Source organism: Antechinus flavipes, chromosome 3 (assembly GCF_016432865.1).
Source record: "Antechinus flavipes isolate AdamAnt ecotype Samford, QLD, Australia chromosome 3, AdamAnt_v2, whole genome shotgun sequence".
In the NCBI taxonomy this organism is placed as follows: domain Eukaryota; kingdom Metazoa; phylum Chordata; class Mammalia; order Dasyuromorphia; family Dasyuridae; genus Antechinus; species Antechinus flavipes.
This window is the reverse complement of record NC_067400.1, coordinates 56765743-56837831: the sequence shown is the minus strand read 5'-3', so window position 1 is coordinate 56837831 and position 72089 is coordinate 56765743. Positions and strand designations below refer to the sequence as shown.

At 33.4% G+C, this 72089-nt stretch overlaps 1 pseudogene; it reads right to left on the bottom strand.

Moving 5' to 3' along the window:
• Nucleotides 1-19797: 19797 nt before the first annotated feature.
• On the bottom strand, nt 19798-49142 carry LOC127557012 (eukaryotic translation initiation factor 2 subunit 1-like; annotated as a pseudogene).
• Nucleotides 49143-72089: the final 22947 nt, after the last annotated feature.

Below are 72089 nucleotides of genomic sequence, written 5' to 3'. Positions count from 1 at the left end.
TTTAATAGCTCAAAGATGAGTAGAGGATAGTATTGCTTGCTATCATCAAATATCCAAGGAGAAAAAATGAGAGTTACTGTCCAAAGGGGAAATATACCACACATCTGTATTGACTTTCCTATATATTAATGTGTATGCTTTATCATTCACGATACTTTTCATTTCCTACTTCTTTTTATTATTGTGGTAAATTAATAAGTTAATATACATGTCAGTATATTGTGTGAATTGTATAAAGGTATTGTTTTATATATACTTTTCTTATACAAGTTAAATGAAATTGATGGATAGCCACAAATTGACATTATGCAAAAATTACTTCATATATAAGAACTGTATGTATTCTTGTAATAGTAACAATAACTAGCTTACAGCACTAAGAATTTGCAAAGCACTTTGCAGATATCTCATTTTATCCTTACAACAATCATGGTGAGTAGGTGCTATTATTCCTTTTGACTGGTGAGGAAATTGAGGGAGACAAAGTTTAGGTCATTTGCACAGAGCCACTCAGTAACTATATGAGCTGACTCTTGAATTCATATTTACTTGACTCCAGGTCCAGTGCTCAATAAATTGCACCACCTTTTACTTAATTTTATTCACAGCCAAAATCTATGAATTTTCTCCCCCACCCCCAATTGTAGCATAAAGCTTCATGTTATTTAGACTAGAGTTCTATTTATAATTAAATATGAAAGAAAATCCTTGCATCATATCATCCATTGATATGATAAAAAATAATAATAAAAATAATTTAAAAATCTTGTAAACAGTATTAATTATTAATTATTGTTATCCTCAAACAACCATGTCATAATCTGGAGCTGTCACACCAAAATACCATTAGATGTCAGAAGGGACATACTTGTCATGCTGGTCACTTATTCTAAAGAAGTCTATAAGTTATATATTGATTTTATCTTAAAATCATAAAATTTCATTTTAAATAGCTTTTTATTTACAAATTACATGCATGGATACTTTTACAGCATTGACACTTGCCATACCTTTTGTTCCAATTTTTCCCCTCCTTTCCCCAACCCCCTCTCTTAAGTGGCAGGATGACCAGTAGATGTTAAATATATTAAAGTATAAATTAAATACAAAATAAGTATACATGACCAAACCATTATTTTGCTGTACAAAAAGAATTACTCTGAAGTATTGTACAATTAGCTTGTGAAGGAAATCCAAAATTCAGGCAGGCAAAAAGAGGGATTGGGGATTCAATGTAATGGTTCTTAGTTATTTCCCAGAGTTCTTTCGCTGGGTGTAGTTGGTTCACTTCATTACTGCTCCTTTGGAATTGATTTGGTTCATCTCATTGCTGAAGATAGCCAGGTCCATCAGAATTGATCATCATATAGCATTGTGGTTGAAGTATATAATGATCTCCTGGCTCTGCTCGTTGCACTCAGCATCAGTTCGAATCACAAAATTTCATACTTGATATTGGGCACTTTATCTCCCTAATGATCCTTTTTTTTAACACATGAAGTTGATATAGGCTATTTAGGGATATAGTTTTAAATGTCATTGCAGCTTGGCCCCTGTTTTCCCTCAGTCTTATGAAATGACAAATTTAGTTAGATCCTTTTATCTGACAAAGTTCGTGTCATTTAGAAATAATTATTTGCTTTTTTTTTTTTTTTTTTTTTTTTTGGTGTGTTTCCTCCCTGCATATGACCAGATCTTCGAGGAGCATCAGCTATTAAACTTAACTCCTTTTGTTGTTCCACAGTTCCCTTTTATTGTCCTGCCTCAGTTTCCCTAAATTGTCCTGCCTCAGTACCTTGGATTGTTCTGCCTCAATCTTCCTGGTTGCAACCTCCCTTCCTGACCATTAGAATTGAGGTAATTAAGGCTGTAGCTGGCCACTCTGACATTCCAAAAGATAAAACTCCAGATGTCCTATCTCAGATACCTAATTGGTATCTTCTGACTCTAAATTCCGGACTTCCTGGCTCTAGTTGGACACCTACTTTACTCCCAGTTTATCAGAATTTATGGTACTACTCCAATTTGTCAGAGCTGAATTGATATTCCCTTTCTGAAAATTCCTGCTCAGTAGGGTTTGGACTTCACTACCCTGCCTTTGTCTACCCTGATAGCTTAAGAGACATGTATATATATATATATATATATATATATATATATATATATGTATATATATATATATATATAAAATATATATATATTATAACTCTCTAATCTCTATTTTGCCTCATTTTTTTCCAGCATTATACTTAAAAACATATCTACTAACCTGAGCTGACCATTGTGAGTTAACGTCAGCTAATGGCTGACAGTAGGCTCTACTCCAGTTGGACCTTTGTTACCCTGGTTGGTTTTTGTGGGAACTAGCTAGCCTCCTGTTGCCCACCAGTTTAGATTCAAAAAAAAAAAAACATTGAAAGAATTCAAAATCTTATCTAAGTACATATTCTTATAGAAAAATTCAAATTAATCATTATTTATTAATCCTTCATTAAGTCATAGAACATTTATTTCTGAACAGTAGAGTAATTGGTTATATGGGTGATTTGAAATTAGCAGAAGCTGTAATTTCTGGCCCTAAAAAGTTTACTTTCTATTGGGGCAAATAAGACATAGAGCTATGAAACTATTAGAGAGTAATGGACAGACAGCACTTGAAACATCTCTGCACTGCTGGGAGGATAGAGCTTGGGGACAACCTGGGTGAATCATTTATCCTATAAGAACCTACTTGTCTAATGCAAAATGAGGATAATCATATTTATAAACAATCTCCTGCTTGTCCTAGGAAAAACATCTTTTTAAAAGTACCAGAGATAGGAATTACAGACAGTAACACATTAGCATTTGTGTGTTTTAATGTTTGCTTTGCACATATTCTCATTTAATCTTCACAATAATCCTATGAGGAAAGTGCTGTTATTATCCCCATTTAACAGATAAGAGAACTGATACTGAGTGGGATCAAGTGACTTGTCTGTGGTCATAAGCTGATGATTGTCTGAGGCAGTCAATCAGTAAACTTTTATTAAGTGTCTACCAAAAATATGTAAAGAAAGTTATTGCCCTCAAAGAACTTATGGAGGAGATAATAAACAAATAGACATGTATAAACTACCCACAGGATAAATGAAAAATGACCAGGAAAGGAAAAAAAAAAGAATATGAGAAGGGCTGGGAAAAAATTCCTAGAGACATTGGATTTACTATACACTTGAATGAAGCCAGGGAAACCAAAAGGCAGAGATTAAGAGGAAAAATATTCTAAGAATAAGGGATAGTGAGTGAAAATGCCTGGATGCAAAAGATGGATTATTTTGTTTAAGGAACAACAAATAAACTAGTGTCACTGGGTTGAAGCATAAATGGTAGGAAATAAGATGTAAAAATGTTGGAAAGGAAGGCAGAAGCTAAACTATGAGAGGTTTTAAATGATAAACTGAGGATCTTATATTTGATTTTTGAATTGATAAGGAACCACTGGCATTGAGAAGGTGATGACATGGTTGGCCCTATGCTTTAGGAAAATTGCTATGGCAGCTGACTAAAGAAGATGCATTAGAGTGGAGTGAGACTTGAAAAAGGCAGATCCACAAGATTATTGGGCTTGTGTCAGGATTTTGGCATTGTTAAGAGAGAAGGGGGCATATTCAGGAGATGTCACAAAGAAGAATTTGGCAGGCTTTGGGAGTAGGTTGAATATGAGGAGTGAAGATTTAGGGTGAGCTTGGGGAACTAGGGAGTTGGTGTTGCCCTTAGTAGTAGGGGTAAGTAGGAGGTAAGGAGAGATTAGGGGAAAAGATGATTTTCATTGTTAATATATTAAGTTTAAGATACTTATTGGACATCCAATTTGATATGTGCAAAAGGGAATTGGTGGTAAGAGATTGGAAAGTCAAAAGAGAGAGTAAGACAAGATAGATAGGTTTGATTATTATCATCATAGAGAGATCTTCAATAATATCTAATGAGATCACCGAATGAAGTAGTATAAAAGGAGAAGAAAAGGGCCTAGGGAAAAAAAATAACTTGTATGATGCCAATGGTTGGAGGGAGGGAGCTAGATGAGTATTTAACAAAGAAAACTGAAGAGCAGTTCAATAATTAGGAGGTAAACCATAAGAAAGAAATGTCCCTGAATCTTAGAGTACAGAATTTCAAAGAGAAAAATAATAAACAGTATCAAATGCTACAGAGAGATTGAGAAGAATGTGAATTGAGAAAAAGCCATTGGCTTGGATGATTAAGCTATCAATAGTAATTTTTTTGTTACCATTACAGTATTTTTATTTTTTATCTTTATATATATATAACTTTTTATTTTCAAAACACATGCATAGATAAGTATCAACATTCACCCTTGTAAAAACTTGTCTTCCAATTTTTTTCTCTCTTTCCTCCCCTACCTCCTCCCATAGATGGCAAGTAAACCAATATATGTTAAACATGTGCAATTCTTCTAAACATATTTCCACAATTATCATGCTGCATAAGAAAAATCAAATGAAAAAGGGAAAAATGAGAAAGAAAACAAAAAGCAAGCAAAGAGCAAAAATAAAACTGAAAATACTATAATGTGATCCACATTCAGTTCCTACAATCCTGACTCTGGATGCAGAAGACTCCATCACAAGAACTCAATGATAAGTTTGGAGACAACAATTTCAGTGGAAGGATAAGGTTGAAATCTGGATTATAAGGAATTAAAAAGAAAGTGAGAGAATAGAAAATAGAACCACCTATTTTGGATAGTTTTTCAAGGACTTTGGTCACAAAAAGCAGAGCAGATATAGGATGGTAGCTAACAGTGATGAAATGATCCATTGAGGGATTTTTGAAAATGGGGGGATGTGGATATGTTTCTAAGCAGTAGGGAAAGAGCTAGTAGACTGAAAGAGACTGAAAATAAATAATAGAGTAAGGGATGGCAGAGGCAGGAAATCTGTTGGATGATATTAGATGGAATGCAATTATTTTTGCAGGTAGATCAGTTTTCCTTGACCAGGTAGGTATAAGGCTACCTTTTCATGTGAGTTAGGAGTGGAGGAAGAGGTTCTGGCAGAAGACATCTAAGTGACAGGACAGGAGAGAAAAAGTAACTATAGCTGAATATCATCATTTTTTGGTAAAATATGAGCTTAGATTCTGATTTGGAAAGGTAGAGGAAGGAAGAAACCATGGGAAATGTGAGGAGGGATGAAAAAATGTAGAAAAAGATTTGCCACTATGGAAAGTAGGACAGTGAGCTGATAAAGGAAGCATAGCAGGATTTTATAGTAGCAGTTGAGGTTGTATACTATAAATTACTAATGGACGTACTCAAAATGGTTGTATGATTTTCTCCACATTTATATAGCAACACATGTAAAGGAGAACAAATAGCAAGTGATTCAAGTCTGAGGCTTGATAGAGTGCAATTGGCAATATGATAAGGCCGAATTTGATGTTAGTTTTCCTAACTCCATGATTAATCTTCAAATCACTTGCTGTTATTGTTGTTCAATTGTTTCAGTAACATCTAACTCTTTTTGACCCCATGTGGAGTTTTTCTTAGCTAAGATACAGGAGTAGTTTTTTTTTTTCTTTATCCAGCTCATTTTATAAATGAGGAAACTGAGACAAACAGGGGTAAGTGATGGTTACACAACTAATAAATGTCTGAGGCTGAATTTGAACTCATGTCTTCCTGACTCCAGACTCAGTGCTTTATCCACTATGCCACCTAGCTGCCCTCCCAATCACTAATACTGTTCATAGAATCACCTACATAGTTGTTGAAAGAAACCAGAAAGAACAAAATCCAAAATGAGTCACCAGTTAATAAAGCCAATAAAAGTAGACTTCTTAGAGATAATAACAGTTGCACCTATCCTTGAAGAACATACAGAATTGGAATTGGTTAGCGAAAGGAGAACCTCCAAAAAGGCTATCTTCAAAAATCATACAGAAGACCAAAAACATCAGGTGATCATTACATTAATCCTAACTTTATATGGATATATGAATTCATTCTACCTTTTGCCATCGATTGTCCTTTGCAAATTGTTCCCCATCAACTTTTTCTTTCATATTACCTATCATTCTCCTTTGGGAACATTATTGCACAAACTAGTCTTACGATTGTCCCTCATATATGCCTCAGTGCTTTTGCATTGACAATCTCCTTTGCCTGGAATTTACACTCTCCTCACCTCCAATTTTTAGCCTTTAAGTTTCTCTCCAGACTCAACTGAGTTGCCACTTTCTACAAAAAGTCTTTCCTGACCCTATCAGCTATTTGCAGACCTTCTGTTGTCTTATAACAATTTTGTATATGTTCATATAGATTATTATTATTTTTTTATTTTTCTCCCCTATTTTGACTGTAAGTTCCTTGATGACTAGGACTATATTACTTTGGTTTTTGTATTCTCTGCTGGTCTTCCATATTACCTGGAATACATAAGTGTGCAATAAAATTTTGTTGCTTAATAAATTATCCTTGGTATGATAATAAAGAGAGGGTGATTAAAAACATGATTCTTCATTTCTACTTTGAAGATCCTATTATATGATTCTTTATTTGAGTGATTCTTGCCAATGGCATCAGATACCAATAATACTGGTCTTTTCTAATTGAATCTCCACTGCTCAAAGGAAAGTAAGTGCTAATAAATGCTTTTCTATTCAATTTCCTCTCAGGATAGGGAATGAAAGACCTATACGGTCCTTTCCAAAATCCATAGTAATGGGTCCAATGATAGAAAAGGCCAGCCAGCTTTGAATTAGCCTAGCTAAGGTAATAGCATAACCAAAGGATTAGTCATCATATCATAAATTCTTTGAGTCACAACAATGTACCAAGATATCCCTCTACAGTATAAAAGAGTTGTAATTTCTCTCATCAAAGAGAATACCCATGGTGATATGTTCTCAGATTTCTAAGGTATTGAAATATATCATTAGGTAGGGTATAATACAAAAAAGATGGTCTTGAATATTTGTTTTTGATGCTTATATAGGCAGGCTGCATCAAGGAATGCTAGTTCTGGGACTTTTCTACTCTTGACAATAACATAGAATTGATACAATGAAAAGATAAAGATTTCCTATCTTCTTCTCTTACATCCTTATATTATAGCTTGTCCATATAGAAATCTGTCTTAAAAAAAAAAAAAAAGATTTGTAGGCCTTGATAATAGGCTAAATTTCTTATATGGAAATGGCTTTCTTAAAACGTGTTTGGGATCTGGGGATGGTTCAGCTACACTTTGCATGCCAAAAAATTCTGGACCTGTTTGCAACACATCATTTTGCCAAAATCCCACCTCCAGCAGACTGTTGTAACTCATCAGAATTCTGCTCTTTTCATGCTTGAAGAAATAACCAAAAAATGGGAAAATATAAATTGTATTGAGACTATACAATTAATAAAAGAAAACTATATTTTTATCGTATTCACTGGAAAATCAGTACCATAAATCAAACAATGATTTCTAAGGAATATTATCTAAACTCTTCATTTAAATAAATCTGCAATCACATAAAATCCGATAAACAGGAGTCTGTAATTAATTGATTTATTTGTTATGAAATAGTTTTAGTATTGTCATGTTATCTAGAAACTGGGGTTCGGATCTGAGATAATTATTTTTGCTGTTAGGCAATTTGTTGCCATCATGCTTTTTATTGTTTCATTTTCTAGGGTGTCTGTCCATTGGCTTTAATATGTTATGTCTCACTCCTGAAAGGTATCCTTAATGATGCTTTTTAAACCCTCCACCCATAATTCATCAAACATTTATTAACCACTTACCAAATGCTGAGTTCTGCTCTATGTCTTAGGAGACCAAAAAGATTAAATAAGATAAACTCTTATCCTTACAGGGCTAGTGATCCAGAACACCTATAAGTCCCTGAGGTCCTCTGATGAAGGTTCATGAGGTCAAAAGTATTTTCATAATAATAGCAAGATATTTTAATTTTAAATATGGATTGATAGAATGATTGATATTTTTCTTCCATATAAACCAAAGCTCTTTGGGAGGTTCCCATATTTTTTTTAATTTGAATATGACTGATCTAAATTAGTATGGGATATGGAACAAAAACTGTATATGTTCCAAGTCACTCTTCTAGATCAGAGACTATGGTCTGGAAGAAAAAAAGAAAACTATATTCAACTTTCATTGTTTAAGTTAGGTCCCTTTAGTAGTAAGAAGTATGGAAATCTAATACAAAATCAATTGTATTAGCAACTTTCAATTATGTCTGATAGAGCTTCATGTATTTTTTTTCTTACTAACAATTGCCCCCATTCTATGACCTATGCCATCAAGTGGAAAGGAGCACACTTTGTACCTGTTCAAAATACATATACAGAAATAGTCTAGGTGCAGTAGTACTCAGCAGACAGCATGGTCCATTAGGAAGAACTCTGGATATAAAATCAGAAAAATGACTTCTAGATCTCAGCTTTTTTTTTCTTACCAACTTTATTAGCTTAAGCATGTTAATCTTCCTCTGTGAACCTCATTTTTTTCATATTTAAAAAATGAAAGAGATTAGACTAGATCCATAGAATTTCAATTAATGGAAGGGATCTTAAAAATTATGTAAGCCAACAGGACAATTTGAAAGATGAGAAAGTTGATGTTCATAGAGCAGAATTCATGTCTTCTGAAACAGCCTCACATTTTTAAGTACATGATCCTAAGAAGTAAATTCAAGTTCATGGATGACCCTATATTCAATATATTGGCAGACAAAAATTATTAGTGTTCTTCCAAGATGTAAGCAATTTACTGTAAAACTCTATCATATATTATTGATTTATGTAAAATAGCACATAATCCAAAGCTACTGGAATTCCTCAATTTTTCTTCAGCAACAATAAAAGATAATTACAATCCATGAGCTTTATTTAAGCAATATATCTTTGGTGCCATCAATATCAGTAATGATTTACCAACTAAACCTTTCCCTGAAGTGTTGGGTGGTAACACCCCCCAAATTCATATTTAATATAGATGCCTCATAGAGAATCAGATAACTTTTTCAGGAAAGCGATGTGAACAAACTGAAAAAAATTTCAATTTATCTTTCTCTAGAATTCTTCAGAAGTTTCCTTCATTCCTTCATTCCTTTCTTCCTTTCTCTTTTTCCTCTTTCTCCCTCCATTCCTTTTTCCTTCCTTCATTCCTTTCTTTCTTCCTCCTTCCCTTTTTTGTTTTCCTTCTTCCTTTCCTCATTCTTTTCTTCTCCTTTCCCCTTTCCCTCCTTTCCTTCATTCCTTCCTACCTGCCTCCCTCCCTGTCTTCTTCCCTTCTTCCTTCCTCTTTCCCTCCCTCCCTCCCTTTTCATCCTTCCTCCCTCCCTTCTTTCTTTCCTTCCTTCCTTCCTTATTTCCTTCCTTCTTTCCCCAGAGTTATGATACATTGGTGAATGAATGTTAGAAGTATTAGATAGTTTTTTAAAGACTGAAAAACATTCAACAAAAAATTAAAATAAAGCAGACCATAAATAATGTTATGTGGTTTTTGTAAATCAATGTGCAGCCCACAGCAATCTATATGAATGTTTCAGTGTCACCAGTTTCTATTTGAGTTTGATAACATTGTTGTATGTAACCTTAGGAAGGAAATTCCTTTTACTAGTTCAGATTATCAAATTTTCTATAATGTATAGTTTTAGACAGTCCCTTAAAATTACAGAGATGCTAAGTGACTTGTTTAGAATAACACAGCCAATATGCTTCTGAGACAGGATTGAATCAATTCTTTCTGGTCCTAAGACTTGCTCTCTCCCTATCATATCACAATGCCTCTCACAGAGCAAACATCTGGAAGTAAGATTAAGCAGAGTCTAATTGTGAGGGCTGAAATGACATCTATATTAACATACATTTGATCAAATACACATGCTAATTTCATCACAACCTTAAATTATATCAAGGACAAGAAGAAAGAAGAATTAATTAAATTAAATTACAAATGTGCCAGAATTTTAAGAAAGTAAAGGGATAGTTTTTTTTTTTAAGCATTAAGGACTTTCAAAGATCAAGAATGGTATATCTATCATTTAAAAAGCCATAAAACTAGAAAGAGAAACTTAGAAATTGTCATGGTTCATTACAATCAGGGTCTAATATATATTGCTATACTTAAAAGTGTTAACAATTTGTACTCTAGAGCATTGTAAGAGAGACGTTGTAATGGAAGACGCTTTCAGTAGGGACTTGAAAAATTGGTCCAAGAATGTCAGCCAAATAAATACAAATGTAGATATTCAATCTGAAGCATCAAGATAAAGAGGCAGCTGGGAATAAGGCGATTTTATTCCATCTCCATTGGGGCTGGAATGTCTAAGGACATGGTGTTCTGCAAGTTTGAAAAAGAAGAAGGAGAAGAAGGAGGAGAGAAGAGAGGAGGAGGAGAAAGAGAAGGAGGAGAAGGAGGAAGAAGAAAGAAGAAAAGATGAAGAAGGAAGAAGAAGATCAAGGACAAGAAGAAAGAAGAAATCATCTCCCAGGCAGGTTTTCCAGGGATGTTGCTAAATGTTGTCATTATTGAAAAAATAAACATGAAACTCAATGCTTCCATTGTAATGTGTAAAATTATATATTATTAACACTTACTGCTTTTCTTAGAAATAATGATCCCAGGTACCAAGTACCAAGTAGAGAAGTTGGCATCCTAACAGATAAAGCTTTTTTGTTTCTGAAAACAAAAACAAAATAAACATTCAAGATTTAGCAAGAATTTAAATAGGTAGCTAGATGGCTCAGTGAATGAAGCACTGGAATTAGAAATGGGGAGACTTAATTTCCTAAATTCTACTCTAGCCTCAAACACTTACTAGCTGTGAGATCTTGGGCGAATCATGTAACCCCATTCATCTCAGTTTGCTCATCTGTTACATGAGCTTGTAAAGGAATTGGCAAAAAAGACTCCTGTGATTTTGCCAAGAAAAATCCAAATGGCATGATGAAGAGTCAAACATGACTAAAATGACTCAACAATAACTAAGAAAGGGCAGTAAAAGGCCAGTAAAAACTGAAAAAGGCAGACTTTATCTGTTCATGTCTCTATTACAGAATTTTCTATATGTGAGCTCTTGAACAATTTACCTAATCTTTCTTCACCTGATTTCTCATATGTAAAATACTGAGATTTTACCAGATAACTATTGAAGTCTTTTCTGACTTTTGAGCAAAGATTCTCTACTGGCAAAGAGTTCTGATTCTGGCTGTTTAAACTTGAAAGATAATAGAAAAACATTTCATTAAGTGGAGGAAGTTTAAAGTAGACATTTGAAATGCATTCAGATGAGCAACTAGTTCCCCATGGTAGAAGTCCCTGAATTCTTTCCATCCTTTTTTATTACTGAATTAAGTTAGGTTAACTTGAATATATTGGCCACAAAAAGAAACCTTTTAAAATAAAGTTATGGTATAAATATGTAATTGAATTATTGATTTCTAGGTCTCACTTAATAAGCACTTGAAAATCCCATTGTGGGATAGCATAAAAGCATGCATTTAGCCATTGATATCTCTGGTCCTTCTCTGTTCCAAAAAAAGTTGTCTTTGAACTATTGCCTAGAGTCCCAGAACCTCAGAATCTTAGAAATGTAGAACTCTAAGTTTTTCTGTCATCCAGATTATTTGGAACTAGTGAGCATTGCCAAAGCAACAATCTTATGTTTCAGACTAATTATTAGAGAAATCAGGATCAATTCCTATCAGTAGGTAGTTAAGTAAAAGGGGTTTTCAAAAATATCTGAGTTGAGAGTATCTATCTTGGACTCTGATGACTGAAATGGACAGATACATTCTAGTTTTATCTGTTCAAAAGAATAACTTTCAATTTCTTTAAGGAGTTAAAAGATCCATAAATATTGTATTTTTATCTTTTGCCCATATATTGTGTTGTCTCCTTGATCCATTAGCTAGAAAGGACCAATGACAACAAGTAGTATCATGAAAAAAATCACTAGAAATAGGGAGAGAAGATCTACATTACTTTGGGTAAGTCTGATAATTGCTAGTATTTATAAAGTGTTTGAAAAATTAAAAAGTATTTTATATGTTTAATTACCTTTGGTCCTTATAACAATCCTATGGGGTAGGTGGTTTTATTATCCTTATTTGTAGAAAGGAGGAAAATAAAGACTGAAAGAGGTTAAGGAATTAGCTAAAAATCACACAGAAAGACAGCAAGTGATGACCTAATCTCAAGTCTTCCTGGTTCCAAATCCAACTTTTATCTTCCTGAGTTCAAATCTGACCTCAGATATTTACTAGCTATGTTACTCTGGACAAGTCACTTAATCATATTTGCCTCAATTTTCTTATCTGTAAAATGGAGTGGCAATGGAAATGGTAGACTATTATAGCATTTTTGCCAAGAAAGCCCCTAAGGGGTCATAAAGAGTCAGACAAGCTGAAAAAAGACTAAACAATGATAACAACAACTATACGAGGCACTCTACAAGGTATTTTGAGGGACAGAAAGAATTTTAAAATGTTTTTGATTTCAATCAATGTACAGTCTAATGGGGAGAGGGGGAGAAAACAGAAATATAAGTTAAATTTTGATCATGGTAATAGTAAGCAAGAAGAAATTTATCAATTGTGTAATTTCAATAAGCTGTTATCAGATTCATGTGGTCACAGAAGTAAGAGTCTGTGCTAAAAGATGAATTTATAGAGAAGTCAGAATTTGAACTGGGCCTTGAAAAAAAGAATGGTAGAGTCAGCTCTACAGTTGGAGAGGAAAGTGGAAAGGACATCTCAGGCCCAGTAGATGTGTAAATAAGCTGGATGGGAGGCTTCAAGATGTGTAAATAAGTTGAAAATATTTTTAGATAAAAGGGTCAAGTAGAGGCATGACAGAAAGTCAATCATTACGGAAAGGTAGGTTGGGAACAGATTATAGAGGGCTATAACATTTAATAATGAAAGAAGACAACAGAATGAGGTCTATCTTCTCAGATAAATCTACATGTTTCACCTGTTGCCTAGCACAGTGAAATACTACTTTTTTATTTGTTTATTGTTCTTTAAGAATTTGAGATTTGAAGGAAAAGATGGGAGAGAAAAAAACTTTCCGTCCCAATCCAGGATCTCAGGGAAGGACCTCATAGAACATTTGAAATATCTTAATTGATTTCATAGAGAAGCTATGAAGAACCAGCATAGAATATCCTTCTACCATAGCAGTTTTTTAAACTCTGTGGTGACAATTGTGGTATTTTGTAACAGTAAGAGGCAATGTGTCATAAATGGATTAGGAACAAATTTTTAAATCAGGAAAAATTGGGTTCACATTGTGCTTCCGACACTTAATGTGACCAACAAGTTACTTGACTGCTCAATGTTCTCTAGGTAACCTAAGTCTCTCTCCCTCCTGCTGCTCTTCCCTCCCTCCTTCCTTCTCTCTGTCTCTGTCTCTGTTTCTGTCTCTTTTCACTCTCTTTCTTTCTCAGATTTATATCTGGCAAAGGTTCATCACTGCCTGTAAAGGTAATTTAGAAGCTGAAAATTATTTCCCTGCCTTTCTTTTTATAATGCAGAATAAATGCATTTGCCAGATCTAGCAGATAATGCTCTCTTTGCAGAGACCATTATTGAAATTGAAATTTCAAAGTAACAGGTAGACCACTTTCAAGATGATCAGTGTTGCTAGTTAATTCTATTTCAGAATGATCAGGAAATATCATGCTGGAAAGAAAGCCCAACCCATTTCATTGTCCCCAGGTGTCAAAATTATGTAGTAGCTAAAGCAATACAAAGCAAAATAGAATGAAATTTTGATATAGTGAACCCTTTCAGTTTCCAAACTGTACTTACATTGTTCTAATGCAAAATTCAAGGAAATAGAAGTGGTGTCAGTTGCTTTATAATGCTAACTTTACCAAATAGGCAGCAACTTAAAGAATAATAGAGTACTCCAAATCAACTACAGAATGGCAAATTTCAATCATTTGTGTGGATCTTCTCCCTACACACATGGAATAAAGCAGTAATTCTGTTACAAAGGTAGACAAAACTGACAATCCAATCTGTACAGAACCCATGTCTATATTTTTAAATTAATTTTCAAATTCAGAGACTTTATTGAATCTTTACATTTTCTCCATTCAATAACTTTTTTCTTAGCTTCAGATTTGAAAGTCCCTCATTGTTGAAATGATCTAGCCTATATATTTTGAGCTGGAGCTAGTTTATACGAAACTTGAAAAGCCTTAGTTGTATCAACTTTCTTGGGCCTAACTTCCTCTAGGAAATGTCTTTTCTGTTATCTCCTTAATGGTTTCTTTGACAGGTCTTTAGTGGGTTATAAACATTTATATCAAATTTGAAGCTGGTTTATAAGGAAAATTAGGTTTGTTTTGGTTGGTTTTAACTTACTGCTATAAGAGGCAATGGAGACATGCAAACATGCAATGAGGAAATCACTTAACATTTCAGAGCCTCAGTTTCCTTGTATGTAAAATGGGGAAAATAATGAGACCTAATTCTTAGGTCTGACAATTATCAAATGTGGTGCATTTAATGAGGATGAGATGTAATGAGATGCATCTTATTGTACATAAAACATAAAATGCTTTATTAGAAAAAAAGTACTATGTAAATATGAGCTATTATTATTTGCCTTGATGAAGAGAGATTTCATACCAAGAAAATCACAGGCCCGTGACACATTGACATGAGATTCCTATTGTTTATCAATCTGGATATGTCAGCTGGTAAAAAAGCCCATCAGCAGTAAAAAGTCTTTGAGAAGGAAAAGTGCTATGAGAGTGAAAAAGGTGTGGAGAAGGCATATCCCATGGGGATTTTGTATGCACACTCTAAGAAAATTTTTGTCCATTGTCCTGGGTGACAAGCCTGGAATAATTGAAGCAAGAAGTGAACCCAAGAGTTTATAAAGATTTTAGTCTTAGTGAATTAACATATAAGGAAATGAAAGAAGTTGAGAAGGATAAGAAAATAAATATCTACCACATTAGTAGAGTTATAGAGATGGTTAATGGTCTCACCATTATTGTCATTTTAGCCCTTTAGTACTTTAATTAGTAAAGCTAATATGAAGTCCTTTTGAACCAAAACAAGGAAGAGAAACAGAATGAAAATCTCTAAGACCAATATCACCTCAGTTCGCCTCTGCCTCCAAAATTTATGGACTCTTGTCCTCTTTACCAGAGGCTGACTATGGCTCTGCTACTAATAATTATGATTGAACAGATGACCCCATTATGCTATATGCTCCATTATTGATCCCCAGAGAGGACTTGCAAAAATAGAGAGATAAAATTAATTCATTGTTATGATAATAGAGACACAAAGGTCATGAGGAAGACAGGTAGGCAGAAGATATTTATTAATGAAATGTGTTTTTCTAGATGAAACACCACAGTAGCCAAACAGCTGGTTTGGTGTCCAAGTGAGTGATTCAGGCAACAAATAAAAAACAAATGAAGCAAAGCTCACTTGAGAATATATGCTAGTAAATTTAGTAAACACTTATATGATCCCCTGTACTCAAACCTATTGTGTTTAATTGTCTTTTCCTACCTTTTCTTTTTACTAAGCAATATGGATAATTGAACTGTTTCCTAAAGACTAAGAAATAGCAATGGGCAAAAAACCAATGTGGAAATTCAAGGATTCATTCAAGCAAATATGTCCAAAATAGAGCCCTCTCTTCATTCTACTAATAAGTGGTAATGGTGATTTCCTTATATAGGGAAGTTTTTAGAGGTTGGCTTCAGTTACTGATTTGATTATCATTCTTTTGTGATGTCAATAATTAATGATGCTGGCAAGTTACTTAAAAAAATAATGAGCAATAAGAGTAAATAAAATCATTACTTCTAAAAGAATTGATACTGCATTGTACTGAAAAGCCAAATTATTAAAGAGTGGAAGTTCTTCATGCATGAGTCATTAGTGTTATTCCTTTGCTGAGAGATATACAGTATCCCTACTGTCTTGACTTCAAATCTGTGGACAATTTGCTACCATCTTATATTTTCAAATATATCTTATAGTTCTCTCCTTCATTCAGTCTAAGCCAGCCAAACTAGAGTAATCTCTTTTCCTCATTCATGCTCAGAAATTCTTTGATACTGTTTTTACTCCTGTTATAACTTTGCTTGAAATATCTTTTCTTTGTCTCTTTTTCTAAAGTACTCTCCATCCTTGAAATTTCAAGCCCTTTCCTACTCTTGTTGTAGGGAACTTGTTCCTTGACCTCAAATATATATATATATGTAAATCTCTAATGGACATATCATATAATATTGTTTATTTAATTATCTGTATCGATGTTTTAATGCTTTTGTTATTGTTTGCCATTTCAGTCATGTTGAATTCTTCATGATCCCAATTGAAGTCTTCTTGACAAATATATTGGAGTAGTTTGCTATTTCCTTCTTCAGATCATTTTACAGATGAGGAAACTAAGGCAAACAAAATTAAGTAACCTACTCAGGATTACATAGCTAGTAAGTATCTGAGGCCAGATTTGAATTTGTAAAGATGAGACTTTCTGATTCTCAGATTAGCACTCTATCCATAATATCACCTAGATGACAGTATCATCTCATACTGACTTATAAAGTTCAAGATCACAAGGAATCTCTTATTTAAAATCCATGTCTTCTATAGGGCCTATCTTAGTTGCTTTGTTTAGAATCAATAATGAACAAATATGTAAGAGTGTATGTGTATATATATATATACACATATATATTATATATGTATTTATAGAATATGTGTATATCTTTCAGACTAAGTTCATCATCTGTTTCAATGATTACATTTTTCTCATTTCCTTTCTTGCCCTTCCCCATTCTCACATACCCTTTTAAAAGCATTTTAAATTTTTTTTATTAAAACTTTTTATATGCATGTGTAATTTTTCAATACTGACCCTTGCAAAACCTTTTGTTTTAAATTTTCTCCTCCTTCCCCCATCCCCTCCCCTAGCTGTCAGGTAGTCCAATTCACATTAATCTGTTAAAATATATGTGAAATCCAATATATGTATACATGTTTATACAGTTATCTTGCTGCACAAGAAAAATCAGATCAAGAAGGAAGAAAAAACTGAGAAAGAAAACAAAATGCAAGCAAACAACAACAGAGAGAGTGAGAATTCTATGTTGGTATCCACACTCAGTTCCCATGGTCCTCTCTCTGGGTATAGATGACTTTTTTCATACTGAACAAGTGGCACTGGTTTGAATTATCTCCTTGTTGAAGAGAGCCATGTCCATCAGATGATCATTGTATAGTCTTCTTGTTGTCATATGTAATAATTTCCTGGTTCTGCTTATTTCACTTAGCATCAGTTCACGTAAATCTCTCCAGGCCTCTCTAAAATTGTCTTGCTGGTTGTTTCTTACAGAACAATAATATTCCATAACATTCATATACCACAATTTATTTAGCCATTCTCTAATTGATGGGCATCCACTCAGTTTCCAGTTTCTTGCCACTACAAAAAGGGCTGCCATAAACATTTTTGCACATAAAGGTCTCTTTTCCTTCTTTAAGATCTTTTTGGGATATAAGCCCAAACACTTCTGGATCAAAGAGTATGCACAGTTTGATAACTTTTTGAGCATAGTTCCATATTGCTCTCCAGAATGGTTGGATCTGTTCACAGTTCCACCAGCAATGTATCAGTGATCCAGTTTTCCCACATCCCCTCCAACATTCCGCATTGTCTTTTCCTGTCATCTTAGCCAATCTGACAGGTGTGCAGTGGTATCTCAGAGTTGTCTTAATTTGCATTTCTCTGATCAATAGTTATTTGTTTAAAAGCATTTTATATAAAGTTTTGAGTTCCAAATTTTATCCCTTCCTTTCTCCCTCTCTTCTCCCTTTCTGATATGGTAATCTATCAAATATGTTAGACATGCAATTATGTAAAACATTTCCAGATCAGTCATTTTGTACAAGGAGACTTGGAAAAAAAAAAGAAAGTAAAAAAACCTTTTTTTTTTCAATCTGTTCTCATATACCTTCTTGAAAAAATAAAATAAAATAAAGTCAATTGACTTTAAAAGTGAATGGAACATATCTTCAGGCTAACTTCAACTGTCACTTACTTGTTAAGTTGAATAAATAAGTATTTAATAAGTTCTTACTATCTTCTGGATACTGTGCTAAGTGTAAAGGATATAGTTACTACTCTCCATATATATAAACATTAAGAAGTTCTCATCCTTGATAAGTTCTCAAAACTAAATGAGAATGGCTTTATTAATCACCTATACCTTATGAGGAAATGTCCTCTTCATTCCTGAGTTTTGGTAAAGTATAATAAGGACATGTATTTTCTCTCCAATTAACCCCACTCAATGAAATGTTTCCATTTCATTACACAATTAACATATTTACAATAATGTTGGATATCCTCTAATAGCCTGATATGGAAATAGTTGCCACAAAGAATTTTGTTTTCATATTTGTTTTGTTTTACATTTTTGTTGTTATTTGTGTGTTTGAGGAACCAGTATACTTGAAAAGAACCACAACTCCACTCTAACCATAATGAATATATTCACTAAAATAAAAAAAATTAAAAACAATTAAGTTCATTTTGATAGAGCAGGACTTACAATTACACAAATCAATGTCTAAAGATTGAAAGTCATATCTTTGAGTCATGATATAGCCGAGGCTCCTCAGACCAAGGGCTGGGCTTGGATTCAGGAAGATTTCAGTATAAATCTTAGCTCAGATGCTTGCTGAGCAAATTTCTTAAGTTTGGTCTTCTTCGGTTTCATCATCTGGAAAAAAAGGATAGAAATAATACCTGTCCCCTATTATTGAGATGATGTTTGTAAATTGCTTTGTAAATCTTAAAGCCCTATGTAAATGATGATGATGATGATGATGATGATGATGTTAAAGATGATGATGATAATGATGTCAGAGTACTCCTCCAAATATTGTCGATTTAGTTGTCAGGATGTCTTCATAAAAAGATGGGCAGACTTCTCTTTGAAGGTGGCCATATGAATGACATGCTTATTAGATAAGCTGGGTGGATGTTTGATGAATTATTTCTTACACAAATCAAATTTTGTAAATGGGGTAGAAGATAAATGTGATGTAAGATGGAATTTTGTACTAAGATTCATTCTAACTAAATTTCACTATATTTGAATTCAAACTAAATTCATTCAAATTAAATGTAACTGATGCCTTGATTTCTGTTCTCTTTGAGGATGTTCCCATTATATTTCAGGCATAGAAATCTTGATATTCCTAGGGAAAATATTTTAATTTCATACTTTTCTTCATTTATTTATAGGTTTACAATTAAAACTACCTGAATTACCTTATAGTAATTTGGTAAGAAAGTGACTTTTTAAAATATCAGGAAACCCTACAATTAATCTATAAATTTTATGAGAATTCTTTCATATGAGTATAAGGTAAAGTCTAATTTTCACCTGGTTAAGTGAAGACACCCAAGCTTAGAGAAAATAGTTTATAAAAACAAATGCTGTATAACACATTGAATGTTCACTTAATTCAAATGGAGTCATAATCATAAAGTACAACCCCAATAAATATCCATCTTTCTTTGGCACACCTGCAAATGAAAATCTATAATTATTGTTGCTAGGGCAATTCACATTCTGGTATTTTGAAATATTTAAATAATTGGAAATGCAAAATACTCAGTTTTGAAGTTTTCAACACTGGAAAACTTTCAAGTTTCTAAGGTATCTAAGCCAGAAAGGTCCAGTAAGTAAGACTGTTCTTCTCAAAAAGTAATCTTTCCCTATGACTTACATTTCCTCAACATCATTATATCCATCTGCCTTAGTGTTTTCCCTCTCAAGCTTCTCTAGTTGCCTTATAAAATCACTTTCATCTGTGTCAGTGACCACATTGGACTCTGTCAGAACACTGAAGACACCTCTGTTTTCCTAAATATTTTTTAATGACAGCCATAGCTTGTTTTAGGGGGAAAAACAGATATTTTGTTCTCTCTAGGTTGTAGTAGTCAGTACATAGCATGGAGGTGCTATCAGGTTAATTTTGATGGGCATGTTTTCTGTGGAACAACTCAGACCTAATCTCAGAACTTCTTTTACAGCATCAATATCTTCACAGCAAGCCCCTTCAATAACAGCTCAAATTTTGACAGCTTATGGTGTCAAGTCCCTCTTTATATTATCCATCAGGACTCATTCTTCATCTTCATTCAAATTCAGTCCATGTGGGACTTAAGGGTCTGAGACTACGTGTTTAAATACACCATAAGCACTATATCCTGGCCTCTTACACCTTGTCAAGAATGACTGAGGTAGTTCTCTGGTACAGACTCTCCAACTGCTCATTCTTACTCTACTCTAACAGCTCAACAACATGGTGAAGGATGCTGGAAACAGTTTTGTATTTGGTGAATTAGCTTTCACAGATGATTGCATCTTCTGGAGAAACTTATCTTTGACATATCAATGAATCCTTTTCCTTTGCCCACTCTAAAACATGTCATACATTTGTTTCTGCCAATTCAGATGAGTTTGTTGAAGGAGTGGATATGTCTTCTAGGCAGTCAATAAGAAGAATCATGCCCTCAATATTTCGTGTGTTCCAATAGACTGTCATATGCTCCCATCTCAACAATGGACCGTACATTTACCATAAACTACATTTTCCATTTCAGTAAATTTGTGCTGATAGAATCTATGTAAGTCCTGTCATTCTCATGTCCAAGAATGAGTTCCCACACTGCTCTCTCCTTTTTGAGAGATGCACAGAACTCTGCCTATGCTAGACCTTTTTCACAGCTCCCACTTCTCCACAAAGTGTATTAGGAATCATAGTATCTTGAGAATATTTATCAGTAAGTTGGGGCAACTAGGTGTTGAAATGGAAGGAGCCCTAGTCTTGGAATGAAGATATTTATTAACTCTGACTCTGGTCAAGTCATTTAACCCTGTTTTCCTTAGTTACATCATCTAGAAAATGAGTTGAAGAAGGAAATGGCAGATTAGTGTTTATGCCAAGAAAATAACATCATGAAGAGTCAGACATGATTGAAAAATTACTGAAGAACAAGCAATGAGTTGGTAAGGGTTGATGCCCTGGTGGCAGAAAGTAAGGTAAGGTCTAGAAATAAGTGGATAAAATTAGAAATCAAGGATTCTATTCATAGCTATGTCATTACATTATTTTATCATCATTTAAAATTTATCTAAAGTCTTTGATGATAGCTCTTTAATCTTTAAATTAGAAGATGATAGTAGAAAAACTCTCTGGAACCACCTCGTGCTAATGATCTATTTCATACCCTGTTTCACGTCCATGTTTGTCTTTTTAGATAGCTGTTACTTCACCACTAGATAAATTCTCTCCCTGTGGCTTTTTAGATAAATTATAAGCTTTTTAACTTAGTATTTACAACATTTCAGTTTGGCCCAGCCTATTATTCCAGACATAATTTCACTTGGTTCATTTTTATGCATTTTGCTGTCTAGTCTCATGGTTAGAATAAAACTATTCCCTAAACCTTAAATTTCATTTCCTGCTTTAGTACAAATATGTGACTTCCTGCAGAAAGTCTTTATTGGTTCTCTGGGTTGTCAGCATTTTCTTTCTCCTCAAATTCCATTATAATCATTTATCTGTTTAAATGCTATATCCCACCAACCCCTCAACCCTAGAAGAATATAGGCTCTTTAAGTTTGGGGACTGTTGTTGGTTATATCTCTATTCCCAGGATATCTGGGATCTGTATCTAGTAGCTACTTAATAAATGTTTGATGAATTGAATTCTCAATGCAAATAGAAGTCAATTAATAGAAAGATTTTTTTTAATCTATACTTGGACTTTTTCTTTCCATTTTGACTTAGTTGAAGGTCCAAGAAAAAACATAAAAAGTATGGTTTTAAATGAAGGGAAATCTTTCTCAGGAAAGCTCTTCTTTAAGGCATACTATTTACCAAATGTCTTTACTGGGCAATTTCTTTTGGTATAAAAGGTAAAGCTATATTATATGATAGAAGGCTACTAGATTAAGACTAAGAAAAAGAATGAGAAAATAATGACATTTTTCTTCATCTTGAGCAATGATGGGAGTGGGCAAATGAATATCTCAGAGGACAGTGTTTAGTGGCTGTTGTGACCATGTCAGTAGAAAAATAATTAATATATAGTAATCTCTGATCCTTTTCTTTGTCGGGGTCTTGAGAGGAAGGAGGAAATCAAAGGAACATACTTGGTAAAGATGTGAATTTTTACAGCTATTCTGAAAAAATATTTGGAATTATGACCATCAAAATTATTAATTATTCATGCCCTTTGACTCAGAAATATCACTACCAGATCTATAGTCCTAAAAATAACAAGAAACAGGTAAAGGATCTATATTTTTAAAATGTATTAATAGAAGCTCTTTTATGTGTGTATACATATGTGTGCATGTTGGTCAAGATGTGGAAAATAAGAGGATGCCCATCAATTAAGAAATGGAAGAATAAATCATGATATACGAATGAATGGAATACTATTATTTTGTAAGATATATTGAAGAATATGGCTTCAGAGAAAGCTGAGAAGACTCACTTGAAGTGATGCAAAGAGAAATGAGCAGGCCAGGATAAGAACCAATATAATAACCACATTGTTTCCATCATGTTTCATTATGCTAAGAGAATGTGCACATGTATAAGACAAGCATTTTAAACCTTGGATCCTTAAGTTGACTTTGGAGATGGAGGACTTGAATATGGACCCCAGCTTTGTCTACCATCATTAACAATATGTGACAGTTTTTATATAGAGCTTTAAGTTTTGAGAATCACTTTATATGGGTTGTCCTATTTGATCTTCTCAATAAGGTAGGTGCCATTATTATCCCTATTTTACAGATGAGAAAACTGAAGCTTAAACTTAAGTGTATTTCTTGTATCATATAGCTTATAAGTATACAAGAGAAGATTGGAACTGAATTCTTCCTAATTCTAATTTTAGCATTCTAGCCATAATACCACCTAATTTCTTTCTCTATGCAATTATTTTATCCATGTAGATTTTAGTTTCCTTGTATATAAATGGAGAAGCCAAAAATAGAGTTTGTATAGATAGGACTTATAATCCAGTTGACCTAAACTGACATCCTGCCTCAGATACTTACTGGCTATGTCACATCAGTCAATCTCTTAGCTTGCATGATCCTCATTTTCTTCATTCCTCAAATATGGGACTTAGACTCAGTTATTCAAATTTAGTATGCTGTGACCCCAAGAGTCTTTTCAGCTGTAGATCTTTGATTCTATAATTAAACCTTGCTCTAAAGACTAGCCATCTGGGTTTTGACTTGGGTCTTAATTTTCCTACCTTTGCCACTTAGTAACTGTGACTTTAGGCAAATCAGATATAGTCCTCACCTTCCTCCTTTTTGAAATAAAGGGAATTGGACTGCATAGTTTCTAAGTTCCTTTATAGTTATAAAATTCAATTACTTCTGAAAACCCTAAGCTAGTATTCCCCGGATAAATTAGCCTTGTCACTAAAAATGTATTTGATAAATTCTTAATTTAATTATTATGTATTATTCATGTATTATATTATTTACACATACATAATTAGTTTAATCATTATTAATTAATTTAACTTATCCTTGTTTGTCTCCTTTATATTCAATGACTTATTTTCCTGGGTGTTTGCATGGGTCCTGAGAACCATTTTATTCTTTTGTAGAGCTCTTGCAAAGATGTATGAATCAAAAACAATATTATTTTAGATTTCTCTAGTATTGAAAAATGTTCATTTAAATACTAAGTCCCAATGCTGCACCAAGAGTTTTACTTAGCTTTTTGTATGTTACTTTTAACTTGGTTATTTTTAATCCTGTTATTTCTGTCAATAATAAAAACTTTTAAAAAAAATTTTGGTTGGCTTCCGAATATATCATTATAGATTTGAGTCAAAAAAAATTAAATATTAAAAATCAGAGAAAAAAAGAGGAACTGAAACTATTATTGGAACATCAATACTTGTTCCTTCTTTGTAGATAAAACTATAATTCTGTCATGGATTTGTCTTTTCATAAATATTCTAGAAATTATGAAAGCTGTGCTAAGGAAAACAAAGTGTAAGATGAAAGGGTTTATTCTGCTTTGGAAAAAATGACCAAACCCTTTGAGGTGGAGGCAGGATAAATTAGATACATTAATCAATAAACATTTATTAAGCAACTACCTTAAGGCATTAAGCACTGTGCAACATCTTTGGGATGCAAAAAGAGGCAAAAGACAGTCCTGAATTCATAATACAAAGGGCCAAATGGATTTTATCCTTTTGCTATATCATCATCATTTGATACAAAATGGTCTCCATTATGATGTCTGATGTCTCTCCTTAATAGGATAATGAATTCTACTAGTTTTGCCAGTTTCTGCAGTAAGCAAAACTAACTGGGAGAAGGCTGCCTTTCCTTGCACTCCATGATCTAGGGGCCAAACAAAGCCTTTGCCAGTGATCTGCCAAGAGTATCCAATTGCTTGTTGGATCAACTGAAAGTCCTACCCAACCTCCCTTGCCCACCCTCTTATTTGTATCTTATTTGGTGCTTTATGATTGTTCAGTGCTGCTTCTAGGAACACTAGCCCTTTAGAGACACCATGGGCAGTTAGAATCAAATTGCTGGGTGTTGGGGTTTCTATTAAGATTATAAGCATGAACTAGTTTAGATGAACCTGTTGTTATGGTGGGCCTCAAAAAATCCTGAATGAATATAAAAGATAGCAATCCCTTAACTACTCAGTATGGAAAGTCTTTACAATGTGCTTCCTTTGATATCATATGGTGGATCAGTTTGTTTATTAATTGAGGAAAGACAGGTGTGATGGGGGAAGGGAGGCGAGGCCCCATTAACTACTTTATATTTTTGTCACTTGAAGAATGGCTGAAAATCCACTGAGCAAAGTGAAAAATCAAACCAAATAAAACAAAACACAGGTAGAAACATTTTTGCATCAATATATTTCTTAAAACTCCTAGGTTTCAAGATAGCCTATTAGGGAACGGCCCTATAGATTAACAAGTGAATATTCCTTATAAGGATGATATTAGACCCCTAATATGTTTTCAAATTTAGGGCCATTATAAACTTGGGAAAACTATTTAATTTATGTTTCTTTGTTGTATTATTTATTTGAGTCAAAATATATCTCTTCCTTTGCTACAGATTATAGTGTAATCAAAATCAGGTGCTCCAACATCAACATCAATTAGTTAGAAACATAGATTTCAACAACACTTGATCCTAATTAGAGAAAGAAAGATTTTTTCCCAAATATTGTTTTCCTAAATATAAAGCACACAGAAATATGGCAGTTAATTAAGCATAACATATATGTGTACTATGTCAAGGTTTGGTTATGAATACTTCCAATCTCTGAGGGTTTAGATTATATAAACCACAGATGTTTGGGAATATTAGCTAGTATGTAGCAAAATTTACTTTCTCATCTTCTTTCTCTATGTATCTTTCTTCTGTCATAAAAACACTCTTCTTGTAAAAAAGCAAGAAGAGGTAAAGAACAAAGTTATAAGTTGAGATAAGTTCAGGTATGCTTTCGTTCACTAACAGGAGGAAAGGAATGCCTTCTTGTATTAATTGGTCACTAATACTACTAAACCCCCTCCCCCCCATTTAAAAAAAAATACCAAGTACAGGTCCTTTTGAGAAAGACCATTCCTTTTTTCCTATTTCTGATCGGAATTTATAGGTGTCTACGTAGCTTTCTTTCATTTTCATTTTGAATGATTTTCTTTGGGTAGTAAGTATAGAATCCTGTTAATTTTTTCCAGGCTCTTTTATCTTCAGGGTATCTAGAATGAGCATTTGGGGCACACTTTGGGGATAAAGAGACTAGTTGGTTAAATAAAGTTAATGGAAAAAAAGGAAAAGAAAAATTATTTTTCCCCTCAGCTTTCATTGTAAAACACCATATTCCAAGCTCGAGGCATTAGCCCTGCTCTGCTCCCCATTGTGAAACTGATTGGGAGTTATGCAAAGTTGACAGTTGAGGCTGCAGGAGATGTTCTTATAATTTTCCAATTTAAAAGGTTATGTATCAGCAAGTTCTCAGGGTGTGCGTGTGTGTATACATGATCCATATCTGTTTTTCTATGTAGTACTGCATATAAAAAATAGAGTGAGAAAGTCACAGAAGCCCTGAAAAATCAATGTGGATACCCTGAAGACAAGATTTAAACTTTGTCTGTATAATCATTTATATGTCTTGAATCCTTTATGTTTAGGACTGAAATGAAGAATTTTCACTCTATTCTCTGACATCTAACAACAGATATGTTTCAATACCATGTAGTAGGGAAATTTTTATGTGGCTATCAGTATTTGGTTTTCAGATTTAAAACAATTTTGCCATTCTCCTCACCTCTCCATCCTGCAAAGACTACTACAGAATTATTGTTTTCTCTCTGAAATTATTAGACACTAATCCATGGTGTTAGTACCTGTTTATTATCAACCACTTACAAGGTATCCATTTTTTCCAGTTCTGGAGTGGTGGGGTATAGTTTGATAAGTGATGGATTCGTGGACTTAATTGGAATCAGTGCTCTCTCCACCAGTGCAAATAATAAACCCTTCAAAGTAGCTGATCTACTTTGTATAAAACATCTATAAAACAGTTGTACTTTCTGCCGTCAAAGAAGTTAGTCTGGTTGCAGCAGTGACATGCCATCATACATGAAACAATTAAAAAAAATAGTAAAAGATAGTATAAAAATATTAAATTGTCTGATTTATCCATCCCTTCTTTGTAGAAGTGAAGGCCAAAAGTTGCAGAATATCACATGTAACAAAGCATTAAAGTATTGATTGATTTTACTGAATTTTTTTTCTATATTACAAGAACTGGATTGCTGGACAAGGAAAGAGATATATATTCAGAAATTCATTGGATATGAAAGCAAAATAAATCAATATTATATTTTAACTATAATTTTAAAAAATGGAGTATACACTTAGACCTATAGGAGCTGAGAGGATGCATAGCTAATTGTCAACTAGTGTCATCAAACAAGCAGATCATTGGGTCTTAATTGTACCTTGAAGGGTAGATGAGATTTTATGAAGCAAACATAAGAGACGAGTCCAAGTAGAAAATACACCAAAACTAACAACCAAATGGTTGTTAACTAACAACCAAAAAGTAGAGTTGCATGATATATAATGTGAACATGAAGATTGGTCTGATTAGAGAAGAGGATTTAAATTCAATTCTGTTCAATTCAATCAGTTCAATTTTACAGAGACTTATTAAACACTTAACTATAAGGAAGACCTTGTGCTACAATAGGATTAAAAAAAAAAAACCTAAAAAAGAAATCCCACTCCTATTTCAGGAAGTTTTCAGAGAAACAATCTGGATAGCTTTGAGGAGAATTTGGTAGAAGACAATGGAAAATCTTGAGATTCAGTTTGAGGAATTTAATCTTGATGTGTTTGGGGGAACGGAGGAAGGAGATTTGGATTCAAATCAAATAAATGAAAGATGGCTGGATAAACTCCTAAATGAAGCTTCATTATGTTATAGGAGCTCCTCAAAGGCTGTGCCCAGGGAGCACAAAGTCTGTTAGTTCTACTAAGATAGGAAAACTTAAAAAATAAGTCTCATAATGTTATATAACTGACTTCAAAACATCATTGGGAACTCAACAAAAAATGAATTGTAACTGAATTAGTATTTCATCCAGAGTTTGTCTACAATGACTTAGAAATAACATTGAATAATAGACATGTAAAACTAATGTTTTAATGGATGTTGTAATACTAAATAATTATAATCTTGAAATTTTTGTGAACAAACATTTTCAAAATATATAGTTCTAACAGAACATACTAAATTCTGGGTGATGTGGGAGAGAAGAATTGTGAAAATTCTATCCTCATTATCCAATTTGCTACTGAAGTTTTTTTGAATACACTTTTGGTGAATAGATAGGAGAGAACTCATATCCCATTATTTTTACTCAATTGTAAAAAGCAATTATTTTGTTCACTTGCAAAATAGCAAAGATCTGACTAAGCACACATCCCAGGAGCATGTAAGAAGGACAGAAATATAGAAAAATAACAAATGTTTGAAAAAATCATTTTGACAATTATTTCTCCTCTAAAAGATGCTAGTATTACACTTGAACTCTGATATCAGAATTCCAGGTGTTTTCATAGAATGGGTAAGAATGGCTATAGGGATGTGAATAGTAGCCATATTGGACAAAGTCTATAAAAAAGGGCATCAGTTTTATTGGCCATAGAGTTTTGAGAGCATTGATGAACAAATATGCAAGATATCCAAGAAAGAGAAAGAGACCAAAGGTTTGGGGATAAAAATCACTCTTCCTTAGTGAAGGAAAAAGCAAATTGAAAGACTTCCAATAAATCCTTTCCCCTACTTACACACAGTCTTTTCAAATCATCTCTATACATGAATTGAGAAAATCCTAAATGAAAGTATCAATGGGAAAAAAAGCAGACCTTTACAAGCAATGCTTAACAAGAGATTATAGATTTGACATTGCAAAATTAACTCAAAAATATAGAAAACAAAATATCTTATTGTGATATAGCTACTTGATTGTAAAAAAAATAGAAAAATGTTGCTTTGCAGGATTTTTTTTAAATAAATTGCTTTATTTACTTTATCTACTCATCAAAATCATTCAAGATTGTTTGAAAGATATTAAAAACAGCTATAACTCTGTTGAATGGTGCTCAGAGAAGACATCAAGTGCTATATAAAATAGATATGTAATCCCTGATTATTTTGTTTTACCATTGCGAGAAATTCTGCTTCAGTACATGTAGAAGGGGTTTTCCCTTTGACTTAGGAGATCTTTTGATGTTCCTTTTTAAGAATGACATTATACTGATCTCATTAAGCCCCAGAATATTTCACAGCTTCCTGGAAGAGTTCTATAATTACTCAAAGGTGTATGTGTGTGTGTGTGTGTGTGTGTCTCTCTGTGTGTGGGGGGGTGGGGGTGTGTGTGTGGTGTGTGTGTGCATATATTTGTGAATGTTTATAGATAATGTGAATACGTTTATAGATATCTAGAGAGAGAGAGAAGAAGAAGAGAAGAAGAAGAAGAAGAAGAAGAAGAAGAAGAAGAAGAAGAAGAAGAAGAAGAAGAAGAAGAAGAAGAAGAAGAAGAAGAAGAAGAAGAAGAAGAAGAAGAAGAAGAAGAAGAAGAAAAGGAGGGGGGGGAATCAACAACATGTACCCAGAAGTGAAGAAAAGAAGAGTGGCCTAGATGTTTTTTTGAAAATTGTAAAGTTCCTTTAATAATCCTGAATTTTCTGTGAAAGCAAAGGGCCCATATTTTCAATGTTAATATGCCATTAATGTTGCTGTATGATAGAGAAACATGGAATAAATTTATCTTTGAAGGATTGAAAATGAGTAATAGATGACAATCAAGAGGCCTATGTTAGGTCTGAGAAAGGTGAAATATAGAAGCAAGGAGGACTTGCAAAGAAAAGGAGTTGTAAGAGACAATCTCAAGAGATTGTATGTTAGAATGAATTATATACATATATAAAACGATAGTATATATTTAACACAACTAGAAAATTCCAATGGCACCCTCACAATGTGTATATGTGATATATATATTTTTTCTATACATTTCTGTAAGAAAAAAAAAACAAGAAGTGAGAAAGTTATATAATATCATCAAAAGCTGATGAAACCTCTACCAGGTTAAATGAACTTGTAGCAAACTTTGAGAAAAATATAGACAAGAGCTACAAAAATCAGGCACATATAGATGGGTTACCTTCACCATAATTTGTGGGAACTCAAAAGTCAATTATATCACAGATCTGTAATGTCCAGCCTAGCTTTCTGGAGGTCCTCTGGTGTCAGCAGGATAGTCACCACGAGAATAATTGGGAATAGAGTCTAAAGTCTTTATTCTCAGTCTATCTCCTTCATAGTCTGTGTCTGTTACAGTCTGACACAGTCTTGATCTTAGTGGAGGAGTGCAGAAGGCAGGAGAACCACCATGAGGATGGCCAAAGATGGAATGTCTCTTTTCCAGTCCTTTCAGCCTTTATATACCTTAGTACAATTACACCATTACAGCACATTGAGTATGTGTGAACTAAAGAGCCATTACATCACCATACTAAGTACTAAGTGTATATGAACTTAGAGAACCATCATTTTAATAATCACACTGAATTAACACTTTGTTGTAAGTATCCTTGTTTCAAGTATACTTGTCCAGAGTTCCTGCCCTCTACACAGATCTATTTGAAGTTTGAGGTATAGTATAGTCTATTGAACATTAAGTAAAAAAGAATAATAATAGAATAGTGACTTATCCCAGAATAATTTCTATCTAAACTCCCTAGAAAAAGATAGAATCAAATAATTATGGTTATTATTGTTTACTTTATTAAAATATTCATAAATTAAATTATTTTTTAAAATTATAAACATGAATATAAATATAAATAAATATAACATGAAACAAAAAGACATTAGCTGAGGGAAAGTAAAGCATCCCACTGAAACTCCTGTAATATAAAGACTTGATTTAATATTAATTTGTAATAATTGAAGAAGTTGCCTAATATGGGAGTTGTTCTTATAATGTACTTATTGATTATGGTAAAGCTTTTAATGCTATCTGACATTCATGGCTTATTCATGGACCATCAATACATAAAATGAATCAAGTTTATTTGATGATCACATGGAAAACTGATTTTTATATATCATTTTGTCAACAGAGAAATGTCAAGAATGATTGATATTAATATAAAGATTATGTTCCTTTACCATCCCAGTTGTCAACCAATCAATCAAAGGACTTGTTATAAATTTAAATATTCAAAAAAGATGATGTGTGCCCTCTGATCTCTTTGTGAATATTAAATGTGAGTTTTTTCCATTGAATCAAAAAATAATAATGTAATTGATTGAGAGGAGTGATTTTACTTAATTAGTATTTTCATTAATAATCTGATACCAGAAGAATACAAACCAATGATGAAGAATTTCAGTTCCACAACTAAAAATTCCAATAGAAACCAAGCTCCAGAAAGAGAATTTTTCATAATGGAAGAAGAGTTCTTCCCTCCCTTCACTTTCCAAAGTATCATAAACATGTCATCAGAAGAAAGGGACTAATAGGATATATAGCATTCAATCAGAATTAGGGAGAGATATAAAAGGGACAAATGGGGATAAACACATGTATGGACAGATTTAGGAAGATATGTATCCAAAAAAGAATTCTGCTACATGGATTGTGATCCATTTCCCTTCACATTGTGGAAAATATGGTTTTGAACATTAGGAAAGAACTGATCTTTGAAGCCATGGAAGGCTATACTTAAGGAAAACTTTGTAAGAATTATGTAAACAAACCAAAGGATTCCTTTTACTGGTATTTTCAATGTGTTCCTTTGCAACAAGTATCCCCAACATGTACACATCAACTTGATTCCCATTTCTTCAAAAACCCTTTTCTTCAGGGAATAAACATCTTCGCAGTTGTGTATATGTGCCTGTGTATTGCTTTATGGCAAATTTTCTTACTTTACATCTTTAGTATATGGGTTTTCTAAAAATAATTATAATAATAATTAACTCCCACTGATAGTCATTGGGCATCATACTAGATATAGGTTATGAAAGGGATAGTTAGAGATCAGGGAGTGAAACAATGATGATATATATTTTTTATTATAGCTTTTTATTTACAAGTTATATGCATGGGTAATTTTACAGCATTGACAATTGTCAAACCTTTTGTTCCAATTTTTCCCACCTTCCCCCCACTTCCTCCCCCAGATGGCAGGTTGACCAGTAGATGTTAAATATATTAAAGTATAAATTAAATACAATATAAGTATACATGCCTAAACAGTTATTTTGCTGTATAAAAAGAATTGGACTTTGAAATAGTGTACAATTAGCCTGTGAAGGAAAACAAAAATGCAAGTAGACAAAAATAGAGGGATTGGGAATTCTATGTAGTGGTTCATAGTCATGTCCCAGAGTTCTTTCGCTGGGTGTAGCTGGTTCAATCCATTGCTGTTCTATTGGAACTGATTTGGTTCATCTCATTGCTGAAGATGGCCAGGTCCATCAGAATTGATCATCATATAGAATTGTTGTTGAAGTATATAATGATCCCCTGGTCCTGCTCATTTCACTCAGCAACGATGATATCTTAAAAATCCTAACAATTAAGGCTATACAAAAGTGAAATTGCCTATCTCAGAATGTAAAGGGTAGTACCTCAGTGAAGGTCTTCACTCAAAAGGTATATGTCCATTTCATGAGCATGTTATAAAAAGAATTGTTTTTCAAATATGGGCTGGGCTAGACAGTCACTAAAGTCCCATCCAAGTTTGAGATTCTGTGTTTCTGAAAAAGGACAGAAATATCACGCAGATTTTACATCAAAATCATTTTAAAAATATATAATTTAATAATTAGGTTTTCCATAAATTCATTGTATTGATTTCCGTACAGAAACATTTGGAATCAGTTTAGTTTAAAAATTCCAACCTAATTGTTGCCATAACTTAAGGACAACTTAAATTTTAAGCTTCCAAAATTTAACAGGGAAAATGAGGATAAAAGAAAATGAGCTTCATAGGATTTAGTGAGAAATAGGAATAAGCTGTGTTATTTTACTGCTATGGGGATATTACATAGGAATAATGCTCTCTTTTCCAACTCAGGTCAGCACCTTCTTTGCATTTTAGTAGCTTCGTTACCTAAGGTCCACCTTCTTAAACTATGGTTTGTGACCCATATAGAGTCTTGAACTGAATGTGTGGGTCACAAAATTATGATTTATTATCTGTAAATGTTTGATTTATATACCTATATATCTGGTGTCACATAAAAATTTCTTGGGCAATAAGGGGCCAGAGTGGGAAAAAAGTTTAAGAATTGACTTAGAGCATTGAAAGGCCAAGTTATTTGTCCAATGTCAGACAACCAGAATGTGTCAGATGTTCAAATTGAAACCTGATTTTTCTGGCTCTGAAGCTGGATCTTTAGCCATTACATAAGAATTGTCTTTTAGTAAAATATACATAAGTGATGATGTCCTAAGTAACTTTTGCTAAGATTAGATACTATTCTGCACTACTAAATGTTTTACATTTAGAAAGCCAACATATTTAATAAAAATAACTGACATTATCTGAAATATTTATCATATATTTATATATATATTTATCATCATATATCATATCATATCATAAATATCTGAAATAACCAAACTTGCAAATACTAAAAGCATTAAATGGACTATGTAGCTTACTAAGAGGTACAAAAGAAAGAACTGGAGATCTGACTTCAGGGCCAATAAGAACTACTTTCAGTCCCCACTTTTGATACATTCTAGCTGTGTGATCTTGGTCAAGCAACTCTATTTCTCAGTACTCTAGACAACTCTCTGAAACCATAAGCAACATTGTACAGCTGGTCATCTTTGACAGATCTTACCCTTCTCAGGAATACAATGATCTAAGACTCATGGTGGAAAACACTAGTCACATCCAGAGAAAGAACTATGGAGTCTGAATGCAGATTGAAGCACATTATTTTCACTTTTTTTTTCTTTCTTTCTTGCGATTTTCCCCTTTTGTTTTAATTCTTCTTTTACAAGATGACTAATGTGGAAATATGCTTAAGATGATTGTACATATAGCCTATATAAGGTTTACTAGTTTGGGAAGGTATGAGAAGGAGGGAGAAAAATGGAAATAAAAATCTTACAAAAGTGAATATCAAAAACTAATAAATAAAATTTTAAATGGAATATTTTAAGGAAGTCACCAATATGGGAAAGGAGTCACAGGGCAAAATCAAGGTTATAGGACAGCCTCTCATCTCCTGCCAAATTTCCCAGTTCATTGGAAAGATAGCCAAATCTCATTAGCCACAAGTGTGATCTAGTTATTAATACAATTTGAAAACCCAGATTCCTGGATAGAGATTCAGACTGACATATATGCAATAGACTTTTTTTTTTCTTCTGTTGATTTATGCTAAAAATGTTAATTGTACATGAAAGAGAAAAGTGTACTCAGCAGTTTTGGTTTGGGAAAATCAAATGGGCAAAATAATGATATAGGGGGATTCCTCCTAAGGGGGGAAAGGGAAAAAACAACAACACAGATATTTGTTTTCTATCTTATTCATATAATAAAATATCAGTACCACTCATCTTAAAACAGTAACAAAGTAGGACTGGCCCATGTGAATTAATATTGTTGGTTATCTGCTGTTTCAATTTGTTTACACTTACTGTGTCTGTAGAGGTGTAGGAGGTAAAATTTTACATGAAAGTTAATTTCTTTTTAGATAGTAGTACCCTAAATACTGAATGTTATTAATATGCATGTATAGATGTGAATGCTTGCTTACTTTGTACAATAAAACAACCTTGAGGATCAAGTTTTCAATGAAGTGCAAACAGATTTAACAATGCTTCTATTGTTAATGGAATCAGGGGACCAGACTCCAGACCAGTAGGCAGAAAATGTATGCCAGACAACCTCTCTGTGCTATGAAATCCATTATGAACATGCTCTGTCTCCAAATAGTTGTATTTTTTCTTTCAAAACTGGTCTTCGGATATAATTCATTTCTGAGCTGTTTGTGTGGCTATCTCTGTGGTTAAATGTGACAGGAAGATGGACTATTATATTGGATGTTTCAGTTCTAGGTCTAGATCTTATATATATACATACATACATATATATATAGTATACATACTATATATATATACTATATATAGTACATATATATAGAGTAGAATATATATATATATATATATATTCTATACTATAGAATGTCTCTTCTCTGACATTGAACTTTGATGAGCACTGAGATCATGGGAAATCCCATTTTTAAATATCTTTGTTTTCTGTGAATGGTGAAACATTGAGCCTTACTAGTTTGAAATGGTTGATTATCATGATTTACTCTAGTTGTGGATAGTCAGATATTTAAGCCCCTTAGTAGATAGAGCACAGTGCTTATAGTCAGAAGAATCTAGTCTCAAATACTACTTCTGATATTTCTTTATCCTGTTCAAATAAGTTAACCTCCATTTCTTTATCTATAAAATAGGAATAAAAATACTTAGTGGATTGCTATGAACATCAAAAGATTTAACATATGTAAATATGTAACATTCGCAAACCTTAATTTGAGATATTCACACATACACATATATATGCACAATTATTTTAATTATTTTAATTTTAATTATTAAATTATCATAAAATAATAATAAGTATATATATATATTTATTTTATAAAAGTAATTTAACTTCTTTGAGCCACAGTTTGTGAAGCTATGTAAGACAAAAAAATGCGACAGTAAATACTGGACCTGGAATCAGGAAAACCTGAGTTCAAATTCAGACTCAACTCATCCTATCTGTGTGAGGTTGGACAAGACACATAACCTTTTCCTGTCTCAGTTTTCTCACTGTAAAATGGAATAACATTAGTACCTACCATACAGGTTTGTTTTGAGTATCAAATGATATAATATTTTAAAAGTACTTAATATAGTGCTTGGTGTGTAATAGATAATTAATAAATGCTTATTCCCTTTCCTCTAAAATGGATAATTATACTGCTTAATGTACTCTTTTTTTGAGGATAGGGGGGTGAATGCTTTGAAAATTGTAAAGTGCTAAAGAAATAGATAGGCGCTATTAAGTGAGTACTTTAAATGGAAAACAGCTAGGTGGTGCAATAGATACAGTTTGGGGCCTGAAGTCTAGAAGACATCTTGAGTTTAAATCTGGCCTTGTAGTCAGGAAATCTTGAGGTCAAATGTAGTCTTAGATACTTACTAGCTGTGTGACCTTGTGGAATCCATTTAATCATGTTTGCTTTAGTTTTCTACTCTGTAAAATGAGCTGAAGAAGGAGTATCTAGTATCTTTGTCAAGAAAACCCCAAATGGGGCCATAGTCAAACAAGACCAAAAAACAAAACAAAACACTGAATAGCAAAATAAAGTGCCTTTGAGACTGTATTTTAGTTGTTTTCAACATGAACTTGGATACCTTTTTAATCTCAATAAGAGCTTTGTAGATTAAAAATTCCTCCTTTATTTCAGATTTGACTTCCTGAGTATTTTCAGTTATTTGAAACACAGAAGGGGAGGATGGGGGGGGGGAAGAAGAGGAAGAGAAGGAGGAGGAGGAGGAGGACAAAAATAAGAACACCAAGAAAAACAATAGCAAGAAGAAAAAGAAGAATAAGAACAAGAATAATCCCTGATAATAGTAGTAGAAGGATCAGCAGTAGCATTTGTTTTTTCATTATCATTGATCAATGGAATCCAGACAAAATCCACTTTGTAAATCTCTTTCATACACAAGCTTGTTTTGCCTCATCTATTAGAATGAGAGTTCTTTAGGGCAGGGAATATTTTAATTAACATTTATCATATATATATTTTTAATTAACATTTATCATATATATATATAACTTTATTAAGTGCCTGGTCATAGTAGAGCTAAATAAATGCTTGTTAACTGACTAATCACATCTCTCCATTTTTGATTTACTATTTTTAACATGTATTGGATCAGAAAACCAGATAACTCCCCTTAATAAAATTATGTATAAAATAAGATCAAGTAGGTCCTAGAGAAAAAAAGTCTTGTGAGTTCTTCCATAAATAGAATATGTGGATTTTATTTTAGGGGCTTTGTATCTTCTATTTTAGCTGATTATGTGAATGTTTTGTTATTTCTTGGTTTTCTTTTGTGTGTGTGTATGTATATATATATATATATATATATGTGTGTGTGTGTGTGTGTGTGTGTGTGTGTGTGTGTGTGTGTATGTATATATTTTTGTAGGAAGAAGTTCACCTTCTTATGATGATGGATAAAAAAGGCATCACTGTTTTTCTTTCCTAACTGATACTGATTTACACAGACTATTAGTTCATGAATGTCCCAAATAGTTGAATGCAAATTAAATCTAAATATTTCCTCAAAACAACAAAAGTTCAACTGTAGGATTCTTCCAGATGAAAGCAAATTTTAAGTAGGAAAATGAAGGAGGGGAGGAATGCAATCTCATTTGAATTGTCAAGGTCTTCAAGTAATTTTTCTCACAAAAAATCTGAGTTTACACAAGACCCATACCAATTGTAGTTTTTCAAAATCAATGAAATAAGCTCCCTATCTTAATAAACTTACATCTTTTCTTTGTTCTTGATTGCCTTTTTAGTACTTGGAGAAGCACAACAACCTCCATGATGTATAATCAATTATAATGATTCTTTAAGAATAATCCAAAGCAAGGGAAGCAAGGAGATCTCTTGACATTTGTTGCTTGGAGTGTTCCCCATTCTCATCTATTCCTCCTCAAGCCCCCAGCTCTGTTCAGTAGTATTCAGCTCAGATGCCATCTTCAAAAGGGGGCTTTTCCTTCAGTTCTTTTCAATTAACTGTTGACATCTAGCTTTGTCTTCAAAATACTTACTAGTTCACTTGAAATGAAAAAGATTTAGTCAACGACTCAGAGGTAAAATTTTCCACCAAAATGCATAGACATGTTTTGTTACTGCTTTACAAAATACCAAACTAAACAAAACACAACTTTAATTTAAATTTCAAACCGCCTACCATATCTTTCTTGATATAATTACCAGATGTATGTATTCTTCTTTCAAAAATACATTCTTTATTTCAAATACTTATATTTAAAAGCAGTTTGTCTTAATAGATATGGTGACCAGCCAGTAAGTGGAAAGACTAGATTTGATCCTAGCCAAGTCACATGTTTTTTAAGGGAAGGGATATCCAGGAAACTCCCTAGGATTTTTCTATTAAAACATTTTGCAATAAACATTTTGGAGGGAGTCATTATACCAGGAGCTCTTCATAATGATGAAAGTAGAGATTATTAATATATATTTCACAAAATCATAGAAACCTAAGTTGTAAGATATCTCCATGGCTCCCTAATCATCCTTGACCTCCCAAAATTGATCATCCCACTTTAGCTTGAAAATCTCCCCTGAGGAGGAACTTATCTCTAGAAATGTTATATTCCTTTTCTGGTAACTCTAAAGGTTAGGGCTTTTCTCTTTTCAATAAACCCATTTTCAAGCAGTATTTCAAGTTCTTGCTATCATGTCCTCTCAGATCTTTATTCTCCATTATTTCTCCCAGTGATTCTCATATGCTATGGATTCAAATCCCTCTATTATTCTGATTTGTCTCTTGATATTTTCCAGATAAATATTTCTTAACATATAGTGCTCAGAACTGAATGCCTTACTCAATAGATGATTTGACTGGAAGAGAGTATAGCAGGATTATCCTCTTCCTATTTATGGAAACTATTTCTCTGAAACCAGTTAAAGAGCACAATGACTTGTTTTGACTATGATATAATTCTGTTGATTCATATTGCATTTTGCACTCCACCAAATCTTCAAATCTTTAAAAAAAATGCTACCTTCATCAGTTAGACAAATCAATGATTGCTTCCCCATCTTGTATTTATAAAGTTAATTTTTAATCCAAAGATTATTTAATCAAAAGTCATTTATTCAGTGGTATGTGCCAGAAACTATATCAAGTACTGAGGATATAAAATGAGGAATTAAAAAAAATAGTAAGAGTACATTTCTATCTAGTCATTTTCATCTTAACAGATTGAACCCAGTAATTGAGTCTATCTGGATTTTTTTTTCTTAACAATTATCCAGTGTGTTAATTGTTCCTTCTAATTTTATATCATTTGAAAACTTGATAATGACCTTGTCTCTGCTTTTATTTAAGCCAATGAAAAAATATCAAATAGTTTAAGGTCAAATATAGACCTTAGAAAACTACTTCCAAATGAGATCAAGTGAGACAATATTTGTAAAGATCTTGGCATAGTGCCTGTACATAGTCAGCACTTAATAAATGTTGATTCCCTTCTTCCTATATTTCCAAGTCAATATTCATTCATGAATGATTTTTCTTTGATTTCAACCATTCAATCAGTTCTGGATCTAATTAATGTCTATAATTATATAGACCAAAGGTGTCAAAAAGATGTCCTGTGCATGTTGTAGGGGTTAAAATTATCCCACTTAACATTAAAAGACACTGAGGTAGAGATCTGAGCCAATGTCATTATATTAAAGGGTCTCTCTAATGAAATGAACCTCAGATATTCGTCATTATCTGAGATGCCTCTTCCTTCGAAGACCCTGGTTTTATAAGGCTAAATGTCAAATCGTTCTGGAAAAGCTATACCAAATACAGAATAATTCTATTAATTGACAAATGACACATACTTTATAATAAGCAATATGTCAGCAGAGTCACATGTTGGGTGAAGTAAGTATCTCCACAAAAGCTAAACAAGGTTTCCCCTTAATTTGGACAGGAGGAAATGGTACAAGTTATTATAGTCAGTGACCTAAATGGTTATAAGATAGTCATATGTTCCTATTGGAGAAGTGATTGGTCTGGAAGTGTAAAAATATTTAGGGGAACTTTCCTTTAGTTGTCATCTCTGCCATCATGGGCTTGGTCACCATGAAAAGGAAAAATAAGGGCTAAGGGCCTTTAGATAACTTCAAATTCTAATTTGCAGGACACAGCTTTGGAACCTTATATATGATTCTATAAAATTGATTAATACTAAAAAAAAAATTGATTAATATTGATTAGAATGGATTATGGGTCCAAAATGAATACTTTCTTATAATTTAACTGAATAGTATGCTAAATCTGGATTAAAAATGATATTGGGAAATATTTAACATGGTAAGTAAAAATATATCACAGCAAGGATAATGCTAATTTATGGTTTTCTAAGTCAATATGCTGTCCATAAGGATCCATGTCTATTTGAGTTTGACATCACTGATGTAGTTCACATAGTTCCTTCCATTTATTCCACAAGAACAACATGAAATATTTTACTAAACAAGAGGCTAACAGGCAAGTAAACTGTTTTGAAAACATATCTCTGATATCTCAATTTAATAATCCAGTAAAGAAGGAACTACTTTTAATTTGGCACAGCCTAAACTTGATGAAGTTATGGGGCTATTTATGATTACCACTTTTCTCCTATATGTTTATTAACCCCTTATCTAATATATGTAAGAATTTTTCTAGGACTAAAATTTAAACTTATTGCCCTATAATTTATGTTTATGTTCTTTGCAACAAATCAAAACTGTCTTATTCCATCAACTAATATGAATGTGTAATTAGAAAACTTTTTATATCATGCAAATGTATAATCACACACGAAGCAGTATCTTAACAGACAGCTGGTTTCAGCATCAGATACAAATCTTCTGATGCTACCATATAACCTAGGTGAATAGCTTGATCTCATTGTGCCTTAGGCAACTCCAAAAGATTATAAATTTTGCACTCTACCCTTGGAATTATGTTCTTCTTTGATTGATAGAATTTAACCATATCTTCTATTGCTGCAGTATTTTACCATTTTCAAGGTCAGTGTTCTATAAAGAATTTTTTGAATTTTGTGTATAAAGAAGATGAAGAAATAATAATTTATTAAGTACCTACTATATGTCAGGGATAAATTATTATTCCCATTATATGTCAGAAGCAGCTAGAGGAACAACAGATAGAGTATTGGGCCTAGAATCAGGAAGAATTATCTTCATGAGTTCAAATCTGGCCTTGTGTTAACTGTATAATCCTAGGCTCTTAATCCTCTTTGTAAAATGAGTTACTTAAGGAAATGTCAAACTACTCCAATATCTCTACCAACAAAGCCCCAAATGGAGTAAAAAAGAATCAGACACTACTAAAAAACATGTCAGACATTATCTAAGCACTTTCTAAATTTTATCTCATTTGATATATATTTAAAAGAACTTTTGAAAATGGTTTGAACATTGATATCCTAATTTATACATGATTTTAGTGTTATTTCTATTTAAAGAGTCATTCATGATTATGCATTTTTGTAGAGAAGAGAAGTTAAGATAGCTATTTTGACTTTGTATCATGATTTCTATAATACTGAATATTTGAACAAGAAAAAGTTAACATGACTTGATCATGAAATGTATTGGTGGTATTGGGATAAGAGAAAAATCACTTGTTTAAGTATATATCAGGTAAAGCCAGATCTGGAACTAAAACATAGATCTTAATCTATTTCTTGTGACACTAGTTCAGGTTCACAATTTCAGATTCTTGCTTGACTTTCCATTTTTTTAAGACTTCGTTTCCCATTATGCTTTCCTGGAGAATGTCTGTATTAGAAGAAATTATTGGTACTTTCATTTCCCATGAAAATGAATATGTAGCACAGAGCATTTGTATCATGAGCAAGGAACTCTGATTGGTATATGATTTTACTGAGTGGTTAGAATATTTAAAACACCCTAGAGGCTGGTATTTCACCATCAGTCCAACAGAACAGTCAGTAATATCTAAGGTCATCCCAAATGTACAAGTTTGTTGCCAGACCTAGGAGTCCTGACAGAATATTGTCATGGAGCCATCCAGTACCAATGTTTGCACTAAAAGACTAGCATTGGCTGCCAGAAGCAGAAATATGTAGGATATGTAGCTATAAGGACATAGGAAAGAGGCATTTTCCAGCCTAATTTTTCATTTCAAACCCAAACCCACTAGTATACAAATCTTTAGGGCATTGTCTTTTATGCAGTTGCTTCTATTGTTAGATTCATCCCAATTATTTAATTGCATTTCTATCCAAATTAATACATTGATATTTTATTTGTAGCTACTATATCAAACATTAATGGAAGCTACTATATCAAATATTAATAGAGTCCATTGACTCAATATTGACTGTAGAATTTTCCCAGTTTATTCTGAAATAGGGAACATGAGTTGTATGAGGATACCCATTATAATCCAAAAATAGATCAAGCTGAACTCAGAAGCATGATTCCAAAGTTGAGTAGAAAAGTGTTACAATTAGATGATCCCTAAGGTATCATCCAGTTCTAAAATTACTTGAATATCAATGTAGTGAAGCTCCTGGAATAGCAAAGGAAAATGAAGTTTGCAGAAACCAACAAAGAAGGTTGATAGGTAATCATTGAATGAAGTGGAACACAGTACAATGGGGAGCAGGGAAATAACTAATATTTTCTATTTCCTAATCAGAGATGTGAGCATCTACATTAGAAGGTATAACTTAGCCCACCTATGGAGTCTTGCTCTTATATTGATGATGTAATGCAGCAGTCAGTAGTATATGACTATCCAGATATAAATGAGCTTAATGGTAAAAAAAAAAAAAAAAAAAAGCAAATAAAATGTAGGCAAGGATAAACACTCTGGATTATTAAGTACTATACTGAAATATTATTTGTCTTTCCATTTCTTATTAAATATGGGATCCAACTAAACAAGAATGGCCTAAAGATTCATTTAACCAAAACAAATATTCTTAGTGCTAACTAAAGAGAAATTATTTAGGAGGCAGGGAGGAAAGGGTAACATCAAAGAAGGAGATATCTATTCCCTGTGTTTTTTGCTCTATTTGAAGACAAAAAGACATATTCAGAATCATAGACTCATTGTCTTAGAGTTAGATCTTAATGGGCATCTAATCTAATCTCACTCTAAATCATTTTCTACATAAAGCCTCTAAGATATAAGTAGTAGAAATGTTTGCCCTGGAATAATAAGGGGTGATATTAAGTAATAAATAAGTGCTTTTGTAAGTTCAGAAATAGGTAGCTAAGTGAGGTTGAAATAGTCATAAAATTTCTAACAGAAGGAGAAAGATTAGTCAGGGATGTAACTAAGCAAAGAATTTATATAGAAAGAGAGAAATTCAATGGTCCTTTTAACCAAAAATATAATAATGCTTTGGGATCAAGTGATAGGATGGAGATTAGGCAGATAAGAAAAGACAATTACCGTTGAGAGACAGAAATATTGAGGGATAGATGGATATGGAGTAGGGGACAATGAGACAGATTATAGAGCTAGAGAAGTTTATAAGAGGCTTCATTGTTGTAGACAGGAGAGTCAAATATTTTTGAGCAGGGGAATAACCTGATGGAAAGAATGCTTCAGGAAGATTAATCTGGTAGAATATAATACAAACAAGAAAAACTCTGAATTTTTGGCATTTGATTATTGGTCTAAATTTGAGGTGGAGACTTTTTTGTGTCTTCACCTGTATTTCAAGAATATTTGGGAAATGTATCCTAGTGAAATTAATGTATAATTAACCTAAATATAGAACTAAGCCCTTAGGCATTTACCTCCATAATGTGATGTCAAAACTTAAGGTCTTGTTCTTGGAACTTTTCACCCTGAGTTTCACTCAAGTCCTAGGGGACTGACATGAATACATGTCATTAAGATTGAGCCAAATCCCTAGGGATTCACTACTGAAATGACACTCCATTCTCTTGGAACATTTTATTTAAGAAAATGAGTCTATGAGGGAGGAGAGTTTGATTATTTAAGAGAAAATTATGGCTGGAATGTCACGCAGCAGGTAAATGTAAACCTGAAAAAAATGTAGATTTAGGACATTCCTTTTCATGGGTCTTTTTTTTGCATAAAGGCCAATCCAATTTGGGGCCATCTTGGATTCATTTTGTTAGGTTTCAAAAAATAAATTTGCATTTAATGTGCTATCCACATTATTGCTAAGCCTTAACTTCTGGAATCTCCGTAATGATTTTGTTAATATTAATTTCATGACATTCAAACATTTAAACAATATAAATTAGAAATAATATAACCTGAGAGCAAGAAGCCCAGTTTAGAAGCTGTAGCCATAATTATTACCAATATACTTAGGTGACAGAGATTTTTTTTTAAACTTTCTAGTTTCTTTTTAATTATTCTTTTGAATTTTCTCATTGAGTAATTTAGGAGAATGAATCATCTCTGCTGAAGGACACTCACACTTAAAGAATGGATGTATTCCTTAAAACATTTAAAGAATAAAATGTATTTTTTAGTTATTGAAGTACTGATGGCTAACTGAATTGTGGCCATCCTTGGATTATTTGAAGCATCTCACCTAGTTGTCTAAAAGAGCTAATGTGGTAGAATTTGAAATACCTTGCCATCTTCTAAGTGAGTTTAGAGCTTGAATTTTGTCTTATGAGAGAATGACATTTGACTTTATCTGGCCAAATTTAAATATGCAAATAATGAAAAAGTTTTATGAGGGGAGCCTATTAGAAGCAACTGAGAAGCATAGAAAAACTCACTACAGATTGAGGGAACAACAAAACATAGAGCACATAGATGACCCAGTAGATAGTTCTTTGCCCTTGGTCTCTGGAAGCCCTGATTTTCTGTGTGACTATAGAAAAATCATTTAACTATTCATATCTTCAGTTTCTTCTGCAAATAACCATAATAATATCACCTACATTTCAGGATTTTTGCAAAGATAAAATGAGATAAAACTCTATATAAATACTATTGATGATCATGATAGTAATGATGACTATTTCTGAGAGTAAAACTCCAAAATATCTGCCAGGAACCATAAAGGGAGAACACCTCTCAAGTTAGAGTTCAAATCCTTCTTCAGAAAATTTGAATTTGATTAGCTATATAACTTTGGGAAAGTCACTTAACTTACCAATGTCAGTCTCCTCCTCTATAAACTTTGGGATAATATTTTCTAAGGTTGATATAAAGATCAATTACATAATATACATAAATTGCTTCATAAGTGCTAATGCACTATATAAATGCTAGCTATTATTGTTATCATCACCAAATATTATTATATTTGATGTTTTTTATTATTATAGCTTTTTATTTACAAGTTATATGCATGGGTAATTTTACAGCATTGACAATTGTCAAACCTTTTGTTCCAATTTTTCCCCTCCTTCCCCCTACCCTCTCCCCCAGATGGCAGGTTGACCAATACATGTTAAATATGTTAAAGTATAAATTAAATACAAAATAAGTATACATGTCCAAACAGTTACTTTGCTGTACAAAAAGAATTGTTCTCTGAAATAGTGTACAATTAGTCTGTGAAGGAAATCAAAAATGCAGATGGATAAAAATAGAGGGATTGGGAAGTCTATGTAGTGGTTCATAGTCATCTCCCAGAGTTCTTCCACTGGATGTAGCTGGTTCAATTCATTACTGCTCTACTGGAACTGATTTGGTTCATCTCATTGCTGAAGATGGTCACGTCCATCAAAATTGAGCATCACATAGTATTGCTGTTGAAGTATATAATGATCTCCTGGTCCTGCTCATTTCACTCAACATCAGTTCATGTAAGTCTCTCCAGGCCTCTCTGAAATCATCCTGTTGGTCATTTCTTACAGAACAATAATATTCCATAATATTCATATACCACAATTTATTCAGCCATTTTGCAATTGATGGGCATCCACTCAGTTTCCAGTTTCTGGCCACTACAAAGAGGGCTGTATATTTCACATTTTTTAAAAGGAAAAAAGATGAATGTTCACTCATTGGAATAGACCAGATTGGACTCATGTCAGGTAAGAGGTTTATCTTTTAGATTCAAGTTTAGTGTGAAATGAGACACTTGTCATTAGTTTGATACTTAAGTAAACTAGTTTGCTGGTTTATTGTGGTGAGGGCTGGGGAAGAGACTGTAATCAGTGGTGATAATGCATTTTGATATCTTGAATATAACTTTCTGGTGATGATCATGTCTTTTGAACAGAAACCTTAAAGAGGAGCCTTTGATTCCTAGTGCATTGACTTTTTAACTCAAGTGACCAGGAAAATACCTCAGCAGCCTGAGCCTAGTTTCTTGAATCTTTTAAGGATAAAATATTATAATTTGCATGGGTAAGGCCTTAGGAAAATCTCAGGAACATGACAGGATTTTTTTGGAAATGTTTTTCCCCATTCCATACTCATCCATAGGTTTTTGTTTAAAAACAAACAAACAAAAAATCCCTAGTTGTATTCAATCCTTAAAACTCACAGCTAGGTGGTGCAGTGGATGGAGCACCAGCCCTGAAGTCAGGAAGACCTGAGTTCAAATCTTATCAGAGATACTTAACACTTTCTGGCTGTGTGCCCTTGGGCAAGTCACTTAACCACAATAGTCTCAGCAAAAAAAGAAAAGAAAGAAAGAAAATTCAAGTTATTTCTTGTCTTAACCCTGACTATTGATTTTGTTTGTTAGTCTCATTTTCACTTTCCTGTTGGCAACCAGGCATATTCATGGCTATAAGTAGCAGAAATACTGAGGCTGCTGACCCCCTCATTTATGATAGCCTCAAGGTTAAAAGTCATCTTGCTGTGACATTTATGCTATGCTCCCATATTCTGAGACCCCTAAAGATCTCAAATGATTCATGAAACAGCCTATGCCGATTGATTATTTTAACAGGTTTGTCCGTTACAATCTTCAGTGCCATCCACTAGCTGTGAAAGGCAGTGTGAGACATGATGTTGAGATCTCACCAGTTTTGGCATATTTGGACAGCAAGAACTAAAGTTCCAGTAACCTTGCTCTTGGTTTTTAGATAAAAGTGTATGGCAGTATAGCATAGGATATACTACCATCTGACAGTGAAAGGTGAGATTCAGGTTAAAAAAAAGTTCAATGATAGACTTTCTAGTTCAAAGGATATAGATATTTTAGTCACTTTTTTGCATAATTCCAAATTGCTTATCCAAATTATTGTATCACTCTACAGCTCCACCAACAATGTATTAATATGGCTACTTATCCACAATCCCTTCCACATTAATTATTGCTATTCTTTGGTCATATTTTCCAATTTACAGGATATGAGATAATATCTAAGGGCTGTTTCTAGTTAGGTAGTTCCTAGTTCTGCTCTTATTATTAGTCATTTGGAACATTTTTAATGTATCTGTGAATACTTTGCAGTTTTTTTGAAAACCACTTGTTCATATACTTTTATGATTTATCAGTTGGAAAATGGTTATCAGTCATATATATACATCCACACATACAAATATACACATACACACCATACTGAAATATTTTTATATATCTTTGATACCAAACCTTATCAGAGAAATTTAATAGAAACATTTTTCCCCCTATTCAGCTTCTTCCTTTTTTATCCTAGATGCATTAATGTTATCTGTGCAGGAGCTTTTCAGTTTCAGATTCCCTCTTTTGCCACAACACAGTATTATGTTACTTCATTTACATTTTTATTTTTTTAAGGTGGCCCTCTTGTCACTGCCTCTCTTTCCCTTACCCCTAATCCTTTCTTATAATTTGATATACCCTTTTCTCTCTTTCCCTTCAGCTAGTCCTATTCCTTAACTTTTCAATTTCATTTTTGTGCCCCTTTCCAAAAAGAATTGCTCTCATTGTTATCATTATGTGTCTTTATTTCTGCTTAGAGTTTTATTCCCTTATTCATGACTCATATAATTATTTGGTTTTTCTCTTTTCACTGTATTTTTCATGAGATCAAAATTTCCAGGGCCTCAATTTTAGGCTCTCTCCTCTCAGCACTTTCAGTCTTGTAGCAATATAGCATAGAGGAAAAGATTTTCCTTTTCCATTGTATCTCACTTCTACAATGATAGCAATTATTGCTGATGTCAGAGAGGATACTGCTCTATGATAGCAGCCTTTCCCCATTACATCTGGGATTAAGCAGTCTACCTATGATCTTTATTCTCTTTATTAACCATTTTTTCCTACATTTGCCTGGAAATCTCCCATTCTCTATGTTCTCATGCTCCTACAGGTGCCAGTTGCCCCAGTTTCTCCCCTTCTAGGACAAGTAGTCACTTGAAGCATCATATCTTCCAGGCTTCATCTGGCATAAGATTTTCACCTCTACTGGCCAACCATCTTCCTTCACCCTTAAAAGTTTTCATTCCCTTCCATCTTCAAAGTAAGACCTCTTTAAATTCTTCTCCTTTTCTATTCCCTCCCCCCACTTTCTCCTCACCCACTTCCTTGAAGGCTTTTCTCTTTTAGTGATCACACTGTTCATATTTGCATCACTAACCCTTGATGTGATTCTATTGCATCATGCCCTCCTCTTTACTCCCCATTCCCTTCTTCCCATTTTGTCTACCCTCCCAAGTTGTAATGCATTCCTCCATATGTGAAAAAAATTCACCTATAGGCATAGCATCAGTGGAAATAGGCTCTGTCTAAATTCTTCTTTCTTACCTCTACTAGATTTCTATCTTCAGCCTTATCTTCTTATGTACATTTAGAAAGCAATTTCTGACTGATCTCTGTTGTCATTATTGCCATTACTATCCTTCTCGGATGCATTTATTCACTTTTCCTACTTTTCTGTTGTTTGGGCTGTTCAAAAGACGAATAATGTTTTCACTTCTGGGTTTTCTTCTAAAAGTGTTTCAAACTTTTCATTATTATTAAATACCCATCTTTTATTCTATGTAATCAAGCTCAGATTAGTAGGATGTCATCATCATCCCCTGAGCTCCACTGCTCTTTACAACACATAGTTCTATTCCTCCTCCATATTCTGTGATTGTAAGATTATTTTGTGTAATTCAAATATTCTCTCCTTTGTTTTTGAAGATATTTGTATTTGAGGTATTAAATCTTCATCCTTCATTTTGCTATATATACATATGTATATGTGTGTGTATTTATAATCATTTACTAAATTTGAAAGCCCTATTTTCTTCTGTTATTATTATTTTTTATTTTATTGATTTTTCTGTTTATTTTCAAGGACTTTTGAATTTTCTTCTTCCTTCAACCTTTTAACTCTTTCCTTGGATATACTTCTAAAAATTTTTCCTTTTTGTTCACTTCCTGATTTTTCTTCTCTCTGATAGAAGTTTCATTGAGTGCTGGATCTCAAAGTATCTCAGACTCATCCTACTTTATGCAGTTCAGTTGACCAGCTTAAGCCTTTGCCTCAAGTGAAATTTGAAAGATCACAGCTGGCCCTGACTGGATTTTGTGGTCTTTCCCTCAGAGTTGGTGGAGTGCTGCATAGCTCCACATCCTACTTCTAGGTGTTCTAATCCAGAAGTTGGGGGCTCTGTAACACTGCAGCCCCCAGTATATTTTGCTCTTGAAGGTTTGTGACTAAATTCTCTGTTAAGGTTCAAGTAACCTCCATACTCCATGGCACTGGAAAGAAGGAGAGGAAATAATTTTTTGATATTAGCTTGTGTTGTGTTCTGAGTCTACTAATGCAACCTACTAGTGGTATGCAAGGTGGGAGAGGAGTGCTGAGGGTACTCAAGATCAGTGAATATTAGTTTCAGATTTTGGGATTGTTGTTATTGTTATTATATCCTACTTTTTGGATTCTGATTATGTTCATGAAAATAGCTTGATTTTTGGAGCATAATTCCTGTTTCAGAGGGGATTTAGAGATTATAAGTATCAGAGAAAAAGGATTGGTAAGTTTTTTGTTGTTCAAGTGTTTTCTTCCTTGAATGACGTGGGGACTGATACTGGTTTTGACTTAAATAGGGAAGCTTAATAGCTAGTTTGGAATAAATTATTCTTGAGTCTCTCAGTTGTGGAAGACATGATTCACCTAGATGAGATTCAGAATTATTTCTGGTCATATAGTTTGGGTGTTGGGGGAAATAAAAATCCTTCATAAGGTGCTTTCAAATATCAGTTCCACCTTGTATTTATTATTTATGAGACTTGAGTTGAGGATAAGGATAGCACTTTAAATGCCTACTGTGTGTAAAACACTGTGCTAAAGATTTTGCAAATGTCATCTCACTTGATTCTCTCTACTATACAGGGAAACAGGTGCTATCCATATCCCTATTTGAGGAAATTGAGGCAGATGGTAATTAAGTGTATTGTCCAGGGTCATACAGCTAGAAAAGCATTTGAAGCTAGATTTGAACTCATTTTTCTGACACTAAACCTAGAGGTCTCTTTTCTGTACCACTTAGCTTCCTGATTAGAGGTTATCTAATACAATATTGTCTTTTTACAAACTAGAAAGCCACAAACCTGTGAGGGAAAAAAAATGGCTTACCCTAGGTCTCATAAATAATAAATAAGAAATGAAAGGTAGGAAGGAAGGGGAGAAAGAAGGAAGGGGAAAAGGAAGGGGGAAAGGAAGGAAAGAAGTGAGGAAGGAAGGAAGTTAGAAAAGAAGGAAGGAAGGGGAAAAGAAGAAAAAAGGAAGGAAAGAAGGAGAAAGGAAGGAAAGAAGGACATGAAATATGTTTTTATAAAAAATTCCTATGGACTATATGGAGAAATGTGTCTTTTAGAACACTGGAGACACTGAGAAAGAGGTTGATTCACACAGCAGGGGAAAAAATAAGGGGAAGATATTTTGTTTCTGCCACATTTAATTTAAGAAGTCACTGTCATATATAGGAGTCTGGAAGAAATTATAGATCTAGTATTAGGTGGAAAAGACAGGACTATGGATCCATACACATTTAAATGATGATCAGAAATGAGCAGTCTGAGTAAGTATCCAAAGAAATGATTGAGACTAAATCCTGAGCCTGGAACTACATTCTCAATCTGCTGGATGGGACAAAAAGAGAGAATGGGAAAAGAAATGATTCAACAATTATTCGAATTCAAAAAATTATATATTGAGTCCTGAACCTTGGAATCTTAGGCCAAAATGAAACTTTATCGTAATGGATCTATGTCATCAAATTAATCATTTTGAATTTAGTATATATAACTTGAATAAGAAACAAAATAGGTCATTTCCCCTTCAATTAAAATTCATTTCTAAACTAACTTAACACTGTTCCTATGTGCTTTTAAAGATGTCTAGATTTTCTATTTATAAAATGAATTTCAAATAAAACTTCATGATAAGAAGCCCAAAAAATTTGATCTATTATAAATATGCCATATTCAAATACTTAGACTGTATCATGTGCCACCTGTATATCAATGAGTTATTGACATCACAACATAGTATATCAATGAGCCAAGTTTTAATGGGTTCCCTTATTTGTAGCTAACATAATAACATCTAATAGCTTTTTTGGAGTTGTTACAGTGTATTCTGAAAATATTTAATATTCCAAATAGGTTTTTTTTAAATTCATCTGCACTGAAGCAAAAAGTTTGCCCATGTAGTCACCATACATTGTGCCTGAGAGGCTTATTTCCCCACCCAGATTTCCTTTTTCCTCAAGAGATTCAAAGTTTCAATTAAGCTAATTCATTAAGACAAAAAAGTATATGAATTTCTCAGAATTTCTAAGTATTTGATTTTCTACTGGGCTTATACACCAAAGAGATACTAAAGAATGGAAAGAGACCTGTATGTGCCAAAATGTTTGTGGCAGCCCTGTTTTTGTAGTTGCTAGAAGCTGGAAAATGAATGGATGCCCATCAATTGGAGAATGGCTGGGTAAATTGTGGTATATGAATGTTATGGAATATTATTGTTCTGTAAGAAGTGACCAGCAGGATGAATACAGAGAGGCTTGGAGAGACTTACATGAACTGATGCTAAGTGAAATGAGCAGAACCAGGAGATCATTATATACCTCAACAATGATACTGTTTGAGGATGTATTCTGATGGAAGTGGATCTCTTCGATAAAGAGAGCTAATTCAGTTTCAATTGATTGAGGATGGGCAGAAGCAGCTACACCAAAGAAAGAACACTGGGAGATGAATATAAACTGCTTTCATTTTTGTTTTTCTTCCCGGGTTATTTATACCTTCTGAATTAAATTTTCCCTGTGCAACAAGAAAACTGTTCGGTTCTGCACACGTATATTGTATCCAGGATATACTGTAACCTATTCAACATTTAAAGGATTGCTTGCCATCTGGGGGAGGGGGTGGAGGGAGGGAGGGGAAAAATCGGAACAGAAGTGAATGCAAGGAATAATGTTGTAAAAAATTACCCTGGCATGAGTTCTATCAACAAAAAGTTATTTTTAAAAAACCTATATATAAAAAAGTATTTTATTTTGTTATTCTTTACTAAAATTTAACTTTTATTGTAATAATTTCTGCATCACCCCTTACCCAAAATATCATTTAATTCCCCTGTACTTATTGCCCTGTTGCAAACCAATCTTAAAAATGAGATTGTATCCAATTCTTTAAGCAGTTTAATGATATCTGGCATGACCTTACTTAGTGTTAGATTTCTGACATAAGTTAGAACTAACATAAAATGAATTGCTTCTGGTAAAAAGTCACAGAACTCTTCAGATGTGAAACCTTAGCTTTGAAAGTCATTACTGGTGTCCTGAGTTTTACATTTTAGATGATTAATTTCTTGGACATTTTCCAATGACTTTTATAATATGTCATAAATAGGTTGCTATCTGCATTGGTGGAGACAAAGCCAACATCATAGAGAGAGTTTGTCCATAATATTGAAATCAAAGATCCTGCACATAATTATATAATTTATTGAGAATGTGAGGGAGAAAATAACTTTATTAAGATGTAGTTATGAACTCCTAAAATAAAATTAGGGTCAATGAGTTGAGAGGAGGTGAGTTAGTTTTATTTCTTATGAAATTAGCCCAATATATACATGTAAACTGCACTGTTTGAAAATGTTTGTCACTGTTATACAGACTACTTTTCTTGTCTAAACATGTCATTCTGTACAGGGAAAGATGCTCACTTTTTTCCTACCAGATAAAGTAATGTCAATTATGATAAAAGACTCAAAAGCTAGAAAAGAAATAGAAAGACAGGTAAGTCATCATCTTGTTCCTTTCCTTTCAGAAGTTGATTTAGCTTTGAAAATCCTTTTGACCATAAAGAAATCTTCAGAGTCATTTCAATTTCATATCTTCTTGAGGACAAATGAGAAATAACACAGTATCCTAGAGAAAATGAATATATGGTGATTCTTATCCAGTTTTTTTTACATAAAATTATTTTTGCTCAGAAATGTTGCTTAATAAAAATATTATCCAAAAGCCATTTGGAAAAGCAGCACAGCACAGTGGCTATAGTGTACTTCTTAGGGTAAAGACCTTCCTCTGACCTTTAAAAGCTGACTGATTGGAAATTATTTAATCTCTCTCTGGTTCAGACAACTATCTATGAGAGTCTAGAGAGGTCCTAAATAATGTAAAAAAAAAAAAAAGAAATCCCCCAAAGTGGATTAATTATTGGAATTTTCACTGCATGTTTCATTGGGTTGGAACCAATAGCTATATTTTACTTAATTATAACTTCAAATAGTGTGACTTTGAATTCACAGGACCACTTCACAGCATTCATTATTAGCATTAATTGGGACCTACTTGGATGAAGTTATTGAAAGGTTTTGACTTATAGGTAGGGGGGTAGTTCTGACATTAAAAAAAAATCACAAAATGTTGATAGAATACCCCTGATTGCTACTTTGCCAAGAATTGCTGTGTTTTGCTAAGTTAGAATAGGAATAGAGAATGGATCCATAATTTCAATCATGTAAGGAGTTGCAAGTAAGGAATTTCCTTTACCAAATTTCCTAGATCCTCATGCCATGGATAGTTTTGATCTTTCAGCTATTACTTATTTCTGTTGACTGCTCTCATCTTCCTGCAAGACAATAAACAAACAAACAAAAAACCAAAACCCTTGTGAAATTCTCTTGAAATGAATTCTTTCTCTATAAAAAAAGATGCCAATGCTTGAACACAGGGACTCTTGTTCTCTTGGAAATTCTATAATTCAGATTACTGATGAGGGTAATTTTTAGGACTGCTTATCTCTAGTTTATGAGAAAGAAAGCCAAGATAAACCTAGAAAGTATACTGAAACGACATCATTTTGCCAATAAAGGTTTATATAGTCAAAGTTGTATGGTTTTTTTTTTTTCCCATAGCAGTGCATGATTGTAAGAGTTGTATCATAAGGAAAGCTCAGTGTTATAGGGACTTTTGAAAGTCCCTGGCATAGCGAGGAGGTCAAATCAGCCAATATTTTAAAATTTAATTTATAATAATTACTAGAAGCTCAAATATTGAAGCTGAAGCTTAAAAATTTTAAAATCCCTATGATGAGGAGCTAACAAAAAAAACACTGGATGTTGGGAAAAATTGAAGGTAAAAAGAAAAGGGGAAGGCAAAGGTTGAGATATATAGATAATGTCATGGAAAATTATTATTTTATAAATAAATTACAAATTATTATATATGGGCTTGTAGAGACTTTGAGAGATAGTGGAACATAGAAAAGCCTGCTCTGCCCTGGTCCATGGGGTCATGAAGAGTTGGACATAACTGATGACCGAACATAGCAGCAACAAAAGTCTCTAGCACTGGTTCAGTAAAAGAAAAAGTCAGGACTAGCTCCCCTCTCAGGACTAGCTTCTCTTTCAGGCTTATGTGGGCAAGCTCAGTCTCCTTATGATGTGATTCTCTCATAGTAAACATTTCTGGGTGTAACTAATTGGTATAGTGGTTAGAGAACCAGCCCTGAAATCAGGAGGACCTCTGTACAAATCTGACCTCCAGACACTTAACATTACCCATCTGTGTGACCCAAGGCGTCATTTAACCCTAATTACTTTAGAAAAAAAAAAAAGAAAAAAAATAATTCTGCTCCTTTGCATGTATAGGGCAGGATGTTGTAGTGAAATATCCATTTCTTTTCCTTCCTCTATCATCCTACATCTTGCTGCATTCTTTTGGTTTTGAAGTCCAAAGAAGAAACATTTAAAGGACCCAAAAGGTTGAATTTTTGCATAATATGCTATCATTAATTAAGCTAGAATAAATCTTCCCCTACCTCTGGCTCTTAGATGCCAATCATCTTATTCTCATGTACCAAGCAGAGTAGTCTCCTAAATCTTTTCAGCAAGGGAATAGGGTCAATATCTTCCATGGTACATTCTTCTTTTGATAAGTTATACCCTGTAACTCAAGTTTATTTGGAAATATCAAATAATCAGAGGTTCCTTTGAATAACTGCTATCATATTTATAATAAGACATGCTTAATATTTCATCTTAAAGGTTATTATATTTTTCTCTGATGTGCATTCATCTTGTTTCTTTAATAGGATTCATGAGTTCACAAAGAACAAAGAGAGTGTGCTAAGCTTTTCTAGATCTTCCACAGCAAATGATCCAAATCCTGGATGCTTAATGAATAAACAATTAAAATTTCCTGAATTGAATTGAGTAATAAAGTGAAGAACAGTTCAGAGGAAGGAAATTGGTATTATCCAGTTCTTGAACGTTCCTTACTTCTATATCTATTTATTTATTAACATATTTATGTATCTAACTAGCTATCTACTTTTTTATCCACTTTATCTATCCATCTCTAATCTATCTATCTAGTTAACTATTTATCTATTTGCAAGGAGGGAGTCCCTTCCGGTGTATATACTTGGTGACCAGAATTTAAATTTATATCATTGAACTTTGGAGGGAAAAATTATGGAGTAGAATTCAGAATATCTAATTTTCCTTTCTTCTTCATGATTATATATTCCTAATGTAAATACATATACACACATTCTCATACTCATGTTTGTGTAACTCTGTGTGTGTGTATATGAAAAATTTTCTGGCTAATATAATGTCTCCCTTTTACTACCATAAAAACATTAGATTTGCATATTTTATTAACTTTAGATCCAAAATTTTGAGTGTGAAGAAATATAGGAAATTCATACCTTTTTGGGATTCTTTTATTTATTATTGTCAAACACCTTTGATATCCTTATATGTATCCACAAGTTTTGTCCACTTGAGTATCTCCTTAAAGCCCTTCAATAATTTTCAGACAGCCAATATTTAAAAAAAAATCAGGGGGAATCACTCTTGCCTTAAGTTTTTGCCACACCTAGTTTCATCAGATGGAAGTAAATTGTCATTTTGTTCCTATCAGCAAAGTTTCATTAAGCTCAAGAGGAATGTAGTTATTAATTGTAGGGGAATATTATATACTTCAAATGAGTAAATTCAAGGAGGTACATTTCAGAGGTCTCTGAATCTTTGAGGATCTCTTATTTGTTTACTGCCTTTAACATCCCCTCTTTTATCTTTTTCCTATATGCCTCAGGTTAAAACAGTCTCTTTGCCCTTCTTCAAGTTTTAAGTTCTTAATTTTCTGTTGCTATTCACCTTTTGGCCCCATTTATTTTCTCTGAGTATAATCAGCTTTTTTGTTGAAATTCAATCCTCTTTCACTAGGACTCCTAGTTCAATTCCCTTGATGCCACTTTTCCCCATGCCTACCCCACCCTAGAGCAGCTGGTATAGGTAAACAAACCTCAATAGTCTTGCAAATGAAAGGTAAGCAGATGAGAGAAGAAAAATGGATGAAATGAAATATCGAGGAAGGATGAGATCCATTGACCCATTCGTCCAGGGCATCTATGGCATATTCCGGGCTTCCTCAGACAGCTGGTAAATATCTAATCTTTTCATCAAAAAGAAAATGGCTGATGTTTAGAGAGAGAAACATTGGTAGGAAACAAATGTGTTGCTATAGTCATCCTATAAAAGTGATCTCTTCTTGTGAATAAAATATAGGCAACAACATACAGAAGATTAATAATTTATAAATTCATTTTAAGCCATTTCTTGTATGATTTCAATCCTGTTGTCTTTAATCTAAATTCTCTGCAGTAGCTTTAGTTTGGGGACATCTAAATAAATTGACCTTTTAAAAACCGAATGATAGTTATTTATTATTTTTAAATGATAACTACTTTGGTCTAATACATTCCCTTTTACAGCTACTTCGCAAAATTTGAATTTTATGTAGCTTAGTTTCAAATACTGAGTATTTTTTGGGGGTAAGAAATCAATCTTTAACTAAGCATTCGCTAATTTTATGTAGTATATTTCTTCTTTATGTTCTGCTGTGAAAGGTAAGACAAAGAGCCAAATGGGCACAATTTGAGGTTGCATTTCATAAATACCAAGATCTACAATATCATTCCACCATTTCAGGAATGATGAAAGTAGCTAGTTTCTGATTTTTTAAAAAGCATTTCTTTCTCTTGCCTAGCTATCCTTTCCAGTTAAATGTTAAAATGTGGGGAACCTATAAGGAAAGATAAGCTTTTTTTCCTTTTGTAGGCAGGATTCATATTTTAAGAACCATAATTAACTAATCAAAACAATTGGAAATTTATATAAGAAATTTTTAAAAACTAAGAAATCAGTATTTTTAATATTTTTCAGAAACTGTGGAAAAAACACACAAACTAAAAAAAATTTGGAGAACTCAAATGAGTAGCTATTTTAGAAAATGTGTATGTGTATTGTGTGTTTGTGTGTGTGTGTTTCATCAAAGCACTAGATATGTGAATATTTCTCTATGTGAAGCACAGGGAAATCACTGTTTCTAAGCTGTTACAGTATAAGGTATTGTTCTTGGAACAGGGCACAAAAAAATTTTGCTATGCATTTTTCCACTTTTGTCTTATTCATACTCCTTTGCATGACTTGACAGTGAATTCCTTTAAATGTTTGGTTTGGATAATTACTTCTAGTTAGAATTGCACTACATAGGCAAGAATCTATTATTATGCTAGCTCACCCTTATCCTTTGCCATCATTTCACAAATTTATTTATAATATTTTGTGCAAGAAGGGCTAGAGGGATCATATGAATCAGCCACCTCATTTTAAAGAAGTTTTGTCTCTGCCATATTCCAATACTTTCAAAAAGCTTGATTTAGAAAGAAAAAAGAACTATATATCCTTAAAGTGAGTGAAGTTACTTACTCACCTTAGTGATATTGAAAAAGTTGCATTGCTCTAGAGGATGCAACATTATAGTTAGGTGAAAGAATACTCAGGCAATTGTGGGACAGAGCAGGTGCTTATTAAATGCTTGTGAATGGATGGATGAATAAGTTGAATGAAGATGCCCATGGTCACATAGGTGATCAAGAAAAACCTGGAGATGTTCATGCTATTGAGATCCTCTCCATATAGCCCTTCTACTATAGATCCAAATAATATATGACATGCTTGGTCTATTCTAGAGAGAACTCTGCGATGATCAAGGCTCATCCAAGTACATTATTCCCCAATTAGCAAATGTTAAATTATCCTAGTAGTCTCTGTGATAATGAAGGAAAAGGAATAGTGTTCAAATATTTGTACATGTATGTCTTGAGCTAGTCAATCAACAAATCAATCAATCAATCATTCTGAAAGGTTTATTAAATACTTACTGAGTGCAGGGAAGTAATGGGGATATCTAGTGAGGGGGAAAAAAAAACGCCTTCCTTCAAGAAGTGGGCAGTCCAATAGAAGAGTTATATAAATAACCAGGCATATACAAGACATATTTAACCTAGATTGAAGGTCATCTGAAAGTTGAAAACATCAGTTGGAGGGCTGGGAAAGCTAACTTGTATGATATAAGTTTTGAGCTGAATCATGAAGAAAAGGAAAGAAAATTAGGAGTGAAAATGAGGGGGCACAACATTACTAGGATGGATAAGAGTCCACAAAAATACATGAAGACTGGATTTGGAGTGTTAGGAGGAGGATAAATAATTAGTCCAATGGCTCTCTTCAACAATGAGATGATTCAAACCAGTTCCAATTATTCAATGATGAAGAGAGCCATCTGTACCCAGAGAGAGGACTGTGGGAACTGAGTGTAGATCACAACATAACATTTTCATTCTTCTTGTTGTTTACTTGCATTTTATTTTGCTTCTCTTTTTTTTCTTGTGTGGCACGATAATTGTATAAATATGTATATATTGGATTTAACATATATTGAACTATTTGCCATCTAGAGGAGGGAGTGGGGGAAGGAACGTGGAAATTGGAACACAGTTTTGCAAGGGCTAATGTTGAAGAATTACCCGTGCATATGTTTTGAAAATAAAAAGCTTTAATAATAAAAAAAAGTTCAGTATAGCTGGATCATAGTGTGTGAGAAGAGAAGCAAAGTATGAAATAGAATGGAAACATAGGAAAGGGCTAGATCATGAACAGATTTATATGCCTAAGAGGGACTTAATATGAGGTCCTCTCCCAGACCACGATGTGGTTTCCACCAACAATTTCATGAATCTGATCTCTCCTGCTATCTCTTTTGCTCTCCAGTTACTGAATCAAAGCTAGTAGAATTACAGTTCCTATGGATGGAAATGAGGCATTCTTCTCACCCTACTTTGGTCTCTTTAACTTTCACTTCAGTATAGAACATACAAGCAATTTGGTACTGGATTCAGAAAAAAGTTATTATTAAATTCCATTTCTGAAAAAAAATAGTGGGTGGAAGATATAACAATGTCAAGAGGGTACAAAATGTCTAGCTCTCTTGGTGACAATAGCATTTAAATGAAAAGTCAAGGCATGAGGCATGGAGGTAGATGAGCTGAGAAGAGAAGTGGCAGCTATTAGTGTTTCTGCAGGAGGTAAATGTTTCCAGCTTTGATGCTGTACAGAATTCTCTGAAGGCCCAGGCAAATAGCACAGTGAGAGAGACAAGAGGCGTGAGCCATTTTAGCCACTGAGCCCTGCAGGCTTGCTGAGCTGGGCTTATGGCATTAAGGTAGACTTGATTTCTGCTTCTGAATGCTCCTGATTTTCTCCACAGAGACATTTGCTTCTCATAAATAACCTTTGAAATAACCTCTGGGCTTGTTTCCAGACACTGTTCATTTAAATTCATTTTCTCTGTTTAAACTCGAGTGGCTATTTTAAAACTTCAGGGAAGGAAAATCTATTAGGGGTTAAGCTGAAGGTGAGGAGCTTCCCAGGAAACCTCTCACAGGCTTCTTTATCTGGTCTTTCAGAGTGGGCATAAATTGTCAGGGTAGTGGAGGAAGTTGGAAATGGAGGGAGTGAGCAAGATCCTCATGAAATGATTTGAAAATCCTGAATAAAGTACAAACCATATCCTTGCCCAGGGATGCATGATCTGAAATTTTGTCTCCTCCAGGAAATGAGATTTAGAGGTCTGATAGCACTTGCCCATTTTCTACAGTATAAAAACAATAAAGATAACACTTAGAAAGAATAATTCACTGAAATGAAAAGCTATATGAAAGCCTCTCATGGTCAGCTCTTTTCCTTTATGTCTTTGAAATCATGCCATCCATAGGATAACACAGGTTGCCTTGGGCTTAAAGCCAGCACTGGGTTTTCCTTGTTGAAACCACTCTAATGATTTTTCTTGGTTTCCATCTTTAGCAAACTCCTTCTATCCACTATCCATTGACTTAAGGAAGTTTTTCTCTGGCTCTTCTTTTGGAATACCTGTTGAAAAATATCTAATATACCTCTACATTATGGCTAGATATTGATAAAGTCAGTATTTCCTCTAGCCATAAACATATGTTTTGGAGTGGGTAGGAGATCATGAGATCTGTTGGGGAGGAGAATATTTTGATAAAAGTTTACAGTATTCACATAAAACGTTTGCTCTTTTCTTCCATTGGTTTTTGTGAGGCAGGACAAATATTTTTATCCCTTCTTAACAGATGAGAAAAATCAGTCTGAGAGTTGTCCCCAAGCACACAGCTAATAAATGTTGAAGGCAAGATTCAAACTCAAGTCCTTTGACCACAACTCTAGTGTTCTTTCCAATATTTTTCACAGGGAAAAGCACATGTTGTTATATGTCAAGAAAACTGTTACATTTATGTCTCTCCCTAATTTTAGTGTGGACTTTAATTTATACTAGCAGTTAAATTGAGTGAAATTAAATATTCACAGAGAATACAGCACTTTTCTCTTTCCCATTACCTTTGATGTACGATGGGATTTCCTATTGTATTTTTCAGGTGAGCAATTTATTTCATGAGTACTCTAAGGCATTTGTAACTGTCTTTCCTATTGTTTGTCATAACTAAATGGGACATTCTTACAACAGGTTTCAGAAATTTTATTTGCTCTGTTTCTGTCTCTGTCTCCTCCTTTCTGTGTCTCTGTCTCTCTCTGTTTCTCTGTCTCTCCCTCTCTCTCCCCTCTCCCTTCCTTTCCCCTTTCCTTCTCCCTCTTTCTCCCCTCTCCCTCTTTCTCTCCTCTCCCTCTCTCTCCCTCCCTCTCTGTCTCTCTGTCACTTTCTGTCTCTCTGTCTTTCTGTGTCTCTGTCTCTGTTTCTGTCTCGCTCTCTCTTTTTTCGTGACTGAATTCAGACATTAGCTATTGAAGCCAGTCCTCTTTACTTTTGTCGGTTAGACAAGCACATCTGCTCCTGGCACTGTGTCCTGCATGCCATGCAAAGAGTATTTGCTTGAAGAAAAAAAATATACAGGTGGAGATGAGAAAATAAAACTTGAACTCCAGCTTTCACAAAGCCCTTTTGTTCTTATTGGAAGTTTCCTTTGACACACATTGATTGGCTGTCATGTTATATAAATCAAAATTATATGTATTGTTACTCCATAGTACTGCTGCTAGTTTAAAAAAAGAAAAAAAAAGGGGGGGATTGGAAGTCCTTATTATTCTACACATAGCAAGAAAGAGGGAAAAAAAAAACATGCTTAGCACCATATGTTTTATGAACTCATAAGCACCAAGAAAAACATGATAATCTGTGGTCTTCCCAACACAAATAAAACATAAACTCACAACAAAGAAAGAAAGTAAATTGTATAGATAATAATGTCTAGCATTTATTCATCACCTTCCCAATGCCAAGCATTGTCATTAGTTCTTTACAAATACTATTTATATCATCCTCACTATAACCTTAGAAAGTACATGTTATTATCTCCGTTTTATAATTTAGAAAACTGAGGTAAATTGAAGTTAAATGACTTTACACAGTAAATATTTTGGGGTAGATTTCAATTTACCTCTTTCTAACTTCAAGCCCAGTCATCTACTGAACTATTTTGCTGCAGAGTTATCTATTTTTAATTAACTCTATTCTTTCTCATTGTAAAGTAATCAATAACAAAGATTGTTGAACTCTTGTATTGCCCTTATAATTTCTTTTTAGAGTTTCTATGTGTCCCAGGTCCCTGTCTTGTCTTTAAAATGGCAATCTCCTTTACCAGGCTAGAAGAATTCTCAAGGGATTCTGGCCAATGCCCTACACAAAATGAGCCCTGGAGAAAATGGGTGCTTAGTGACTGTGTATTTATCGCAACACTAATATTATTTGAAAATCCTGGTAGAAAAATAAATACTACAAAGTAAATGATATGGTGGAAATGAAATAACTGACATATATACTGTGCTTTATATTATCATTCCCATTTTATGGATTAACTGGATATAGTTATCTATCATATATATATATATATATACATATATATATATATGTAAATCAGTAAACATTAAGTGCTTAATATATGCCAGGCACTGTGTATATATGTAATTAGGTTCTGAACGGTAAAGAAAATGTTGAGCATTGATGGAATTGACAAGGAGAAGGCTCTGATAGAGATCAGTTTTGCTCCATGGTCCCACCCTCTGGAAAGGTCATCTAGTCAGAAATCCAAGTTATAGGGAACTCCTAACATCTACCCTCTGTGGAGGTCAGGGGCAGCTCAGCTATATCCTGTCAGGAATCCCAGTCAGGTCCCTGGAGTTAAATTTCGCCTATAAATCTGGCCTATGTCATTTTTGCTGAATCTTCTTTGGGTCAGTTTGCCACCACATTCTGTCTTATGGTGTCTTTCCTCTTACTCCTCCCCCACATCACATGGTATCTCTCCTAAACTCATTATGCCTTATGAGGTTTCTCCTTTCAAACCCCACATCTCCTCCTTATAGCTAACTAATACTTTTAGGGTGCTAAGCTTCTTTTAGGATTTAGCTTTCCACCTAAGGCATACCTCATCCTCATGGGATGTTTCCATTCTCCTGGCTAAATTTAAGTTCCACTAGGGAATTTGTCTTTTCTGTCACTAATTATTAAAACCCCTCTCCTTGCTATGTGCCCTCCAATTCTATTTCATATTTGCCACTCTTGGTGTCTCTTTTACTTCTTGTTTTGTCTAACTTCTTCTCCTAAATAGCACTACCTTTTGCCAAAGACAATGGTCATTGTGAATTCTTTACGTAACCAAATCCCAATATTTAATTCCTACTATCATCTAGTGCCTAAATAACATTATTTGGTGCAATATTAGCCACATCATATCAATATGTCAATGTTACCACAACATATCAATATCAATATTGATATTTATAAGAGAGAGAGAGAGAGAGAGAGAGAGAGAGAGAGAGAGAGAGAGAGAGAGAGATTTAGTACTTATCTGAGGTAGTGCTCTGTCCACGATATTCCAGTTTGTCTCCCTTTCATATTTTTCTTCCCAGACAATCTTGTTCATATAGTCCTGTCAATGTCTATTTCCTCTCCTACATGTTTGTTTTTTCCATAGACTGCCTCATGGCTGGGATATTTTCCTACCTCACTCCTACTTTGAATGCCTAGCTCTCCCCAAGACTTAGATTGGATGACACCTTTTTATAAATTTTTAGAGAATGTCTTGTAAGCTCTTCCCCTTAGTTTTCTTCCTTTGCTGAAATTACATTGAATATCCTTTGGATTTATATATTTGTCCTATAGGCTCCTAGTAGATTATAAATTAGTAAAGGACAAGGTTTTTTTTTTTTCATTTTTCATGGGTTTGTCTTTGTATCTGAATATACTTTGCCAATGAGAGGTACTTAACATTTGAATTGAAATGAATAAGGAATAAATATGGGTTAAAAATTCTATTTAAACCAAAGAATATTTATGTGCCCAAAGGAATGCACCTTATAATAAGGAAGGAAGAGTTATAAAAATATAGGGAAGAGAAGAGAAAGCAAAGGGAAGGAAACAAAGCATTTATCAAGCACCAAGGTTTTGATGCCAGACATTGTTTTAAGCCTTTAAAGATATGTCATCTCATTCTAAAAACAATCTGGGGGGTGCTGCCTCTACTAATTAGATTTCTTTCTTAAGGACCATGCTTTAAACCAGTAGATCCAGGTTTAAGTCCCATTTGGAAATTGTTTGGGTACTGATTAACTCAGATTAAATGTAAATAGCTATCATTTCTGCTTTGGCTAAAAGTCTTTCCCTCCCAAATCTATCTATCTGTCTATCTATCTATCTGTCTGTCTATTTATTACAAGAAAGAGGAAATTCTTTGCCTCAATTATTACCTAGCCCAATCACTGAATGGGTGTGGCCTCAGTCAGACTGAGATCTGAGACTTAGCTTAAAAAGGCCAAGTTTTCCAGGGCCACCTGCAGTCATCCTTATTTCTATCTTGCCACTGGTCTCTGGAGGGGAAAGTGAGTCAGGTGACCTTGCATAGCCCTCTCTCTCTTAAATTCAATTCACTTGTTATGTCATAGCATCATCTACCTGATGCCATGGTCCTCTTGAAAAACAAAGGACATACAATATTATTCCCATTTTAAGTTGAGGAAACTGAGACAGGCAGTGATTAAGTCATTTATCTAGGATGACAGTTATTATTATAGCCTTATAGAATTATCATGATGTTATCATAATCATAACAGTCTCATATTAAATTTGAACTCTACTCTTTCTGATTTTAGATCCAGTTCTCTGTCCACTATTCCATCTAATTGAATCTGTTCACATCTTTTCACCATTTATCAATTGGAATAGAGCTCATTTAAATTTGAATTTTTTTACACATCTTGAAAATTAGGCCTGTTGTGCCATAGTTCTCTTTTATTTTCCTGACTCAGTTTCCCTAATTGTCCTGACTCAGTTTTCCTAATTGTCCTGCCTCAGTTTTTCTGAATTGTTCTGCCTCATTTCCTAAATGTTTTGTAACACCACCCTTCCCTCCTAATCATGATGACCCAGATAAAGAGAAAGACCTTCTATCTTAGACATCATCAAAATGCTGGGTACCTCTCCCATTCCAATTTATCAGAATGTTGGGTGCCTCTCCCCCTTCTGTAATCTCAATTTATCAGATGTCCCTCATGCCTCTCCCCACCCTGTCAGAACCGGTTAGTCCATGTTCCTGCTCTCAGTGCTCTGACTCAACCCCTGTCTCAGTCTACCCCTATATCTGATATATATATATATATATATATATATATATATATATATATATATATATATATATATAACTTAAATTGTTGGCTGGATTCTTGGAGATGATAGCATAGTCTCATTCATCCCTGGGACCAAACCATGGATCCATTTGGTCCCAGTAAATCTCTCCCTTTCAAATAAAATATTATAACTCCCTAATCTCTATCTTGCCTCAGTTTCTCTGGCATTATAGGCTTTTGTCAAAGAAAACTGCTACTGATATTTTTCTCAGTTAATAGTTTTCCTTGAAATCTGAACTGCAATTGATTTGTTGATACAAAAATTGTTAATTTTATGTATTTACATCCATATAATTCTCTAATTTCTCCCTACTTCTTTACTCCCTTCCTCCTCTTTATATAGAAGAGAAAGGATATGGAATAGAAATTTGGTCAATACTAATGCTCTGTGCTTGCTGCAAAGAGCTTCACTCCCTTGTCCCTCTTCCCTTCCCTTTACTGCATTAACCTCTTAACTAATCACAGGTTCTCATCCCCCTCTCCCCTCCCCACACACTCAGTCCACCTTTTTAAGCTTTTCTTTCTGATTTCCATTTGAATTTAGGGTTTGTTTTATTTATTTATGACTATATTGCTCTCTTTTATTCTATTTTTCCCTGTTTCTTTGCTGAATTGAATGGATTTCTTACACAAAATACTTGTGTGTGTTTGTGTGTGTGTGTATGTGTGTCTGTAAAATATCACACAGGTGCTCTACCTTCCTTTGACCAAGAGGCAATGATGCCTCCTTTGCATAGACTTCTCCTTATGTGCTCAATTATATGACATTAATTCACTCCACACGTATTATTCCTTTTTTCCTTTAATATATACTATCTCCTCCCTCTTTCTTCTCTTCTTTTAAGATTATTAAAATGTAACAGCAATGATTCCTGGGTATCACATTTTTAAAAAAATCTCTTTTGGTGATCTTTGATGACATTGAAGTTGTTTCAGTATGATTATAATTCCCCTTATCTCTTATGTTAACATAAGGATCATTGGCACTTAAATAGTTTGGAAATTGAACTGCATTGTTAAATAATATTTATATCTTATTCAGATTAATTCAACAAGAATATTTTAAGAATTTCTTATTCACAAAATATCTCCAGATACAAATTACTACTAATTATAAAGTTGCAAATTGAAATAACTGAAGTTTGAGATGCAAATTGGAATAACACTGAAGTTTCATAAGTTTCAAATCTATCAGATTGGCAAAGCTGGCAAAAATGGAAAATTACAAATGTTGGAGGTGCTTGGAAGAAAACTTTCACATTGATGAAACTGCTGGTGGAATGTGAAATTAGTATAGCCATTCTGTAAAAAATAACTTGCAGTTATTCTACAAAATTTTTTAAACTCTTCACACCTTTTGAACTAAAAATATCACTGTAAGGCTTATAACCCAAGGAGATCAAAAATAAGAGTTAATAGTTTTTGATCATGTGCATATGTATGTATGTGTGTGTGCATGTGTATGTGTGTACATCCTCTATTGTGATAAAGAATTTAAAACTAAGGAGGCAACCATCAATTGAGGAACAATTGAAGAATGAATATAATAGAATGCTATTGTTCTGGGAGAAATGAAAAAAAATTGTTAAGGAAAAATCTAGCAAGACAAATAAGAATTAAGTTAGAACTAAGTGAGCAGAACCAGAGAAAGATTTTATATTATAATCTAAATTTTATAAAACAATTTTGAAAGGCTTACGAACTTAGCTTAGCCCAATGACCTATCATAATTCTAAAGTGTCAATGATAAAGAATGCTACTTATTTCATGACAGAGAGATGATGGACTAACATGAAGAATGAAACACATTTCATCAGCATGGCCAATGTAGGAATGAGTTTTACTTGATTTTGCTTATTTGCTAGAAGCATTTTATTTTTCTTTCCATTCAACTTTAAATGAAAGAGAGAAAAAAAAACTGATAAAATAAAGAGAAATCAGAATAATTCTAAAATCAATAGACCTTTAAAACTGTTATGACTACAATTTATAGAAGTCATGGTGGTTAATTTTAGACAATAACAGAATTCAAGAGGGACAAGGTAAAAGAGGACATTGGTTTTTTATCATCCTTAAGACAAAGCAACAACCAAATTTCTAAAGGAGGTAAGCTTAATACACAGAAGTTCAAGTTTTGTTTTGATGATTGTCTCTCCCAGAAGGGAGGATCTCTGATCCTAGATAGCATCACCATCCTGATAAAAAAAAAAAAACTTTTATGTCATATTCTCAATTATTTTTCTACTTCTGAAGTGAGCTTAGTTGGACTAATCTCACACATCACAAGGTTATAAAGAAAACTGAATAGAGCTTGGAGTTTTATTGGAGTATGTGAAAAATGTGTAACTCAAATATATGTCCATGACTGGCTTCTCATTGGAGAAATTTCAAAGAAGGAAGAAGATGAGGGCACTAAAAAGGATTATATTTCTAAATTAGAGACAACCTAATAGAAATGCGAAAATTGAATACTTTCTAGACCACCATAGCAATTGATGAAATTTAACTAGAGCTATAAAAAATGAATTATGTGTGAAAACTCTGCATATTTTCTCATCCTCATTGTTGCATACATTTGGTACATTGTACAAATGCATTCATTATTTTTATTACTTGTTTAATTTAAGAGTATCTTATTAGTGATTTTTGGATAAGTTCAAATAGTAATAGATAGTTTGTAGCCTTTTTACAAACCATTCAGGAAGGATAAGCTTTTTAAAACACTATTTTAATGATCTCTCCAGGTTCATGAGGGAAGGATGCTACTTGGAATATAGATCTAGTGGCTTTCTCTTGACTAAGACTGTGCCCATGGTGCATAATTTGGGCCTCCCAAAAATTTTCAGTGTAGTGTTCTTCTCCTCATCCCCTTTAAGTCCAACAGTCATTGAACTTGACAACTGGAAAAAAAATATTCCTCTTAGTTATCTCTCCTTGTTCCTAATAAAGCATCTTTATACACAGAAACACTAGTTATGCCATCTTCTAAGTAATCATGAAGATCAAATTCTAATGAAAACCACAGATGATTATTATTCTTGTTCAGTCATTTAGCTGTTTCCAATTTTTCATGACCCTATATAGAGTTTTCCTGGCAAAAATGCTGGAGTGCTTCATTATTTCCTTCTCCAGTATATTAAGGCAAACAGAAGTTAAGGGATTCTCACATGATTACCCAGCTTGTGAATGTTTGATACTGGATTGGGACTCAAATCTTCCTGATTCCAGAACTCAATCCATTGAGCCACTTTGCTGTCCTCAATAATAGTAAATTATTCCAAAAAATGTTAAAAGTATAAATTTACAATACTTGAATTTTAACCAAAGGCTATTAGAAACAGACAAGATTTGCATCCTTAAAGAAATTTATTTCTAATGATTTACTAAACACAAAGCCTTTTTCCAGTTCCAACAACCCTCCCACTTCCATAGCCATTAGCATTCTCTCTATTTTGAAATTACAAAATTTATTCATTTTTACACATGCTGTTCCTCTCCATTTCTTCTACCATACAAGAATTTAAGCTCTTTGAAGGTAGGAACATTTTGGCTTAGTATATATATGTGGTGTCTTGCGTACAACACTGCTCAGCATGTTTATGGAACTCTTTATTTGTTGATTTGTTGATTTTCAGTTAGCAAGAGAAGGATCTGAGGCAGGTTCCTATTAAATCTAAATGTAATATTCTGTAATACTATGGATATTTAAATAAATATCACATAAAATTGTGCTTTTATCCTTCCTCACATAAATTTCTCCCTTCCCATTGGTATTTTCCCATTTACTCAAATCTTTCCCATTTTTTAGTAACTGACATTAATTAAATACATAAAACATTCTTTTCTTGACCCTCTTATACCCCCTATAGCTTAGATCTAAACTCGATTTATTCTTTTGCTCTGAATTATATTCCAAATTGCTGACTCCAAGTGAATATTTATCCCCCTTCATTATCCTCCACTGCTTCTTTAACTTATCAGGGAGTAGATTTTTACAGTGGGAATATACACTTAATAGCAATATATATATATATATATATATTTTCTTTTCCAAAGTAACCCACTTCCCACAAGTCACATGAGCCATACTTAAGGTCTATCAGACAGTATGTGATTTTCACAATCTTTATATATATTAACTTGTCAAAAAAGAGACATTTCTTCCTAAGACATGGACAATAAATCTGGCTACAGATAAGAATCACATTTATTTTTTATACTTTCTGATATTAGTTGTGATGTAAGTATCCCATAGATCTATCGATAGATAATTTACACACCTAATTTTAAATTCAGAAAAATCTATTTGAATTCACTGAAAAATGTAACTCATGATAGATATTTGGCTCAGTAGATGAAATGGTAGACTTTGAATTATGAAATTCTGCCTTCAAAAGAGCATAAACTTTGTAGTTTGTGACCCTGAATTAGTGATTTCTTTCTTCTGAACCTCAGTATACTCATCTGTAAAATGAGGGCAAAAAAAAAAGTTACCACATTGAATTGTGAGAATCAGATGAGATATTATTACATGTTAAGTGCTTAGTAAAACTTGAAGTATTATACAAATTTCAGCTATTACATTAATATCAATTTTCCTTTGCATTTAAAAGACTACTTCTAGAGGGATCACTCAATAAGGAATCATGGTACTAGAGACACATGGATTTGTTCTTATCTGTTCCACTGACTAATTTGTAATTATGGGGAATTCCATAAAGTCCTTTGTGACTCATTTTCACAACCTGTAAAATGTGTCCAGTTGGGACAGAGCATTCAATGATTCAACATTTAACTGTTTAGAAGAAAAGTGTTTCATATATTGGAGTTATTTTTCTGGATAGGTTCTTATATATAAATAAATACTAATATAAGTATTCCATACACATAAACACCTTTCAAGAAGGTAAACAAATTCCTTGTGGGAATGACTATGTCATATGTGGATAGGAAAGAATATTTTGGTCACCAGACTTACTGTGACAAATGAAGAGCACTAAAACAGGAAGTACTGATCCTTGTGATTTTCTGGGAAATTTCAGAAGACTTGGTGATTCAGACTTAATGAGTCTCCAAATTTTGCCACAATTCTGTAGATTTAGCACTGATTATCTGCAAGGTGACAAGATATCTTAAGTTCAGCAAGTATCTATTAGACTGAATCTCCTTGTTCCAGGTATCCATCTGTTTTTGTCTCTGATCCACATCAGTGTTTCTGATTCTTAAAATAAGCAGCACAACTTCATTAGGGAAAAAAAAAAAAACACCTTTGTCAAAGGCACAGTAGGAAAAACGAATAATGGAAAAGAAAATAATTTACAACAAATAAGATTCTTATTTCTCTGGTTATCATTTTAAGGTATGTTTTTTTTTTTTGTGTGTGTGTGTGTGTGTGTGTGTATGTGTGTGTATTGTATATGATTGGGACTCATTCCACAACAAAATTGACTTAAAATTATATATGTTTAAATATGTATATGTATACATAGGTATGGCATGTGTATGTGTATATGTGTGTGTGTGTACATATGTGTCTCATAGGACTTGTGTTAATTATTGAGATATGTTTTTAAGGTCAACCAGGAAGAATTATTATGTTCTAATTTTCCTGTTTCTGTTTGAATTAATGGCAGCAATATAATGTTTTTTTTTTCTGTTGTTACTAAAGTCACAAATAAGTATTTACCAGTAAAATTTACTGAGAGTGCAGAAAACTAACCAACATCAGTAAAACTTCACAATCCTATAATTACTTACAATATACATTTCAACTTAATGTTGTCTAAATGTCCACTGAATTGCATGGAGATTGGAAATTTGTTTTGTAATTAACAGCAAATAATCAAGCTACCAGCAAGCATTTTTAGTGTCTATTATGTGCCCGGTATTGACTTGTGTACTATGGGGGACACAAAGAAATATAGACAAAGTGAGGGCATTGAAATTGGGAAGAATGGTGAGAGAAAAGCATGGGAGTGAGAATGAAAATGACATGAGAGGAACAATAGAACCATAGAGGGAGTAATGAAAGCTGTATTATAAGAGGCTTTAGAAGACAGGGAGGAGTTTGGAATTCACCTGATAGCCAAGGAGGAATTATAGATTATATAATTATAGAATCTTGAGCAGTGAACCATTGTAGGTATTTTAGCAAGGAATCATTGCAGGTTTTAAAACAGGTTCTTCTTGTGAGTTCTTGGGCACAAGAATGACCTAATATAAGTTTTGTTTTGGAAAGATTTTGCCAGCAGTAGTTCTATAGAATAGATTGGAATTAGTGACAAAGAGAAGCTGGGAAGATTCCATAGATTATTACAGCAATTCAGGTACAAGGCAATAAAAGGCTAGGGGTTGTATCAATAGAAAAAGAGAAGGAAAAAAAAACAAACAAACTTACCTTGAGAGTCAATTTGAGTCAAGAAACAATAGCTCTGTGTACAGATTAGATAAGAGAAATAAAGTAGAGGGAAAAATCAAAGTTGACTCAAGTCCAAAGCCGGGAATATTAGAAAAATCTTCATTCATCAATTCCATTGGAATGGGGGCAGTTGAGAAGAATGATTTTGGGGAGAAGACAAGAAATTGCATTTGGTATGAAAGCAACATTTTTGAATTGACTTTGCAGGAAAATGAAAATAGAGATGAGAGTGTCAAGGAGAGCTTAAAGAAAGAATTGTAAATTCAGAAGTCATTACCTGGACAGAGATAATAGTTAAAGTCTTGAACAAAGAAGTCTTCATCATAGGAGTGAATGTCTAGAGGGAAGAGCTGAAGGCTGAAGGTGTACCTACACCTAGAGTATAGAATGAAAGATTAAAAAAGAAATAGAGAGGAAAAAAGAATGGGTAAATTGATCATCTCAGAAGTAGTGAGTCAGGCCCACAAAGGAAAGATTTTAGCAGTAATAGCAAGAAGAGAAATTAAATGGAAACTAGAAGGTAGAATGCTTTGGCTTGTGTATTTAATTAAATAATTTATCAAAGGTAGTAGAACCTAAAGCAAATGAGAAAGCACCAGGGGAATGGAAGGATGGAGAGAAATAAGAACAGAAAATGAGAGGAAGGGAGAAGTAGGCAAATGGAGTCTCTCACACACAAAGAAATGAATAGTCTTTGCC